Source organism: Lithobates pipiens, unplaced genomic scaffold (genome assembly GCF_037356315.1).
Source record: "Lithobates pipiens isolate NorthernLeopardFrog02 unplaced genomic scaffold, aLitPip1_a1.2 Scaffold_16, whole genome shotgun sequence".
In the NCBI taxonomy this organism is placed as follows: domain Eukaryota; kingdom Metazoa; phylum Chordata; class Amphibia; order Anura; family Ranidae; genus Lithobates; species Lithobates pipiens.
The window spans coordinates 310,053,492-310,114,439 of NW_027507748.1; the positions used below are offsets into that span (position 1 = coordinate 310,053,492).

The 60,948-nt window shown below is 43.6% G+C and overlaps 1 protein-coding gene across 1 annotated transcript; it reads left to right on the forward strand.

Moving 5' to 3' along the window:
• The first annotated feature begins 43,503 nt into the window (after nucleotides 1–43,503).
• LOC143982691 (uncharacterized) lies at nucleotides 43,504–58,453 on the forward strand. Its single transcript, XM_077481620.1, has 6 exons — nucleotides 43,504–43,643; nucleotides 49,645–50,276; nucleotides 51,333–51,461; nucleotides 52,519–52,580; nucleotides 52,819–53,082; nucleotides 57,656–58,453. Exons 1-6 carry the CDS (start codon nucleotides 43,630–43,632, stop codon nucleotides 57,695–57,697), a joined length of 1,143 nt encoding a protein of 380 aa, XP_077337746.1. The 5' UTR covers nucleotides 43,504–43,629; the 3' UTR covers nucleotides 57,698–58,453.
• The last annotated feature ends 2,495 nt before the right edge of the window (nucleotides 58,454–60,948 follow it).

Consider the following 60,948-nt stretch of genomic DNA (forward strand, 5'->3'; position numbering starts at 1 on the left):
TTTTTACTAGTAATCACAATGATCTGCGATTTTTAGCAGGACTGTGACATTGCGGCAGACAGATCTGACACCTAACTGACATTTTTTACACTTTTTTGGGAACTAGTGACATTATTACAGTAATTAGTGCTAACAATATGCACTGTTATTGTACTAATGACACTGGCAGGGAAGGGGCTAACATCAAGGGTGATCAAGGGGTTAAATGTGTTCCCTGTAGGTATGTTCTAACTGTATGGAGGGGTGGACTGTCTGGGGAAACACACAGACCCGTCTACACAGGCAGATCCCTGTTCTGTCACTGCGGGGAACGATTGCGGGTGGCTGGCGGACATTGAGTCCGCCCCACCCACTGATTGGTTTTTCCGCTGGCTAGTGGGCGAGCGCGCAATGAAGTTAAACAATGCATGAATCAATTAACAGGCAACTGAACCTGAAGATGCTGCATTAAATAACATGTACACTGACCCATAAGATGGAAAATAACTGAACTGTAGTGATATTTAACCAGATTAGTTAGAACTAGTTCAAGGTTAAAAGCATCAGCATCAGCTAACCCACAAAATACAGGTCCTGTTGTGCACACTAAGCATACAGCCCCAGTAGTCCGTGTGTGTATACTTTGCTGACAACGGGGTACCCCTAGTGGTGATTACATGTACCTGGTGCCTAATTGTCAATATTAGCTGTCTATCATTGGGGCCCTTCTATAAGGTGGTGCACATGTAGCTGTCCCTTTAGGAGTGTAAAATGGATGGCTGATGCTCTGCTAAACAAAAAGTAATGCTTCCCTCAGCTCTGGCCCTCGCTGATTCTCCCTTGCTGTAGACACTCATGGCAACAGGTCCACCCATCTCCGGTTCCTGTTCAGCAGAAGATCTATCTGCGGCTCAATCTCACTTTTGCTATGCTCAGTCATCAGCAATAGGTCCCTCTCCCTTCTAATGTAGGCACTCCAGTGTTGCATCCTCTGGTCTCTGTACTGCAGAAGCTCTGGCACTGCAGAAGCTGTGGCACCAGCCTGTAAAGCTCAGCTTTCTCCCACAAAATACCCCCATCTCTCCAGAATTGCCTGGAAAAAGTTCTCCTCTGTTGTGCAAAGCCTTATTCCCTCTTGTAGTCTACAGCCCATTTATCTCTATTCACTTGCATTGCACTGTGCTGCATTGAGGAACCACCATATCCAGTATCCTTGGCCGCTGCTGCATAGCAAGTCCTCTGGCTGCTGATTGGCTCCGTTCCTCTCCTGCCAGGAGGGAGAGGGGTAGGAGCGAGCAGCGGATTTCACACAGAGCCCGCTCTGCTCACACAGTAGGGAAGCGAGGGGTGAGAAGAAAGCCTGCCACCACAGAGCCTGTTTACACAGCAGCCCGAGGGGGGGGGGGGGGGGGGGCAGAAGATAGCTGCACAAGCAGACAGCTGGCAGGCACCCGGCTACAATGGATGCTGGCAGGCAACCACTTACAACTCCAAGTTGGCTTCTTATGTGCCATAAACTACTGTTAGGCTTATTATATCCTTTTTAAATGCATAAAATCACATAGGAACTGGTGTGTCTCCAAGTTTAAAATCTGGTTTTCCAACACTTAGCCAATACATTTAACCTGTTTGTTGACAAAAGTTTAATATTATGCCGTAGGATGGTCAGCTATAGTATAATTATGTTCTGCCTGTTCATAGTCTGTTTAATAAATGACTTACTCTTTCCAGGTGAAATGTGAGTGTCAGATAGCCTTTCAGTCATTTCTGCCTTAAACAAATGAATGGTATTGGAGAAGGGTGTGTCATCAAAGCAAACCTGCAAAGCTGTTTGCATGATTTTGGATTGATGAGGAAAAGGGAGGAATTAATTAAAGTCAATGAAGGCCACCGAATGAGGAACATCGGACAGGTACACTTGTTTTGATTTACTGGCCAACTTACACACACAAAATACCCTGTTTCCCCGAAAATAAGACCTAGCGTGATTGTCAGTGATGGCTGCAAACTAAGCCCTACCCCCCAAATAAGCCCTAGTTAAAGTCCTTGTAGGTCCTATTTTCAGGGTAGTGCTTATTTTTGGGGAAGCAGGGTAGGGCTTATTTGGGGGGTAGAGCTTATATTGCAGCCATCACCGACAATCACGCTAGGTCTTATTTTCAGGGAAACAGGGTAGCAAGATAAAGACAATGTTAGTTCCATTGTGATAGCGATAAACTTAGTGTTTCTGAACCCAGTAATATGAAAATAGTTAATCTGCTCACCCACAGTGCCCACAGCTTATAAATCTTCTTTTTACATTAAAATACTGCCACTATATACCTTTTTGGCTGATCTGTATACCACGGTCACATGATAAACTGCAGGGTTTGCCCAGGTGCACTACCAAATTAGCAAGATCAATACATGATCAATAACAATGGACTGTGTAACATATACAGTATGATCAGTTTTGGTGGCATATTTGCAGTTATTGGGCAGACCTCTACCCATTACTGCCTAAATTAAGTCAATCTGTATTTTTACAGCTTCACTGCGAACAAAATATGCTCATTTAGCTAAATGATATTGTAAACCTATGTTTGGTTTGTTGCTTCGGCTTATCTTTATCTTCAATTTCAGGTAACAGTCTCTGCTGCAGCGTATATGAAACTGTTAAAGAGAAACTGTTGATTTACAACACCTTCCTGGACTGGAATGCCCAGACATTAGTCATCATAGGTATTGGCATAAACAAAGTTGTCATAAACGGGACTTATTTGAATAGATAAGAAAATATAAGAAACTTTTTGCATAATATTGGAAGTAAGAATATAATACATGCAACTAGGGAGGTTTCAAAAGTATTGCTCGTTCATAAATCCTTGGTTACCATGGTATGTTTCTAAATGCCCTGGTATGCAAGGACTCATGGCTATAGAGTTGCCCATTCACTTTTACAGTTTTTAATGTGCCCCCCCCCCCCCCCTCACTGCATCCCCTTATTAGCTCCATTGTGATAGTGATAAACTTAAAGTGTTGCTGAACCCAGTAACATGAAAATAGTTAATCCGCTCCCCCGCAGTGCCCACAGCTTATAAATCTTCTTTTTACATAAAACACTGCCACTATATACCTTTTTGGCTGATCTGTATACCACGGTCACATGATAAACTGCTGGGTTTGACCGAGTGCTGAGTGTTCAGGTAGGAGGAGATTCCACTACAGCCTGTGTCCTCATCCTGTTATGGGAGGCGGATCATTAATCAATCAAGATGTGACATCCCATCCACTGTGTTCATGGAGGAGGAGGGAGGGACTGGGCTGTCATTTAGGATCTTTATACACACCCAAATGTGTGATGTCAATATCATGTGACCTAAAAAGCTCAGCTCAACAAGGAACTGTTCTCTCCAGCAATAGAGACCAACCTGAGCATGTCCAGCTTTACTACTCTGCGTATTATCTGGCCTTGCCAAGAGGATACAGGATCAAAGAGCCTTTTTACAAAATGTAGAGGATTAACCCCTTAAGTTCCACAATGAGTATATCAAGCATGCTATTCTGCATATACAGACAGATCCTACTGTTGTAGGCTTGGTAACACTAAAAATGTAAGATAATAATAATATGGAAAAATTTAAAAGTAACACATTACCCTGAACACCCATACATAAATGCAAACACGAACATAATGCAGGCCAGGGGCGGATCCAGGGGGGGGGCAACGGGTCAATTGCCCCCTCCGAGAATACCGGCAGCTGATGACAGCAAAGCCGGTTCCGCGGGTCCAATCGCGGCCGGTTCCGCGGGTACCCGCGGGCCGGTTCCGCGGGTCCAATCGCGGCCGGTTCCGCGGGTCCAATCGCGGCCGGTTCCGCGGGTACCAGCGGGCCGGTTCCGCGGGTCCAAACGTGGCCGGTTCCGCGGGTACCCGCGCGGCCGGTTCCGCGGGTACCCGCGCTGAGTGGATGGGTGAGGGGGGGGGGGGCAGCTGGGCAGCTTTGGAGGGCTGCTGGCCAATCAGGAAGCCAGCAGGCAGGGGAGCAGGGAGATGACATCATCTCTCACTGCCCTGCATCCCTCCAGTCCTGCCCTCACTGTGTAGGAAGCTGTGTGCAGCAGAGAGATTGCATCATCTCTCTGCTGCCTATCTTCACTCTGGGACCCAACAAAAGACCACCTTAGCAGAAAAGTGACACAGTAGGTGACAATCCGCAATGTGTGGCAGGCTTCGTGGCAAGTGGCAATCCGCAATGTGTGGCAGACTACGTGGCAAGTGGCAATCCGCAATGTGTGGCAGACTACGTGGCAAGTGGCAATCCACAATGTGTGGCAGACTACGTGGCAAGTGGCAATCCGCAATGTGTGGCAGACTACGTGGCAAGTGACAATCCGCAATGTGTGGCAGACTACGTGGCAAGTGACAATCCGCAATGTGTGGCAGACTACGTGGCAAGTGGCAATCCACAATGTGTGGCAGACTACGTGGCAAGTGGCAATCCGCAATGTGTGGCAGACTACGTGGCAAGTGGCAATCCACAATGTGTGGCAGACTACGTGGCAAGTGGCAATTCGCAATGTGTGGCAGGTGACGTGGCAAGTGACAATCCGCAATGTGTGGCAGGTGACCTGGCAAGTGACAATCCGCAATGTGTGGCAGGTGACGTGGCAAGTGACAATCCGCAATGTGTGGCAGGTGATGTGGCAAGCGACAATCCGCAATGTGTGGCAGGTGACGTGGCAAGTGGCAATCCGCAATGTGTGGCAGGTGACGTGGCAAGTGACAATCCGCAATGTGTGGCAGGCTACGTGGCAAGTGGCAATCCGCAATGTGTGGCAGGCAACGTGGCAAGTGACAATCCGCAATGTGTGGCAGGTGACGTGGCAAGTGACAATCCGCAATGTGTGGCAGGTGACGTGGCAAGTGACAATCCGCAATGTGTGGCAGGCTACGTGGCAAGTGGCAATCCGCAATGTGTGGCAGGCGACGTGGCAAGTGACAATCCGCAATGTGTGGCAGGCTACGTGGCAAGTGGCAATCCGCAATGTGTGGCAGGCAACGTGGCAAGTGACAATCCGCAATGTGTGGCAGGTGACGTGGCAAGTGGCAATCCGCAATGTTTGGCAGGCAACGTGGCAAGTGACAATCCGCAATGTGTGGCAGGTGACGTGGCAAGTGGCAATCCGCAATGTGTGGCAGGCTACGTGGCAATCCGCATCTGGTGGCAGGTGACGTGGCAAGTGACAATCCGCAATGTGTGGCAGGCTACGTTGCAAGTGGCAATCCGCAATGTGTGGCAGGCTACGTGGCAAGTGACAATCCGCAATGTGTGGCAGGTGACGTGGCAAGTGACAATCCACATTTGGTGGCAGGCGACATGGCAAGTGACATCCTCAGGGCTCCCACTGATTCTGCATTATGGTGAGATGAACCATTTTGATTTTATATTACAATGTATTAATAGAAATAATGCGCTTCAATCATCCTGACACCATAACAACCATGGTGCCGTAATGATTGAAGCGCAAATACCAGCCATTTCCCATATAAATTGCCCCCAAAAAAACATATTTTATAGCAGTGCCCCTCCCGAGACTAGACTCTGGATCCGCCCCTGATGCAGGCACATGTATGTAAACATCAATTGTTCAATGTGTTTTAGGTATCAGCAAGAACATAAGAGTGAGGGTAATCATTAGTGCTATGATTTTGATTAATTTTAAACTGGTCACCTGTAAAGGCTTAGGGGCAGTTTGGGTTTTGGGGACAATTTGTGGTTTTTCACCTTTTCACAAGCACATGCACTTTTAGGGCTTGACATGTTTGGTATCTGTTTAATCTTGTGTATATTTCACCAAAACATTGGTATTTCTATGTTTGTGTGCACTAAAATTCATGTTTGTGCATTTTTTCTTTCATGAAAATATAGATTTGATAAACAGTTGTGCAAATACAATGGAACTGCCACCATTTCTACAAGGCCTTGATTTTCAGAAAATATAAAATTATCTGGGGGTTGAAGTAATTTTCTAGAAAAAAAAAAAAAAGCACATTTTAACAATGAAAAAGTTCTCAGGCAGAGAAATGGTTAAATAAAGGAGATTAACGCAGACAAATATATGACTGGACATATGCTAACCACGTTTCCACTCTAGCACCAGTCAGAAATGATTCTGGCTAATAAACAGATAAAATAGAACAACAAAATTCTGAGGTGTCGGGGGCATGGATTTTCGAACTTGCTATAAAACGTTCACAATCGGTCAGATCTTTTGAATGTGGGCTCTGAGATTGATTGAATGCTTGGAGCTGCTTAACTGCTCTCTCAACATGAAATAAGTATCTCTAAAAAAAGACCTATTAAAGGCCCAACATTCAAGCAGCCTAGAGCGTCCTTTCTCAGTCATAAAAACAGCTGAATGGTGGAGTTTTTGATACCGTCAGGTTCACGTCTACTAAGTTTTTCACTTTCTTCAATCAAATCCCCAAATTGTCTCCATGTAGCTTACACAATGTAAGAGGTATTAACAAAGAGAACCTATCTTTCCTGATATCTGTTACATCCGATTTATACGATAAAATCTACAGTTGGGTACATTGTACCCATTTTTCGGAGCCTGTGTGGTGGACTTTATAGAGCAGCTCATTCCCATAAAAATTACATGTACCCATTATACTTTATTAACCTTTATTACAGACATGCTGCAGAGAATTGAAGACAGCGGATGCCCATTACCAAGTAATGATGTCAAGTAGGAACGTTTTTTCCATCACTGCATCTAATATGTAGTCTGCACCCCTGGACTTCAGACATTCTTTGCACAGTGTCTTCACCCCCAACTGAGGAGGGGGGTTCTATGGCTGGTCTTAATCCTCTAATTACTGCACACTCTGCACCATTAAAATGTACAGTGTACAGCGTATTCTATGTACTGTATGTAGGCAGGTGCAGTTTAAATAGTTCAGTTACAGTAAGTAAGGTCATCAGGTGCTAGGCCCCTTTTAGGTAGAGCCCCCATGCAGTAATGTCATTGGTGAGTCAGTGGCCTGTTATAAGTCAAGTTGGGAGGAGCACTTGGGAGCTGAACAGCCCACACCTATGGGGATGTAGCCAGCACACTAGGACCCTGAATGAGGTAGGAGGCTGGGTAGATTGGACTTGTACTCAGGAGGACCCAGCTGTAGTCTCTGACTCTGTCTCTTATGGAGGTTGGGGCTATGTTAGATTGCAAAAGGCCTTTTAGGCCTGGTTAGAGATCCCTGTGTGAGGCTGCATCCATGAAGGGTTCCTGCAAGAGATGTACCTAGAAAGGAGATGACCGCAGAGAGCACAGTCCCATGAGTACTAATGGCCCTGGTCAGAGGAGAGACTGTAAGGGGGGTGGCTACTGAGGTGCTGTACATGCTTTCACTCGTGACTACTGAGGACTGTGCACTCAATGTGATTGAATGTGCTATATCAAAGTGACTCCGGAATGTATGCCCTTGTCATGCGACTGTAATGCTGTTTCCTGCATAACACCAGAAAGGTGCAGCAAACCGACTTCTTGTGTGGACATGTCTTCCTTGGGAATACAAAGGTCTATGGCAAGGAATGCTATGTGGAGGCCTAAGGCAAGGAGCAGGGCACAAGATGGCAGAGGGACAGTGTTATAGCAGGGCTGGATATGTTCTCTTAGAGCCAAAACCAGCCAGCCACAAAGCCCCTCTTACATGCGTGCTTAAAAATGTTGTTATAAGTACAAAACACACTTTGCCCCCCGTACACACGGTCGGAGATTCTGACAACCAAATCCGTCTAAGTTATTCCGACGGCTTGATTCCGGAAGAGGTCCGGAAGTGATGTTGTATACACACGGTCGGACTAAGTTGTCGGAACATCCACTTGTACATAACGTGATGACGTTATTTCGTTAGGACGGGACTACGTTCAGGCTAGTAGCCAATAGCTTTGGTCTAGGAATTTGATCTGAGCATGCGTGGCACTTTGTCCGTCGGAGTAGGCTACACATGATCGGAGTATGTCCGATTGGAGCATTTTGTCGCAAAATTTTACTGGCAAGTTGGAAAAGTTGGTCCGTCGGATATTCCAAAGGAAACAGTCCGATGCAGACCAATGCACACAGTCAGAATATCCGACAAAAAGGTCCGATAGGAAACATTCCGTCGGAATCTCCGACCGTGTGTACAAGGGCTTAGAGTGCCTTGCAAAAGTATTCATCCCTCTTGGCATTTTTCGTGTTTTGTCGCCTCACAACCTGGAATTAACATGGATTGTTTGGGGATTTGTATAATTTAATTTACAGAACATGCCCACAACTTTGAAGATGTTTTTTTTTATTTTTTATTGTGAAGGAAACAACAAATAGGGCAAAATAACAGAAAAAGTCAATGTGCAGAACTATTCACCCCCCTAAAGTCAATACTTTGTAGAGCCACCTTTTGCAGTTATCACAGCTCCAAGTCGCTTTGGATAAGTCTCTATGAGTTTGCCACATCCTATCACTGGGATTTTTGCCCATTCCTCCTTGCAAACCTGCTCCAGCTCCTTCAAGTTGGATGGTTTGCGCTTGTGAACAGCCTATCTTTAAGTCTGGCCACAGATTTTCTATTGGATTGAGGTCTGTGCTTTGACTAGGCCATTACATGTTTCCCCTTAAACCACTCAAGTGTTGCTTTAGCAGTGTGTTTGGGTTCATTGTCCTCCTGGAAGGTGAACCTCCATCCTAGCCTCAAATCACACACAGAGTGGTACATGTTTTGCTCAAGAATATCCCTGCATTTAGCACCATCCATCTTTCCCTCAACTCTGACCAGTTTCCCAGTCCTGAACAACATCCCCACAGCGTGATGCTGCCACCACCATGTTTCACTGTGAGGATGGTGTTCTTTGGGTGATGTGATGTGATGTGTTGGGTTTGTGCCAGACATAGCGTTTTCTTTGATGGCCAAAAAGTTACATTTTAGTTTCATCAGACCAGAGTACCTTCCTCCATACATTTTGGGAGTCTCCCACATGCCTTTTCGCAAGCTCAAAACCTGCCATTTTGTTTTTTGCTGAATGTAATGGCTTTCTTTTGTCCACTCTACCATAAAACCCAACTCGTCGTCCTATGTACAGATACTCCAGTCTCTGCTGTGGAACTCTGCAGCTCCTCCAGGGTTACCCTAGGTCTCTGTGCTGCCTCTCTGATTAATGCCCTCCTTGCCTGGTCTGTGAGTTTTGGTGTGGGGTCGTCTCTTGGCAGATTTGCTGTTGTGCCATGTTCTTTCCATTTGGTTATGATAGATTTGATGGTGCTTCTAGGGATCATCAAAGATTTGGATATTTTTTTTATAACCTAACCCTGACTTGTACTTCTCAACATCATTGTCCCTTACTTGTTTGGAGAGTTCCTTGGTCTTCATGGCAGTGTTTGGTTAGTGGTGCCTCTTGCTTAGGTGTTGCAGCTTCTGGAGCCTTTCAAAAAGGTGTGTATGTGTAATGACAGATCATGTGACACTTAGATTGCACATAGGTGGACATCATTTCACTAATTATGTGACTTCTGAAGGTAATTGGTGGAACCAGAGTGTTTTATGGGCTTCATAACAAAGGGAGTGAATACATACGCACATGCTGATATTATAAGTTTTTTATTTCTGGAAAATTGTTTTATGTATATATTTTTTTAATTTTACTTCACCAACTTAGACTATTGTGTTCTGATCCATCACATATAATTCAGATTAAAAAAAACATTGAACTAAAGGCTATAAAGTAACAAAATAGGTAAAAAGCCAAAGGGGTGAATACTTTTACAAGTCACTGTATTAGCCCGAGAAATAAAAAAATGGGAGTGTTAAGTAGTTACGTAATCAGTGTTAATTTTTGTAAAAAAATCATTTTGACTGGTGTTGATTACAAACAAGTTACATCTAATGATGGTAATCCTAGGTCACTCTAGACTGATTCTGTTTAGGGTTCAAAATCCTAATCTCACTCATGCCAAAATGTACAGGCAGCACTATGCTTTAGTGAAGGGGGAAATCTTGTTGTTTATTTTTATTATTATTATTATTCAGGATTTATATAGCACCAGCAATTTACGCATCGCTTTACAATATAAAAAGGAGACGATATAGTTACAATACAATAAAATACAAGAGGATTAAGAGGGCCCTGCTCAGAAGAGCTTACAATCTAATAGGGTGGGGCAGGTGGTACAAAAGGGTGTAACTGTGGGGGAATGAGCTGATGGAAGTGGTAGGAGATTAGTTTGAGACGTGATAGGCTTATCTGAAAAGATGAGTTTTCAGGGATTGCCTGAAGGTAGCAAGATCAGGGGATAGCCGGACCAGTGGAGGTAGCGAGTTCCAGAGGATGGGAGAGGCTCTGGAGAAATCCTGGAGATGAGCATGGGAGGAGGAGACAAGAGAGCTTGAGAGTAGGAGGTCTTGAGAAGGGGGGACGATTTGGGTGATATTTGGAGACAAGATTGGTGATGTAGCTCGGGGCAGAGTTGTGAATGGCTTTGTTGTGGTTAGTTTTACCCACCCCCCCTCTCCCCTTGTCCAGTCACATAATATCTTGTAGTCTTTGAAAAGATACATTTTGTAAATGGGTGAGGGGAGAGAAAAGGGTGAAGGATCCTGTTAATGTTTCAGTCGCTGATCTAATCCGCACAGCACTGCAAGTATATTGCTGCCGGTACATTCTGCCATAAGTGATACTAGGTTTAACACGAAACAGAAATCAATACAATCATTAGAGGTAACTTGTTTGTATAGAGCCAGCTCAAAACATTTGTTTCTGGAGTTCACCTTTAAGGCTTTAAATATGTGCTTTTAATGCAGCGTCCCTGATTTGAAATCTTAACAATGAAAAGGTCAAACACCACTATAATAGACAATGGCAACTATACCCCAAGGTAAAATCATTTGTAACACTCCAAAATAAGGCATTTAATTTTATTGAAAAAAAACATGTCAGTGCTGCAAAAAATGATTCTAAGGCAAAATTTACAGCAATACAGGAAATCCCACACATGTTTTTTATTCTTTTGACATTTTGCCCTACTTTAACACTTGCTGTCCTCAGGAAACTGCTTTAAGGTAAATACTTGTCTGGTAGTTCACCAAAACGAAGGTGTTTTCAGGCTCAACTGGTTCCATTTCCTAGTATAATAATTGGTTGCATCATATCTTCTCTAATGCTCTTTGACATCTCAACTTTACCCTTGTCTATCTGCTTTAGTTCATAGAGACAAAAAGCTAAATTCACAGTTAAAATACATATATGTTGAACATGATCTTACTAAAAGACTTATCCTATTTAGCCAGAACTCCCTGAATAGCTGGATCACTTGACTATATTTATCTCCCCTCCACAGTGGTTCTAAACTCAAATCCCATTTATTATATTAATGAATTCTCTGCGTTAAGGTAAAAACATCTCACTTCCTGTTCTAGCTCTCCACCCCATCCCTAAACACTTACCTGACTTCCAGGGCTGGGACAGGGGGTGGGCAGGAGGGGGCGGCTGCTCCTGACATAGTGAACTCATGTGAGAAAGAGGGATGCCTAATGGTGAGTTCTCACCCCTGTAACATTTTAGGTCTATAAGTTTCAGGAAGGGAAGGGGAAATTGTACTGGGGACACAATGTGTGTGTGTGTGTGTGTGTGTGTGTGTGTGTGTGTGTGTGTGTGTGTATGGGGGGGGGGGGACTGGATTTGTGGTAGTAGGGGTTATTTGACAGAGACCTTTGACAGGCAATAAGGATGGGGGATTTGGGGAGGGGATAGAATTTGTGCTAGGAGAAGGGATGGGGGATTTGTACTAGAAGGGGGAATTTGGAAGGGAGAGGATTTGTGTTGGGAGGGGTGTTTTTGGAGGGGAAGGATTTGTGCTAGGAGGGGGGATTTGGGGAGAGGATAGAACTTGTGTTACGAGGGGCACTTTTTTGGGAAGGATTTCTGCAGGGGGGGGATTTGTGCTAGTAGGGGTTATTTGGAGGGTAGAGGACTTGTACAAGAAAGGGTGTTTTTTTTTGGGGGGGGGGGGGTGCTAGGAAGAAAGAACTGGGCAGGGGAAAAGATTTGTGCTGGGAGAGGGGGGGTTTGAGTTAAGAGGAGGGTGAATTTTTGCATTTTTATTTGGGGGGAATATTGGCTTGCAGAGGTAATTTATGCCTAGTGGGGGTACAAGCGTGCAGATCTGTGCTGTTCTTTTTTTTAGGCGGGAGGATTTTTGCTGAGACATGATGCTCACACTCACATAAGGGGTGGGGTGCACTTTGTCATCTTTGCCCTGGCCACTAGATGACCTTGTCCCGGCACTGCTGACTCCTCGCCCCACCCCAGTGCTGTCTCCGCTGCAACACCGCTCCTCTCACTTCCTGGTTTCACTAGAGACACTGAGAGGAGCGGCACACAAAGTCTCCTGCTGTCACTCAAACTCCTGTAAAGTGTAAGTGGGTGCATGGCTTATCAGCGATGTGTGTGTGTGTGTCTATAGATGCACACAGCCCGGCTCAGAAGCATACTTGCATGGGTGCCCCCATAGCTCACGTCTTGCTAAAGAGGCACCCAAAGGAAGGAGGAGAATATAATGCCAGAAGGGGACTGCTAAAGAGAAGGTAAAGGACTACCCTGTGCAATGTCGCTGCACAGAGCACTTAAGTATACTTTCTTTTATTTGGTTATATTAGCAAACAAACAATAAAACAGCTTTACTAATTGCTTTAGGGCCGGTTCACACAGCGAGGCGCGGCGAGGCGTCTCCGACTTGCCTCGCCGCGACCTGCGGGGATCTCAGCGGCGACTTGCAGAGGACTTCTGTATAGAAGTCAATGCAAGTCGCCCCCGAAGTCGCCCAGAAGTAGTACAGGAACCTTTTTTCTGAGTCGGAGCGACTCGAGTCGCTCCTCTCAGAACGGTTCCATAGTACTGAACGGGGGCGACTTGCGGGAGCGAGGCGAGGCGAGCCGTGTCGCCTCGCATCGCATCTCTGTGTGAACCGGCCCTTAAGCATTATGGCTTGGTAAAAGATTCATCTCAGTCTGTTACTGAGAAAGCAGCTCTCTGTAGTGATCATCTCTGCACTCTCTCCTCCTGTTTGCAAGCACCTAGTGTAATGCCGCGTACACACGATCAAACTATCCGGTGGAAAAGTTTGCCCGTGTGTGGGCTCCGGCTGACTTTTTTTACCCAAAAGTCCGGCAGAAAAGTCCCGTGTGTGGGCAGGTCTGCTCGTTCGGACAGTCTGGTGGACTTTACGGTGGTTTGTCCGCTAGACTAAGTCCGCCAAATAGTCTGATCGTGTGTACGCGGCATTAGATTAACAGCACTGTATAATGCAGTAGAGCTTGTCTGGCTTACAGACCTACTCCCTTCTACCACAGTTTGGTCACAATTTAAAGCTGAACTTCAGGGAAAAAACTAAATACCCTTGCAGTGAGGCTTCCGCTGCACTGCAAAAATGAAATGCTTAGGTATCGGCAACATGGAATCCCTTGCTCCCCTTGGCAGCCTACACTCTCTTCCTGATGCTTTGGGTCGGGCAGTCCTTCAGTGTTCTCACATGCAATGTGGGAGCGAGGACTTAGATAATTAAAGGTCCTTTTTACTGGTACCTTAGGCATAAATGAGCATTTAAACCTTGCGGTGTTGGAGGAGCCCATCTGTTATGCCCCATACACACGGTCGGATTTTCCGACCACAAAATCCGTCAGATTTTTTTCTGAAGGATTTTGGCAGAAACTTGTGTTGCATACACACGGTCGCACAAAGTTGTCGGAAAATCCAATTGTTCTGAACGAGGTGACGTCAAACATGTACGTCGGGACTATAAAAAATGGGCCAGTAGCCAATAGCTTTTATCTCTTATTTAATTCTGAGCATGAGTGGCACTTTGTCTGTTGGAATTGTCTACACACGAACGGAATTTATGCGATCGGATTTTGTTGTGGGAAAATTTCAGATCCAGATCTCAAACTTTGTGCGTCGGAAAATCCGAAAGGAAAAAGTCAGATGGAGCTCAAACACGGTCAGATTTTCTGACAACATGATCCGATCGCACATTTTCCGTCGGAAAATCTGGCTGTGTGTATGGGGCATAAGGGTATTTTTCCCCTGGAGTTCAGGTTTAAGTGTCATAAATTTTTATTTTTTTTTAAATCCAACAATTTGGTTTCTTTTCCTATTCTTGTGAACTAGGTAATGACAAAAGCATATAACATTATACAGGTCATTCAAACATCTTGATATATGAAGTGTATTGTACCATGTAATGAGTTCATAGCAATGCTGGGATATATTCTGTCCTTTTTTTTAAAGTGGCTGTATACCCACTTTGTAATTTTCAGGTAATCCCCAGTGTTCGAAAATGTTATGTGCCCAGTGTACATGCTTTATTTAAAAAATGCAGTTCTATGCCTTTTTTCAGATCGCTGCTCGGCACTCATGTGACTGCCAGCCATCTCCTCTCCCGATCTTACAGCTACAGTGGAACTGGGAGGGGCTGAGAATCCCCTGCTAACGTCAGTTGTGAGGAGGGCAGGAAAGGAGGAGAACAGCGGGCAGTCACGTGAGCACCGAGCAGTTAGAGGGGTTAAGACAAGAGTCACCCCCAATTTTATGCCAATATGGACTTTGAGTATTTTTATGTGTTAATTGTTATGCTAATTGCATGCTTGCTGGCTATAATCCAATGCAGACACCCGAAGACAGGAAGTGTGTTACTGGCTGGATCACAAGGGAAAATAAAGGAAAAAAAGCCTAGAAAAAAAAAAGAAAACTAATGCAGCTGCCACATCTAAGGATTGATATTACATTTTTGTTTACTTTAAGAGCAACATAAATTGCCCACATATCTATGTTTTCTTTAGGGCTTGTTAACGCCACAAAAATGCACTGCAAATCGTTTCCAGGTTGCATTTCTGCATACGCGTTTTTAACGTGTTTTTGGTGCTTTCCAGTGCATTTTTTAAGCATTTCTGATGCTTTCCAGATGCTTTTTTTCTTCTTTTTTAATTTTTTTTTCCCCACTATACTTGGGTTTGGTACATTTTAATGCATTTTTGGTGTATTCCATTTCCTTTTGTGATGCGTTTTACTGCGTTCTAGTACAATCCAGTGCAATGAAAATGCAACAGGTTCTACTTTTTTTCTGGAACTGAAAAGCCCTGGAACTGACTGCACTGGTGTGAACTATGCCATTGGAAACCATATAACCTACTTTCCATGCATTTTTGATGCAGTAAAAAAAAACTCACTGGACTGCATGTGGTGTGAACTGGCCCTTAAAATAAACCTTGTGATGGTGTAACTTGTGAGCCTGTGTCTTCTAGACCATGGAGCAGTAACCCATTCAATCTCACAGTGACTACACGCTTCCACCCAATTAATCTCTAATTGCTATATTAGTGCTATTGAAACACTTGCCTCAGTTTAGTCTACAACCGTGGGAAGGATACTGCTCCATTTGTTCTCACCTCTGATGTAATTTACATTTAAACATCAATATCAACATCTGGCTTCTATAAAGCCTAATGCACATGGACTGAATGTTGGGCAGCATCAGCCGGTTCAATATAAACTGTCTGACATTCGGCCCTTGTGTATGGCAGCTGGTCAGACACACGTTCAGCTGGCTTTTATCGAAGTGGCATGACCAAAAAAGGTCTGCGGATCGACTCCTGATCAGCGATCTTAGCCGATGGTTGATATCGCTGACAGTGGGTGGGGTGTGCGGGGTAGTCCTCCTGTCAGAACACAATAGCACAGCAGGGTAGATTGATGTACTAATGTCTCATGGTTAGTACAGCAGCTCCTCCTGAGCTGTCAGTTTGTTTTATTTGGCCCTGCTGCGTTGATGGGGAAAAAAACTAGTAGTGTGTACTAGGCATTAGGCATATGATTGGACTACATTATATTTTCACATGCTCTTGATGAGCATTACAAGAATGGGCAGATATTTTATTTGCATATGAGATGGCTGATAAGAAGAGGACGATACAACTATAAATTTATTAAAAAATTTTAATTGTCATCTCTATTTGAAATGAACATCAACAGACTACCATCATCATCTGAGGTAACCAGTGGGACAAAATATTTAGCACTCTTGGCTTTGGTTTCTGCTGAAACAGATAAGCTGGTAGTCTGCTGTAGTGCTTGGCGGGGACCAATAAAAGAATACCTTGAGATGCACAAAACAGTGTGCTTACATGTGGAGACTGGAGAATATCAAAGTCCACGCGAAAAAAATAATTTTGCATTGGCAGCTACATACCTTTGAGAGGAACTAGGATCTAGTTAATATTTATGGAATAGCAGGAAGCCAGCACACCTTAAAGTGGTTGTAAACACTTACAACCAACTTTGACCTACAGGTAAGCCTGAGCGCACTGCTGTCAACGGTGATATGCCGCGAGTAGTGGCTCCCGTGCGCATGCGCGGGAGTGACGTCATCGTGGCTTCGCCGAATGACAGCGGCGGAGCAGTGAGACCCACCGAGAAGATGGATGCGCTGGACTACAGGGGACAGCGGTGACTCAGCTTTCAGTTTTCAGCTGGAATGTGCTGAAATGGAGTTCCACCACCTCGCCTCCTCGGGTGCTACTCCCTTGCCTGCCTCTCACTACTGTCACTTGTGCACACAAAAGCCAGGCTTCTGTGTATAAAAGTGACAGGCTCCTCTCCCAGCAGTGCGCACACTGTCACTATCCCCATGCAAGCAGAGGAGAGAGGGGGCACATCTCTAGTGTCTCATCGGCAGCTCCTCCTAAAGCCTGCACACGGCTACTGTAAGTTTAAGCTGCTTTTCGGCAGCAGCCTGACTCTCCTATCTCTGGTATTCTTTAGGTGGATAGTGAGGATTTTGGGGAGAAAGGACAGCTCTGTAATGGAAGCAAAGGGCTGATTTGTGGGGAGAGCTCTGTACTGGGGGGGGGGTTCTCTGTGCAATATGCACTTCTGAGCCCTGTACATAGGGCAATCCTTAACTCTGTAACTTGTACATAGCATACTCCTGAGCCCTGTGTCTTGTACATAGCACACTCCTTAACTCTGCACCCTGTACATAGCACACTCCTTGACTCCTTCTGTGTGTACACACACATGTGTGTTTGAGCTTTGCAATAGGCTACGCACACTTATGTCTCATCAAATTTTCTAAACTAGTAGTCACAGGCCCAATGTTTTAGATATGAGACTGCAGAGATACAGCTATTAGGCGAATAGGAATGCATAGGCACACTCAAATTGTTAAGAACTGCACTGTTATTTTTCAGGAGCAATTTAATGCCTTGTACACATGAACGTTTGAACCCGGACCTTGTTTGTGCACTGGTGCGCAGTCATGTTGGAACATGGCGGGGCCATTCCCAAACTGTTGCCACAAAGTTGGGAGTATGAAATTGTCCAAAATGTCTCGGTATGCTGACACCTTAAAGTTACCTTCACTGAAACTAAGGGGCCAAGCCCAACGCCTGAAAAATAACCCCACACCATAATCCCCCCTCCACCAAATGATTTTTACCAGTGCACAAAGCAAGGTCCATAAAGACATAAATCGAATGTCGAATTTGGAGGAACTTGACTGGCCTGCACAAAGTCCTGACCTCAACCCGATAGAACACCTTTGGGATGAATTAGAGCAGAGACTGTGAGCCATGCCTTTTCGTCCACATCAGTGCCTGACCTTACAAATGTGCTTCTGGAAGAATGGTCAAATATTCCCATAGACACACTCCTAAACCTTGTGGACAGCCTTTCCAGAAGAGTTGAAGCTGTTATAGCTGCAAAGGTTTTGTCCAATATATATATATATATATATATATATATATATATATATATATATATATATATATATATATATATATATATATATATATATACACATACATACAGTTGTGTGGAAAAAGTATTTGCCCCCTTCCTGATTTTTTTCATATTTCTCACACTTAAATGATTCAAATCATCAAACACATTTTAATACTACACTAAGATAACCCATGTAAATCCAAAATGCAGTTTTTAAATTATTATTTAATTTATTAAGAGACAAAAGCTGTTCAAACCTGCCTGGCCCTATGTGAAAAAGTAATTGCCCCCTCCCATGCTGAATCATGAATGCACTGTGATTAACCACAAATTTTTGGAAAGCTAAGTTAAATTTCACTAGCCACAACCAGGCCTGATTACTTTTTGACCTGTTGAATCAAGAAATCACATAAATAGAAGCTGTCTGACAATGTGATGCATGCTAACAGATCAAAAAAAGCCACACATTATGCCACAATCAGATTAGAAACAATGTAATGTACATGTATCAGTCTAGGGAGGGCTGATCCATTCAGGTCCCCTTGTCAGTTTTTCAGGCGGACCTGAACGGATGCTCCATAGAGGTCTGTGGAGCGTCGGATTTCAGCGGTGACAAGTCCACTGACATCCGACCTGCTCTCATCTGAAAAAGTGTGATGGAGGAAAAACCTATTTTTCCATCCAGATCGAAACGGGTGCAGGGGCGGATCCAGAGTGCAGTCTCGGGGGGGGGGCACTGCTATAAAATATATTTTTTTGGGGCAATTTATATGGGAAATGGCTGAAATTGGCACTTCAATAATCACGGCACCAGGCACCATGGTTGTTATGGTGTCAGGATGATTGAAGCACATAATTTCTATTATTACATTGTAATATAAAATTAAATGGTTCAACTCACCATAATGCAGAATCAGTGGGAGCCCTGAGGGTGTCACTTGCCAAGTTGCCTGCCACCAAATATGGATTGTCACTTGCCATGTCGCCTGCCACCAAATGCAGATTGTCACTTGCCACGTCACCTGCCACACATTGCGGATTGTCACTTGCCACCTCACCTGCCACACACTGCGGAATGTCACTTGCCACATCACCTGCCACACATTGCGGATTGTCACTTGCCACGTCACCTGCCATGCACTGCGGAATGTCACTTGCCACGTCACCTGCCACACATTGCGGATTGTCACTTGCCACGTCACCTGCCACACACTGCGGATTACCACTTGCCACGTCACCTGCCACACATTGCGGATTACCACTTGCCACGTCACCTGCCACACATTGCGGATTGTCACTTGCCACGTCACTTGTCACCAAATGCAGAATGTCACTTGCCACGTCACCTGCCACACATTGCGGATTGCCACTTGCCACATAGCCTGCCACACATTATATTGTCACTTGCCACGTCACCTGCGGTGGGTGGAGCCAACACTAACTCAGGGGCGGCGGAGGCCTGTAGCGTGGACAAGATGGAGGGAGGAGGGTGCGTGCCGGTGGGTGGGGCCAACGCAGTCAGGGGCGGACTTGGCGGAGAAAGAAGAATGCTGGCTCTGCAGTCACAGAATGACTGTGGATGTGGATGACAGCCGCTGGATATGTGACTGCAAGTAACTTCTCCCCTCTCTCTCCCTGGCCTGTTCTCCAGCAGCTCCAATGCTCCATACAGTGACTGTGAGTCACGTCGCCTCTGAGAGTGAGACTGGAGTCCGACGTGACTCACTGACGTCACTCGTTGCTAGACGCCAGACAGCCCAGGCGTCAGCAACGAGTGCAGGGAAGAGGCTCCACCCACCTGTTCCTCCTGCTGTTATCGAGTCTCTCTCTCTGCGCCGCTGATCGGCTGATGTGAGAGAGACTCAGCAGAGGCAGCGGCAGCCGCAGAGCACCTGAAGTGTGACTCAGACATGTAATGTGAATGTTGTCACATCAGTTAGTGCTATTTCGGGGGTGGCAATTGCCCTGTTGGATCTGCCCCTGATCGGGTGACGATGGACTCTGCGGTCCGTCGTCATACAATCTCCAATGTAATGTAAATGTATCAGTCTAGGGAGGGCCAATCCATTCAGGTCCCCTTGTCAGTTTTTCAGGCGGACCTGAACGGATGCTCCATAGAGGTCTGTGGAGCGTCAGATTTCAGCGGTGACATGTCCACTGACATCCGACCTGCTCTCATCTAAAAAAGTGTGACGGAGGAAAAACCTATTTTTCCATCCGGATCGGGTGCAGGGGCGGATCCAGAGTCCAGTCTCGGGGGGTGGGGGGGGGGGGAGACTGCTATAAAATATTTTTTTTGGGGGCAATTTATATTGGAAATGGCTGGTATTGGCACTTCAATCATCACAGGACCATGGTTGTTATGGTGTCAGGATGATTGAAGCACATAATTTCTATTATTACATTGTAATATAAAATTAAATGGTTCAACTCACCATAATGCCGAATCAGTGGGAGCCCTGAGGGTGTCACTTGCCAAGTTGCCTTCCACCAAATGTGGATTGCCACTTGCCATGTTGCCTGCCACCAAATGCAGATTGTCACTTGCCACCTCACCTGCCACACATTGCGGATTGTCGCTTGCCACGTCACCTGCCACACATTGCGGATTGTCACTTGCCATGTCACCTGAGCTCTACCAGAAAATCCTAAAGGAGAATGTCCGGCCATCAGATTGTGACCTCAAGCTCAAGTGCACTTAGGTTATGCAGCAGGACAATGATCCGGAACACAACAGCAAGTCCACCTCCAAATGGTTCAAACAAAACAAAATGTAGGTTTTGGAGTGGCCCAGTCAAAACCCGGACTTAAATCCAATTGAGATGCTGTATCATGACCATACACAGGCCGTTCATGCTGGAAAACCCTCCAATGTGGCTGAATTAAAAAAATTCTGCATAGAAAAGTGGGCCAATATTGCTCTACAGCAATGTGAAAGATTTATTGCCAATTATCACAAACGCTTGATTGCAGTTGTTGCCGCCAAGGGTGGCACAACCAGTTAATAGGTTTAGGGGGCAATTACTTTTTCACATAAAGCTAGGCAGATTTGGACAGCTTTTTTGCCTTAATATGCCTTAATTGTATTTACTCAGATTATCTTTGTGTAATAATAATATTTGTTTGATGATCTGAGTCATTTAAGTGTGACAAATATGCAAAAAAAATTAAAAATCAGAAAGGGGGCATATACTTTTTTCACACATACATATACACATATATACATACATACACACACATATAATACCTCCCTCTGAACAAGGCCCCAAACATTGAATTTGGCATTCATATAATACCGCGTTGCATATTCTGCTCATACATGCTCATACATACTGTGTATACTTGAAGTTCAGCCCTGCCACATATTATACAGGCACAATATACACCAGGACATGTCATATCCAAAAACACATTTATCAGTATTCTAATATCATACAGAAAATATACAAATCTCATCACTGGTATTGTTCACTTTTAGCGCCAGTACTCCTAACAAGTACGCACTATATGTTAAAATTTTCTTTTTGCTCATAACTGTAATGAGTTTTGGGACTAATTGTGCTAAATTGTACTTTGGCATCAGTTTGGCTGGGCTGTATAGAAGTTCTGCCTGATCATAGGTGGGGCTGTACACCTGTGGGAGGCTATAGAACGCAGTCTGGTTGGACGCATTGGGTACCAATCTCTATCTCGCAACCAATCAGTGGGCGCATTTGTCTCACTGCGTAGTCCGGGAAGGGGTACTTAAGGGGCCAAAGTCACATGGTTCGGGGTTCCGGTCCAGAAGTTGTTGCTGACTCTGTGGTCCTGGTCCTCCTGACCAGCCCCAGGGGCCCTCATGGTCTGGGGTGCGGATCTATCCATTTCCGAGCCTCAGAACTGGCTAGTTCGAGGCGCAGTAACTGGAAGGAGGATTCTAATGTTTTCGGGTGCCGTATCGGGTTTGGAGAGACCCAGCAACTCTACACGCGACCAGGGGAGGATTCTTCAGTGAGAGAACCACGCACAAGGCTGGCTGCTCGGCAAGAGCCTGGAAGCCAAGCTGCCATGGACATTGACTGAATCCACAAATCTTACACTATCGTTCGGACCGGCTGAAAGATTCTGGTACAGTAAGAAAAGTTCCTACTTCTACCCTTCCAGTTGTAACCAAGTTTCCAACCAAGTCTGTGTGAGAGACTTTGAATGCTAGAATTACCTGTTGGCTGCTAAACCCAAACTTAAGGATTTATCCAACACCTAGACAAGGACAACGAGTACGAGCTGGAGGAGGTAATCGGTAAGCCCAGAAAAATTCAGCAGCTCCTTCGGAGGTTAGTGATGCACACTATTGGTATTATATAGATAGAATGAGAGTGTTTTTTGTCTGTGTTCGTCTTTGTGTTTTTTCATTGGGAGCAGAGAATCAGCATAGTGTTATATCAAAGTATTCAAAAGTGGTAAAAGGTGGAAAATATACATTTTTAATAAATGCAGAGTTATTTTTAATTGGTGGGATCTGTGCGCATCACTTCAGCCTAATATACTTGTATTGGCGGGCTCTGCACACTTCCTGTTTAAGTCACCTGCCTGTGTTCCAGGATCTATGTTGTTTCCGGCGTCTGCCTTGCAGCTAGTGAGCATGTGTGTACAAGGAATACAATTTCAGTGGGGTGTAGAGAGCAGGATTCTGGAATGGAAAACCCTGAAAGCCAGTTGAAGCTGCAGGAAGTTCATGCTGATCCTATCTTATTTTACAGGAGGCTAGGCAGCTCAGCAGGACACCTTAGATAAAAGCAGATTGCCTCTCTCCTGGACTGTCAGAGGAGATGCCTGCAGATTAGTGCTTCCAGTAAAGGGAGCTGTTGATGAGTTTTTACTGGAAGGGGAGTTTTTGCAAAGTGGTTCAACTTGTCATTGCACAGGATGGGCAGTTGGTGCTCTTGTGGAAACATATGAAAAAACAAAAACCAAACTGAGAGCTTGACAAGTTAGATATATGAGGGTACCTCCATAGGGTGGGTGTGGTAGGGTGTGTATACAAAATGCTAAATTGTCACAAAAAAAATTAATATATATGTTTCTGCACACCCATGGGTTATCTCCTCAAAACTTATTGTTAAAAAATGGCATCAAAATACAGCTCTAAAGCAATAATCCCTCCTCCCTCACATAAGATCCCACATCCCCCAAGAAAAATACAAAACCCCCTTCAGCCCTCCCAAAACATAGTACAACATATGAGTCCATTCCCATCCCCTATCTCCCCTCAGCACATGTGTGAGACCGCTGAGAACCCCCCCTTTATAACCATGCTGGAGCTGGAACCAAAAGACTGTGATAACCCCCTAGATAGTACCCCTGATGACTGCACCTGAATCCAAGCCCTACCCAATGATGGTACCAGACCAGGTAATTGCCCGATTGCCTAAGTATAGGACTCTGAACCTTATAGCCACATTGGGTGAATGCAGTAACCCAATACCAGGTGAGGGAATCCTCAGATGGACTGCTCTCACTGGATAATGATCACCTCTGTGTAGGTGATTCCTAAATGAACCAGACCTAATCCCACCTGGATGGATGGAACAAAAGTTCTGACGATCCTGGTGGTATGAATAAAACAGGGGATCAAGCCGTGAGTGATAACGGTATAGTGAGGGAAAACCCTCATCCATTGGTAATACCACTATTGGTGCTGCACAACGTCACACACAGATATAAATCATATGGAGGTGATCCCATAGATGGAAATTGCAAAAATTGTCATAGGGACGCGCAGATAAATCCATACATCTGATCCGGCCAGTGAATGAATGGGTCCCAACAATCCGGCTACTCCATTAAAACTGCCGATGTGATCGGTAATGTGTATGAGTGTACTCACAAATCCGCTACCTCAAGTGACAGCTGGATGGTTGTAGTTGTGGCAGTCCTCCAAAAGGTTGCAATCAACAAGGTGACTGAATGGAGATGATAGAAAGGGCTATCCCATGTGTCAGGCAGATAATGCAGGTTAGATAGTAATCCTGTGTGTAGCAAAGTCCCAGGCCTTCTTTAGTCTATTGAGAACCTCCAGACCCAGGAACAGCTGACATCCTTCTGTATAGAGTGGTTGCAACCTATGTGTCAGTATTACATTGTATATCCCTGTATGTTGCGGTTGTTCAGGTGCTTATCTAATACTTTTTTTGAAACTATCAATGCCCCCCGCCGAGACCACCACCTGTGGAAGGGAATTCAATATCCTTTCCGCTCTAACAGTAAAGAACCCTCTACGCAGTTTAAAGTTTAAACCTGTTTTCTTCTAATTCTAATGAGTGGCCAAGTGTCTTATTGAACTCCCTTTCTCAAAAAAGTGTTATCCCTATTGTTGAGTCACCAGTAAGGTATATGTAAATTGAAAAAATATCCCCTCTCAAGCTTCTCTTCTCCAGAGGGAATAAGTTCAGTGCTCAAAACCTTTCTTCATAACTAATATCCTCCAGACCCTTTATTAGCTTTGTTGCCCTTCTTTGTACTCGTTCTATTTCCAGTACATCCTTCCTGAGGACAGGTACCCAGAACTGGACAGGTGAGGCCGGACCAAAGTCTTGTAGAGTGGGAGAATTATTGCTTTCTCCCTGGAGTTAATCCCCTTCTTAAAGCAGAGTTCCACCCAAAAATTGAACTTCTGCTTTTCCGCCCCCCCCCCTCCGGTGTCACATTTGCCACCTTTTGGGGGAGGGGGGCAGATACTTGTCTAATAGAGGTATTTTGCTCCCACTTCTGGGCATAGATAGCCGAGCCACCCGCTGGTATCTACGCCACTTCCCGTCCCCCCGTCCCCGCTGTCTTCTGGGATACGCACGGGTCCCAGAAGACATCAGGAACCAGCGGGATAGCACAGCGTGAATCATGCATGCGCAGTAGGGAACCAGGAAGGGTAAGCCACAAGGCTTCACTTCCTGATTCCCTTACCGAGGATGGCTGCAGCAGCACCCGACAGCCGAGGTATAGTTCGGCTTCGGGTGCCGACATCGTGGACCTCCTGGACAGGTAAGTGTCCTTATTTTAAAAGTCAGCAGCTACAGTATTTTTAGCTGCTGACTTAAAAAAAAAAAAAAAAAGAATTGGCGGAACTCCGCTTTAATGCATGCCACTATTCTATTTTCTTTGTTAGCAGCAGCTTGGCATTGCATGCCATTGCTAAGCCTATCATCTACTAGGACCCCCAGGTCCTTTTCAATCCTAGATTCCCCCAGAGGTTCACCCCCTAGTGCAGTGATGGCAAACCTTGGCACCCCAGATGTTTTGGAACTACATTTACCATAATGCTCATGCACTCTGCATTGTAGTGGAGCATCATGGGAAATGCAGTTCCAAAACATCTGGGGTGCCAAGGTTCACCATCACTGCCCTAGTGAGTAGATTGCATTCATATTTTTGCCACCCAAATGCATGATTTTACATTTTTCTACATGAACTACTTCAACTCAGGGCACTTACACCCCCTTCCAGCCCAAGCTAATTTTCAGCTTTAAGCGCTGTAGTTGTTTAAACGACAATTGTGTGGTCATGCTACACTGTACCCAAACAGAATTTGTATCATTTTGTTCCCACAAATAGAGCTTTATTTTCTTTGGTATTTGATCATCTCTGCATTTTTAATTTTTTGCTAACAAAAAAAACGAAAAAGGTTTTTCTTTTGTTTCTGTTATAAAATTTTGTAAATAAGTAAGTTTTCTCCTTCACTGATGGGCACTGAAAAGGCGGCGCCAATGAGGTGGCACTGATGGGCACTGATGGGCGGCACTGATGGGTGGCACTGATGGGCATTGATAGGTGGCACTAATGGACACGCAGGGGTGGCACTGATGGGCGTCACTGATGGGCACTGAAAGGCTGCACTGATGAGTACTTATGAGTGGCACTGATAAGTGGCACTGATGGGCATTGATAGGCATCACTGATGGCACTGGCAGGCATTGGGGGTGGGCACTGATTAAACCACGAGCGTCCTGCTCGTGTGCGAATGTCACTTCCAGTGTCCTACGCGTTATGTCACTGTCAGTTGAAGTCACGTAACAGTGACGTAACGCGTAGAACACCGGAAGTGACGTTCGCACACGAACAGGACGCTTGTGGTTTATTGTACTGTGTTATATGCATCTGCAATTTGTGAGTAGTTTTAATCTCTATTAAATTAGTGTTTTTTTAAAAACTACTACACTATGGTGGGCTCTATGTTTATCTCCTGAGCATCCCCTTTGAGTTAACCTGTGGATTAACCCTGTATTCAGAGGTGCTGAGATTACAAGAGATCGAGGCTCCTTCCCCGGTTTCCCCCTAGAAGGCTATATACATGCTGTATACCTTACAGCTGTAAGGTAATCACGCAGTGTGCTCAGTGAACACCCGAATATCACCGTTGTGATACAGAACAAAAGCTGCACTGCCCAGCCCTCATTTGATGGCCCGCAGGCGGGAAATGGTTAAACCTCATTTGCCATGTAGTTGCCCACCCCATTCATTTGTTAAGATCATACACATTAGTGGTGGCATGGACATCCGCGCATATATTTCTGGCGTCCGGATGATCGTTTATACGTTTTATTTGTAGTGTTTTTCATTTTTTCGTCTTGTGCTGTGTGTTGCCACTAGGGATGGCCCGGCGGTCGGTTCGCAGCGAATTTTGGCTGTTCGCGGTCCGCCGGATCGGCGGACTATTGCCACTGTTCGCCCAGCGGACTTCCGTGTTTACTGTGTAAAAGAACTTTGACCTATGATGACACATCCATCATGTGGTACAGGACAGCCAATTGAGACATTACAGCACATGGACACTTGGATATTCCCCCTAACTTATAAATAGACCCGATCCGGCGGGCATTTTACATTCTTTCGTATGTCACTATAGGGAGAGGTTGCTGTGTGGAGCAGGGAGAGACTGCAGTGACCCAAATCACTAGCTATTAGCTCCACAAAAGTTCTTTTAAGGACTGGTATGGTATAGGTGTTAGGTGTAGTTCAGGATATAGGTTTGAGGCACTGCTATTCAAGTCATTGTTGCAGCAGCCTGTCTTTTGTCAGTGTAGAGAGAGGGACAGGACGCTGTGTGCAGCAGGGACAGTCAGTTTAATCATTAGCTGTTACTATTAGGTCCACAAAAGTCCTTTTCAGGACTGGTATGGTAAAGTAGTACAGGATATAGTTTTGAGTGCTATTCAAGTTATTGTTGCAGCAGCCTGTGTTTTGTCAGTTTAAATAGGGACAGACAGGAAGCTGTGTGTGGCAGTGAGGGACAGTCAGTTTAATCAGTAGCTGTTACTATTAGGTCTACAAAGGTTCTTTTCAGGACTGGTATGGTAATAGGCTTGTACACGTATAATATTCTTTCTTCCAAATATAGAAAGAATATTATACTTGACTGCTGCCCAGGGCCGGTGCCAAACTATTTTGCACCCTAGGCAAGACCAGCTACTTGCGCCCCCCCCCCCCCCCCCCCCGAAAAAAAAAAATACAATATTTCCCCATATACTATCTACATGAGAGAGAGAGAGGGATTGGGGATATGAGAGAGGGGGGAGGATGATAGAGAGAGTGTGGATTGGGGATGAGAGAGGGGGGAGGATGAGAGGGGGAGGGGGAATGATAGAGGGAGGTGAGAGAGGGGGAGGATGATAGAAAGAGTGTGGATTGGGGATGAGGGGGGGGGGGGGGTAGGAGGGAGGATGATAGAGAGAGTGTGGATTGGGGATGAGAGGGGGGGGGAGGAGGGAGGATGATAGAGAGAGTGTGGATTGGGGATGAGAGGGGGATGATAGAGTGGGAGTATGAGAGAGTGTGGATTGGGGATGAGAGAGGGGGAGGAGGATGATAGAGAGAGTGTGGATTGGGGATGAGAGAGGGGGAGGAGGATGATAGAGAGAGTGTGGATTGGGGATGAGAGAGGGGGAGGAGGATGATAGAGTGTGGATTGGGGATGAGAGAGGGGGTGGATGAGAGGGGGATGAATGATTAAGGGGGGGATGAGAGGGGGGAGGATGAGAGAGGGGAAGGATGATAGAGAGAGTGTGGATTGGGGATGAGAGGGGGATGATAGATAGGGGAATGATAGAGAGGGGGGAGGATGAGAGAGAGAGTGTGGATTGGGGATGAGAGGGGGATGATAGAGAGGGGGAGGATGAGAGAGGGAGGAGGAGGATGAGGGGGGAGGGGGCATGATAGAGGGGGGTGAGAGAGGGGGAGGAGGATGATAGACAGAGTGTGGATTGGGGATGAGAGAGGGGGAGGAGGATGATAGACAGAGTGTGGATTGGGGATGAGAGAGGGGGAGGATGAGAGGGGGAGGGGGAATGATAAAGGGGGGTGAGATAGGGGGAGGAGGATGATAGAGTGTGGATTGGGGGTGGGTGAGAGGGGGATGATAGGGAGGGTGAGAGGGGGGAGGATGAAAGAGGGGGTAGGATGATAGAGAGAGTGGATTGGGGATGAGAGAGGGGGTGGATGAGAGGGGGATGATAGGGGGGTGAGAGGGGATGATAGAGGGGGGGGGTAATAGAGAGAGTGTGGATTGGGGATGATAGGGGGGTGATAGAGGGGGGTGAGGATGAGAGAGAGTGTGTGGATTGGGGATGAGAGGGGGATGATAGAGGGGGAAGGATGAGAGGGGGGAGGATGATAGAGAAAGTGTGGATTGGGGATGAGAGGGGGGTGATAGAGGGGGGGATGAGAGGAGGGAAAGATGAGAGAGGGGGTATAATGATAGCGAGAGTGTGGATGAGAGGGGGATGATAGGGAGGGTGAGAGAGGGGGTAGGATGATAGAGAGAGTGTGGATTGGGGATGAGAGAGGGATGAGAGGGGGTTGATAGAGGGGAGGGTGAGGATGAGAGGGGGGGAGGATGATAGAGAGAGTGTGGATTGGGGATGAGAGGGTGATGATAGAGAGGGGATGAGAGGGGGATGATAGAGGGGAGGGGGAGGATGATAGAGAGAGTGTGGATTGCGGATGATAGAGGGGGGTGAGAAGGGGGAGGATGATAGAGAGAGTGTGGTTTAAGGGATGAGAGGGGGTTGATGATGAGAGAGGGGGGCCCCTAGCAGTGTCTGCAGTCCCTTCTGTTCTCCCCTTGTGGGATGGGGGTGCTCTGGTTAGCAGTCCCTGGCTGCATGCGCCCTTTGCCGGTCCTCGGGGGGGGGGGGGGGGGGCGATCCGCTCGTCATTCGGCCGCTGTCGGAGCTGGAAGTGGAGACCGGAGAGGAGGTTTTGAGGAATCCAGCCTCTTGGTGGCGCTGCCGCATTGGGTTGCTGATACTGTTTGTCCTCACCTCTCTGGTGGTCAGGGAGCTCTTCTCTCTCCCGGGCACTCGCATCTCACTTCTCCCGCCGTGCCTGCTGCGCCACCACGGTCCAGGTCTGCACAGTGTGAGTGACACACAGTCAGCAGCACTATTCAGGCGGAGCCACGCCGGCCACCGCTGGGCAGGCAAACCACATAAGTGATCCATGATCCATCCGAGCTGCCTTGCACCCTCACTAAGCTAGGCTAGGCAGCAGTGCGCCCCTAGGTGGCAGTGCGCCCTAGGTGGCTGTCTAGTTCGCCTAGTGGAAGCACCGGCCCTGCTGCTGCACTTCTGCTGCAGTAGTCTTTTATGAGTATAGGGACTGAGGTACAGTCTGCTAATCACAACCTACTAGTTCCACAAAGGTCCTTCTAAGGACTGGTAAGGTATAGCATACTACAGTACATAGGGTTGAGTGGGGTACAGTCTGCTAATCCTTAAGGACTGGTATAGGTCCACAATATATAGGGTTGAGGTGCACTACTGCTTACTGCTGCCCTATTCTGCAGCAGTCCTTTATCAGTATAGGGACTGAGGTACAGTCTGCTAATCACAACCTACTAGTTCCACAAAGGTCCTTAAGGACTGGTATAGGTGTACTATTTGGTGTGCAGTATATAGTTGTGTAATACACGTATAAAATACTTGCACATATAGAAAGCATAGTATAGTGCGTTTCCACTGCCCAGCATTGTGACTGCTGAGCGGTTCTGCAGCGATACTATAAAGAGTGACAAACGCAATCCAAAAAAAGTATTGTATCTGGTGTGATAGACCAGTGGCCCCCAAAAACAATAGATTGAAGTGGGATGTTATATACCTTCTTCCACATACATACTGCACTTCTGTAGAGAGTTTTGTCACAGGGTCATTTAAAAAATGACAGGCATAGGAAGAGGCAGGCCCTTCCGCAGGGGTGGTAGGGGTAGGGCAGGAGCAACAGGCTTGAGCCAAAGTGGGAAATTGCAGAAGGTGCGTGCGATTACATCAAAGGAAGCACCAGAATTGGTTGAGTGGTTCACTCAGCCTTACTCTTCTGCACCCTCTGCTGTGCATATTATGAGGGGCTCCCACCATCCCTATGCTATGCTCATTATGAGGGGCTCCCACCATCCCTGTGCTATGCTGACTTCCTCCTGGGGCTGCTTATTATGAGGGGCTCCCACCGTCCCTGTGCTATGCTGACTTACTCCTGGGGCTGTACCTCTGCTGTGCATATTATGAGGGGCTCCCACCATCCCTGTGCTATGCTCATTATGAGGGGCTCCCACCATCCCTGTGCTATGCTCATTATGAGGGGCTCCCACCATCCCTGTGCTATGCTGACTTACTCCTGGGGCTGCTTACGGTGCAGGTGTCAGTGCTGTATATCACAGTGCTGTATATCACGGTGCTGGTGTCAGTGCTTTATGTCACGCTGCTGATGTCAGTGCTCTCTATCACGGTGCTGGTGTCAGATCACTCTATCACGGTGCAGGTGTCATTGCTGTATGTCACACTGCTGGTGATTATCTCCTGCACCCTCTTCTTTGCCTAGCCTGACCTTCCCTCTCCTCCATTGCCTTCATGCGCTCCACAGTCCTGAATTGTCCCAATTTCACATACAAAAAAAGAATGCTTGTAGTTGTCGATCCCAGATTCACCTCATACATGTGTTATGTCATTGGCCATGTGGTGGGACTATGTGTGCACAGCTAGTAATTATTTTGTGGCTGCAAATTTGACCTGTAGGTTTGCAAAGTTCGCCTCCGATTGAAGTCAATGGGGCCCGTCGCGAACGTTATGGTTCACGAACTATCGGCCGCGTTCGCGAAACGTCCCGTTGGAAGTTTGGCCATCACTAGTTGCCACATCCGGAAGCTATTTGACGCAGTGGCCTTTGAACATATGTCATGTTTTTGTGTCTTTACTACTACCTCCTACTGGGGAGTTTAATTAACTTTTTAACTCATTAATACATTTTATATTTTTTTTTTCTACTTAGCCCTACATTGTATGCTGTGTCGATCATTTGGTTCTGTGGTTCCATGTCAGCCAGTCGAGCACTTGCATTGTATGACCAGCAGAAATTACCACAGACTTTCCTGGCCTGCCTCAGGAGATCCTGTAAGCCTGGGTACCTGCTCAAGAACCGCTGCACCACCAAATTCAAGACGTGTGCCAAACATGGAACGTGGGTCAAGTGTCCCTGTGGGTCATATGCCATTGTCGCATACAACCATTCCTGGCTGAAACTGGCGTGGCGTCAACCACCTCTGAGTCTGCCACTGCAGAGCTGACAGAATCTCTGCCCCAGTGTGGCTCCTGTCCCCTAAGAAGACAAGCTCAAGTACCGCATGGCGTTTTATTGCCTGACTGCTTGCATAGCCCCTTGAACGCTTACAGAGAACCACTGGTTCAGAGGACAAATCTGCAGAAGAGGCCAAAGAGGAAGAAGAAGGGGGTGGGTGTGGGAGATAGCTGTGGCAGAATAACCACTTGCATTTTGGAGGCATGGTGGCAGAACAAGCTTCAACAATACTATACCTTGTCTTGCATCCTTCCCAGCTGCCAGCAGAGTTACCCAGTGTGCCGTGACAGAAAGGTAATGTCCCTGCCCATGCCTGCTGGACCATGAGTCAGCGGTAATATGCACTTTACTGCTGACCGCTCTGTCCAACAAGGCCAAAACATTGCCTTCCACATGCAGGTAGAGAGCTGGAATGGCCTGCTGTAAAAAGAAATTGCGTTTTGGAACCTGCTACTGAGGTACAGCACATTTCACAAATTCACGAAAGGGGGCACAGTCTACCAGTTGAAAAGGCAGCTGTTGCAGTGCTAGCAATTTGGCCAAGCTAGCATTTAGACGCTGAGCATATGGATGGCTGGGACCACATTTCTTTTTACTGTTCAGCAACTGGGGTAGGGAAATTTGCCTGCTAAAATCAGATGGTGGTGTACTGCTAGCAGATTGGCTGCAAGTACTTGGGACACCTATTGCTATACCTTAATTTCTCTTTGAGCAGGTTTTTGAGAGGACTTGAGGTATAGTGGGGTTGGAGATCCCAGATGAGGAGCAAGGAGAAGTCTGCCCTTTTCTTTGATTTGAGTCTTTCAAGTGCTGTTGCCAACGGACTGCATGGGAGGTCATCATATGTCTGGTCAAGCATGTGGTGCCCAAGCGGCTGCTGTTCTGGCGACGCTTGATCCGCTTCAGACATAGGTTGCAAACAGCAACTGTGCGATCTGCTGCACACGTGTCAAAAAAGGCCCACACCAAGGAACTTTAAAAATCCAGCGGGAAGTCAGCATCGCCCTGCACCTGCGGAGCTCTGCGGTGTGATGCAATAGGGTGGCTGCCCTTAAGCTGCCCCCTAGAGGACATCCTTACTCTTTGGAGTTGTGTCTCCTCCTTCTTTCTTCTCTCTGGCACCCAAGTACAGTCAGTGACCTCATCATCTCCTCCCTCCTCATCACTGGAGCAAACTTGGCAGTATGCTGCAGCTGGGGGAACATGACTGCCAGTTTCTTGTCCTTCTTGAGCACCCTCCTCTCTCTAGACTTGCATTACTCCCTTCCTCAACCTGGGAACCAACATTGGAGCCTTCAAATAGTTGCACATCCTCCAACAGCTTGGACCTGACACTGTGGTCGATTAATTCTGGGTACTCCTCCCTGCAAGGTGGTGGGGCTACGGAAAGGAGTGACTGTGGACAAGGATCCGGCGGAATAGGCTGCTTTGGCAGATGCGTTGGAAGGCAAACTACTCTGAGCCTGGTTGACAGAGGATGAGGAGGACTCCAGCAACTCTTCTGCATGTTCTGGCTCAATAACACGGCCAGCAGTAGAAAAAAAGGACAAGTGTGCCCCACGGCCACCTGCAGAGGATGCACCATGTCCACGACCAGCACTGTTGACTGTAGACACAGAGGCTGTCTGCCACTCCTTGGTGGCCTTCCCGACATGATGTATATTTTGTTTTGCAACACCACACGACACTGTATTAGATACTGTGTACACCACCAGAAGTGTAGCAGAAACTGTACTCACTGTATTAGATACTGTGTACACCACCAGAAAAGTATTAGCAACTGTACTACGGCTGCACTGTATTGTGTAGACCACCAGAAGTGTAGTAGAAACTGTACACAATGTATTAGCTACTGTGTACACCACCAGAAAAATATTAGCAACTGTATTATGGCTGCACTGTATTGTGTACTAGAAACTGTACACACTTTATTAGATACTATGTACACCGCCTGCACTGTATTAGCAACTGTACTACTGCTGCACTGTATTTTATGCTGTGTACACCACCAGAAGTGTAGTAGACACTGTACACAATGTATTAGATACTGTGTACACTGCCTGAAGTGTATTAGAAACAGTACACAACAGAATGCTCTGTAGATATAGGCTACACTGGATGCAGAGTATATATATTTATATTAATAAACTGCCTGCACTGACTGAATATACCGTAAACACTGAATTTATAGACTATGCTAAATGCAGAATATATATTATATATACTAGACTGACTGTATATATATCTCAAATACACTGCCACTAACTGAATAACCTGCCTGCTTAACGTAACTCAAGCTATCTCTCTGTCCATGTCAACAATACTACACAGGGCTGCCGTGTAAGCTGCTTTTTATAGGGTGGGGTGTGGACTTAGTCCCCCTGAGCCATGATTGGCCAAACGCACCCTGCCTTTGGCCAATTATGGCTCTCTTAGCAAAGGGTGCTGTGGTTGGCCAAAGCATGCAGGTCAGGTACATGCTTTGGTCAATCATCATACAGCAATACGCTGCAATTTCGCAGTGCATTATGGGGTGTTCCGCTGCAAAATTGCCGCAATTGGCCCATAAGGTTCACTGTTCTGCGAATGGGCGAACACCCGATGTTCGAGTCGAACCTATGTTCGACTGAACATCAAGCTCATCCCTATTTAAGGTCAGAATTAAACTAGCTTAGAGCGTTTTTCAAACGCTACTGAAATAGGGCATGTGTTATTTCATCAAAATTTGCCGTATTTATCTTATGAAACCCTTAAACTCCAGAAGATTTACCTCCCATTCACGACAGGCCATTTTTTGCGATACGGCACTGCACTATTTTACCTGACAATTTCGCAGTCATGCAACGCTGTACCGATAAAATTTGTGTCATTTTTTCCCCCACGAATAGTGCTTTCTTTTGATAGTATTTGATCACCACTGCATTGTTTATTTTTTACACTATAAACAAAAAAAAAGACAGACGATTTTGAAAAAATATTAATAATTTTTTTTCTCCTATAAAACAAACATATCCAATAATTGTTTGTTTAAAAAATCGAATCTTCTCATATATGTAGGATGTGTTTCTTGGGCTTGCCCATCTCCCCGGGAAGCCTGGGATCCAATCCAGCGTTTCGTGTGGCTAGCCAAAGAGGTGAAGAGAGACTAGATCATCTCTGTTCACCTCTATCATCTAGGAGGCTGGAAGTGACCAGTTTAGCATCAGGTGAGTGTTTTGTTTTGTTTTTGTATTTTTTTTTTGATCTGATGATTTGGAGAGAGATCTAGTATCTTATAGACACCAGATGTCCCCAGAAAGAGGACCTGTCATGTTTTATTTTTATCACAAAGGATGTTTACATTTCTTGTGATAGCAATAAAAGTGATCAGGAAAAAAAAATCAAGGGACAGTGTAAAAATAAAATATTTTAAATAATTAAAAAAGTGCTCCCGTCCCCCCACGCTCACGCTCAGAGGCGCACACATGTGAGGTATCACCACAAATGTTATAGTGAGAGCAATAGTTCTATCTGTAGACCTGCTTTGTAACTCTAAACTAGTAACCTGTAAACATTTTTTTTTAAAGCAGCGCCTATGGAAATGTTCCAGCATCGTAGTTTGTCACCAGTCCTGGAGCATGCGCAATTTTAAAGCCTGACATGTTAGGTATCTATTTACTTTGTATAATATCCTCTTTTATATTTTAACAAAAAAATGGGTATTATATTGTGTTTCTTGCATTAAAATTCATTAAAGTGTATTTTCTTTTAAATACATTTTAAAAACCACTGCTCAAATACTGTGTGATATTAAAAATTGCAACAACTACCATTTTATTCACCCCCAAACTACTTGGGGCCCAATTTGGACATTTTCCCTTAAGAGTGTACTCACTTTTGTTGCCAGCAGTTTAGACATTAATGGCTGTGTGTTGGGTTATTTTGAGGGGACAGCAAACTTACACTGTTATACAAGCTGTACACTCACTACTTTACATTGTAGCAAAGTGTCATTTCATCAGTGTTGTCACAAAATACATTTTTTTACTTGTAAACAAAAAGTGTCAGAAAAGTTTTGGTCTTACACTCACACAGTAAAATAAAATCAGAGGATACATAAATGAGATTGATCCGGTCTCAATACATGATGGGTTATGCTAGAAACACTGCTCACCATGCTCACTGCTTATCTGCAGCTTTCTCAGTATGATGATGTTATCAGCAACAGGCTCTGCCCCTTTGCTAAGAAGTCCAACTATTGGATGATACGCTTAAAGGCACCTATAGGCATAAAGGACACTAATTTCATTATAGAAAATTTACAGTATGGTAAAATAGGACACCAGGATCAGAAAGCCTTCGGGTATATGTGAACAAAACAAAGTGTGACTGCAAAAGCTGTCCACAAAATAGTAATTTTTTCTCATTCAACCAGTGGGTTGAATGAAAAAAAAAAAATATAGGCTTGATTTCCCCATCCACACATTCAAGGTAGACGAGGGGGAATCCTTCCACTGAGCTATTGTAATCTGACTTTGGGAAAACTGCCCTGCGATCAGAATACATTAATCGGTGCTGCAGGCTATAGCCTGCAGCATTGATCAAGCAGGGAAAATTCAAAAGGGTGGTTGAACAGAAGTCAATCGGTATATAAAGGCACAGGGGCGTACAAAGGGTACATTGGATGCCCAGTAAGAGCACAATGGCAGCTGAAAGCATCCAACATGTCCCCGCGCCAAGTCCAGCAAACGAGCTGTACAGATAAATAGCCCCTATAGCAAGCAGCTTGCGATGGTGGCACTCAGGGAGGAGGAGCCAAGACCCCCGGAGGGAAACCCCATTAGAAGAGGAAAGGGACCACTCTGTGCAATACCTTTGCGTATAGCAAGTATAACATGTTTTTTTATTTTAGAAAAAAAAATCTGAAGCTTTGCACAATTTAATTCATTTTTAATAATCAAAGCAAATTCGCCTATCCATGTCTCAAAGCTTTACTTTACTTGAGAAATCACATTGAACACCAAGCCCTCCTCCGGCATTTCTGGCCTTGCCCAGCTTGTGTAAGGGCAGATGATTTATGTAGCATTTATTTCCTAGAATCTGTCTGCCCTTAGTTCAGGCATTGAGGCAGGAGGGTGTGCTTAGCTGAGAAAACCCCTTCCTCCCCTCTTAAAGACTCCTGGGATGTATGACATAATTTGCCTAAACTTGGAAACCAGGAATTAGTTGAGGGAATGTAAACAAAAAAAATGTTAAAACAAGTAAATATATTATACTTTCCATTTACTAAAGCTAGCAGCATAAAGATTAAAAATAGTCAATGTTGATTGAGAAAGTGAAGTTCCGCTTTAAGTTGCAGTGGAAAAAATAAACCTATAACAATGTTTATGCCATTCTTCTATAATTTCAGCGATCTTATTTAAACCATCTGGGTGCAGCATTTTCAGGTGAAGATTCAGTAGGATTATCACCAGTTTAATCTTCTGTATTTGTCATAGTGGTCTGATACTTTGACATGTTCTAATTGTGTTGCTTGTAGTTGGCTGGTTGTTTTATTGCGTACTGATATCACTGTGCCATTGTATTCTGACAGTGGGGCTCCTCCACTGCCAGTATGCACTGATCAGTGGCTGCAGCCGATTGGCTGCAAGCCACTGGTCAACAAAAGTATTCCAACAGTCCCGTTCAACAGAAGTCAATCATTAGATCGACTTCTTTTGAGCAGGAACTGCCATAGAAAGATTGAAATTCGGTCAGTCTCTGCCAAACCAGCTAAATTTCAATCCATTTATGGGCAGCTTTAAAGTGCATCTCAGTTTATATGGTAATATCGCCTTTAAATGTGGATCTTTTAGAAGAATTTGCCACTGAGATTCCTTTTTTTTATTTTACTATGGTGGGTATCGTGTGCAATAGTCTTTACCTGCGTTTTATTAACATGAAACTTCCTTTATAAGTATATGAATAGAAGCATCAGCATTTCCATGAGTACAGGAGCTTACAGTACAGTCATATTTCTCAACTTTCTGAAATAATAAAGCACACAGTATGTAGGCAAAGGACACGTCCCTGCCTCGGCCCCAGTTACATGGACGACAAAAATCTAATATGCAGAAAATGATTGGCTAAACCATACAAGTGCCTTGTTAACCTCTATTTTTCTGTTACATTGGCTTTTTAAAATAACAAATGCAGTAATATAGAAGTTGCTTAAAAAATGTAGTGCAACGTATCTTGTTTTGGTAGTAAAAAGTACATTTTGTAGAGAGAGGTACACGTTAGGCCAAAGGAGGGATAACTGGGGCTGCCCAAGGGATTTGGTCTCAGAACAGGGACAACTGGGGCTGCCCAAGGGATTTGGTCTCAAAAGAGGGACAACTGGGGCTGCCCAAGGGATCTGGTCTCAAAAGAGGGACAACTGGGGCTGCCCAAGGAATTTGGTCTCAAAAGAGGGACAACTGAGGCTGCCCAAGGGATTTGGTCTTAAAAGAGGGACAACTGAGGCTGCCCAAGGGATTTGGTCTCAAAAGAGGGACAACTGAGGCTGCCCAAGGGATTTGGTCTCAAAAGAGGGACAACTGAGGCTGCGCACAGTATTTGGTCTCAAAAGAGGGACAACTGAGGCTGCGCAAGGGATTTGGTCTCAAGAGAGAGACAGTCCTTCTAAAAGAGGGACAGTTGGGAGATGTGCTTACAGCCATTCACTTCTATGGCCAGCTGTACACTCCACCTGTGGAACCTCAGCCATGGGAAAATGGCAAGAATTTAACGCTAGGCACATTTTATTATTGCAAAGGCTGTGTGCATGAGGCCTTAGTTAAAGCGGTATTAAAACCTAAACCAAAAATGGATTATATTGCAGCTTATGAATCGCTAGATGTGGTGGCCACATTTAGTTTCCTTTTTTTAGGCTTTTTGTTCCCCTCTGTGATCTGGCCAGTAACACACCTCCTATATTAGAGTTCCAATATATGAAGGAGCAACAGAGACACCGTTGGACCGCAGCATTGTCAGTCTGGGGGGAGAGTAGTGTTATGCCATGTACACACGGTCAGAATTTTCGTCAAAAAATGCGACCGTGTGTATGCTCCATTGGAGTTTGGCCCGAATTTCCACCAGCAAAAGATTGAGAGCAGGTTCTTAATTTTTTAATTCCGATTGTGTGTATGCAATTCCGACACGCAAAAACTCCAGCATGCTCAGATTCAACTACGAGATGGAAGCTATTGGCTAATGGCTATTGAACTTCCTTTTTCTAGTCCCGTCATATGTGTTGTATGTCACCGCGTTCTTGACAGCTTTTTCCGACCAAAATTCCGATCGTTTGTACACGGCATAAGATGTACGAATAGATTTCGATATACTAAAAGCTGACGCCTAGCTCAAGCAAACACTTTTTTCTTAAGAGTTACAGCCTCCATTTTATTCCTTTTGGAATAAAAGTTTTACATAAATAAAAGATGATCATTGTAAGCCCCCCCCCCTTCCAGTGTTAAATGGTTTGTCTCAGCCCTGTAATGGCTACATATGCAAGACGGTATGCTCTGTTGAAAAACAATAGACTAACTGGCTATAGGGTTCATTCACAGGGGCAGAAAAAAAGTTGTGTTTAGACGTGCTGGTTCACACCAGATGTTTTCCTGTGCATTTTTAAACTGCATCAAAAATGCATACACAATGTTCTCCATGTATTCCAACAGCCCTAGTTCACACCAGTGCTGTTAATTTCAGTGCCGTCAACAAATGTAAAACCCGCTGAATTTTTTTCATCTGAAGCACATCTGGAATGCAGCAAAATGCATATTAGCCCTTGTACACACGGTCAGACATTCCGACAGAAAATGTCCGATCGGACCGTGTTGTCAGATAATTCGACCGTGTGTGGGCTCCATCGGACTGTTTCCGTCGGAATATCCGACGGACAAAGTTTTAGAGCTGGGCTATAAAACTTTCTGACAACATGATCCGATCAGACTTTGTCCGATTGTGTGTAGAGAATTCCGATCGGACAAAGTGCCACGCATGCTCAGATCAAATTCCTAGACCAAAGCTATTGGCTACTAGCCTAAACGTAGTCCCGTCCTAACGAAATAACGTCATCACGTTACGTACAATCGGATTTTCTGACAACTTTATCCGACCGTGTGTATGCAACACAAATTTCTGACAAAATCCGTCGGGCAAAATCTGACGGATTTTGTTGTCGGAATGTCCGACCATGTGTACAAGGGCTAAATCTAGTCTGTATATTAGGGGAAAGACAAGTAGTCCAACTTTTATGTTTGACATTATATGTATTGTAATATTGTGATAAATGTGTATATTAATAAATAAATTTTGTTAACAAATATATATACGCGCCTTTAAAATCCATCTTTTCAAACATTGCAAACTCCATATACTTTATGGGACACGGCACATTTCTATTATTCTAGGTGCCTTATTGCCACCTATAGGCACCAAATGAAACTTTCATGTAAATGCACTGAAATGTGTCTAAACACACCAGGATGCACTGCAACCCACATTGTTCTGAGCTAAGATAAAGATTTTTAAAGTGTCAAAAGAAAAATGAGGGAAAAATGCACTGGAACGTATTAAAAAGGCATCAAGAACATGTGTAAGCTGGTATGCAAAAACACATCGGGAATGCAGAAATTGTAGTATGAACAAGCCCTGAAAGAAATATCCGGTGTAAAATATGCACCGAAAGTACTCCCGTTTATGTACGTTTATACATATTTATACAAATCTATGCATGAGCGTGAGAAAAATGTGTAGATTTACGCAGGACAAATCTTCAGCTGTGCCCTATTTTAACACAGCACACATTTTCGTATGCAGAGTAGAAGTCAGTGCTAGAGTGAATAATGCTGACAGCTAGCAACACATATCAATATACATAAACCTCCAAAATGGTGTACAGGCATACTCCACTTTTAAGTACACAATGGGGTTTATTTACAAAGCTGGAAACTGCAAAATCAGGCTCACTTCTGCATAGAAACCAATGAGCTTCCAGGCGTTATTACCAAAGCTTAATTGAACAAGCTGGGGTTAGAAGCTCGTACTTATATGGGGTGCGGTGCCAAATTACAATAAAAGCCAAATCAACAAGTGCAAAAAAAATAAGGAATCACAAAAAAAACAAAAAAAAACACCTTTTACCATCAATGAACAAATATCATATAATGAAATATAATAAAGTCCACTGATTATATCTAAATGTCCGTGTATTCCTTACATCGAATAGAAGACAACAATATTCAGAGTAAATGTTAGCGCCAGAGTGAATAACACTACCAGCCAGCAACGCAGGTCAACATACATAAACCTCCCAAATGATATATTTATATAGGGTGCAACGCCAAATAATAATATAAAACAAACCAAATGAAAAGAAATCACAAAAAAATAAATCAAATTAAAAAAAATCTTTCACTATAAATACAAGTGAATAAATGAGACTGTCCCTTTAAGAACAAATATCATAAAATGTAACATATCAAAGTCCACCGATTTTATCTACATGTTCGTTTATTCCTTCCACCAAATAGAGGACAATGACTGTTATCCAGCCACGATCCATGCACACTCACCAGCTCCCAAGATGCTTACTGTATGTGTAAAGCCCCGTACAAATGATCAGAATATCGTACAAAAAATACTGCTTTTGACGCGATCGTACAATAATCTGATCGTTACACAGCTTTCGTCATAAAAGTTTCTGAAAGGACAAAGAGGAACATTTTTCTTGTGCGATACCAGATCGTATGATTTTTTTGTTTAATCAGTACGATCTTCTTCTGAAAATACAATACAAATACATTATATCACTTCCAAAACCTTTTATTCTATCGTACAAGAATGTTCGTATTTTAGCAACCTATTTGTTTTTGATATGGTGGCTAGCATGCAAAATAAAAAATGGATGATTATTGGTCCGATGATCTAATGCATACTAGGCTTTTAGGCTGGCCATACATTATACAATTTCCTTGCACAATTTTCCTTTAGATTTACCAAAACCATATAATATGAGGTCAAATCTAAACACTTTCAATATGTATGCAATCATGCAAACCCTTGCACTACATAGCTGATAGTAAATCTAAAGGAAATTGAATAAGTAAATTGAATAATGTATGGCCAGGTTAAGCGGCAAACAACGCATGTAAAGCTTAAAGTGGCTGTAAACCCTTACACACCCCTTTTACCTAGAAGTAAGCCTATAATAAGGCTTACCTGTAGGTACTGGAAATTTCTCCTAAACGTGGACGGTTTAGGAGGTATTTACCATATACGCTTGCTCCAACGTCATCGGCTCATGCGCACTCTGCTGTTTCTAAAGGGCCCGTGCCGTGACCATCAGTTCCCTCGTACATGCGCGGGAGTGATATCACGTGACTGTGGCCAGTCACAGAGCAGGAGTCCATGGGCACGGAAGGAAGAGGGGTGAAGATGGACGCGGCCACCAGCAAGGATCTTGGGGGCATCGTGGGCTTCATTTGCAGGTAAGTGCAACATAATGGGCTAGTATGAAATGCGTACTAGCCTATTATTCTTTTACTTTGCAGGGGAAAAAAAGAGGACGAAAAACCCATCATGGTTTACTTCCTCTTTAAAGCCAGGGACCTCTGTAAAATTTCCCCAGTTACAGGAGCAGAGCGAACAGCCTCTTCAGAAAGTCATCCACACTTGAAGGTGAAGTATAGGCAAAGCTCATTTGGCTGTACTTCTCCTGTGGATCACAGGAGTACAGTTCGTTTTGCACTCCTATGACCTATTTTCAGCAGGGAGCGGACTACAGTGACCTCACAGAAGTCAGTCCAGGCACGCGTCATTGCGACAATGGAAGTCGGGATTCCCCAGGTGCCTGGACCGACACCCAACTTAGCCTCTCAGCAAGCCACTGACAGCCTGAGCTGGCTGATTTGCCCCTCCACAGCTCAGCGCTTTATGAGTGTGGAGGAGCAGAGCAGAGAGCTGTGACTGACAGTCTGCAGCTCTCTGCTTGGGAAGCTGTCAGAACCGAGCGATCAGCCATGTTCGATTGCTCGCTTCTCAGTGCAGAGGCACTGGGGGTATGGTTGGCACCTGTCCCGGATTCACCCGGACAGTTTGGGTTTTGAAACATGTGTCCGGGTTTTAGGCAGACTGAAACCTGGACACTTTATTCAAACTGAGCTGTGGCTCCCCATGTAACCAAGATAGTCACATACAAATCTGTTGCTGTCTGAGATCTGCGGATGGCTGTCTGTGGGCAGGTTTGGCATCACTGGGATGCAGGGCGATGATGTCAGCAAGAGCAATTTGGCCACACCCACTGTTCGCTGCAGCAGGCTATGCACACCACATTACTACTCTCCGAAAGGTGTCCCAGGCCACTAAAGTGTTGGGGTTTAGATTGAAGAAAAAGTGGCAACCCTAACTGGGGGACATCCACCTAGGTAAGTATAAAACTGCAAAAAAGCTAAAATCCTTATCTTTTAAGAAAAGCTGGGAAAAAAAGCTCAAAAAAATTAATATATAAAGCTTTAAAAATGGAAAAACTGCCATATTCAGCAACATAGCAATAAAACAATAGGAGTGCACTTACTAAGATGGCTACCGGTCCCGGAGTTGGAAGCGACAGCGAAACATCAGCACGTAGCTCCGTCTCTAACGCGTTTACTAATAGCACGTCTTCAGGGACATATTTTCGTATGTAGATGCAGCTGTGTGTATGGACTCATTGATTACTATAGTGATGTACTTAGATGCGTACAAAACTGGTGTACGCATCTAAACGCAGTGTTTGTTTCTTCGATTGAGCTGTAATTTACCAGGTGAAAATAAAGGAAAATAATTGTTTGCTTTTAGGTTTAATGCCGCATTCGACTTTTATTATTAATAAATTGGAATGATCTTCTAGGAAAACAATAGAAAGTGTCAGGTTATAACAAGCCAGACAGAATTACCAGAAATGACCTTATTGTCCATATCATTGATTGGTATCTAATCCATTGTGGTACAACAGGTTTATTGCCTTTACTGTATTTCCATGTGAAAAGCCAGAAGCAATGAGGAAGTAAGACTGAAAGAACTGTATATGGAGGAGCTGTGCTTACTACGTATGATGGGGAAACCACAGGAGGCTGTGCTGTGGGAGGTAACGCCAGCTTATTGGAGGCTTATAAATAGGTTGTTAGGTCACCTAGCTGAATGAGTGTATACAGTATACACCGAAAAACTGTAGCACACCGACAGCCAACAGCAGAGCACCTGGGACACACAGCAAGCCTTTATGGAAACGCAAAGGTAAACTCCACTAAAGAGACGTAAAAGGCAAAAAAAAAGCCTAGAATGATGATTTAGTATATAACTAGCTCTTTTGTTTTTCTTTTCTCTTCTACTTATCTGTGAACGCCCTTTACTTCCCTTTTCCTTTTTTTTTTAACAACAATACACAAATTTGTGTCTACATACAATGCTTGGGTTGTAATTTACTAAAGTGAAGTGAAGTTTGATTTAAACATCTAAACATGATTCAAGAAACTAATTGTGAACGTTGTCTACACGATTATAGCAAACGATACTTTGCGTCATCTCACTTCACAGCACTCTACTAAATAACCCTCCAACTGCTCAGAGAAATGCCCCGTACACACGGTCGGACTTTCTGACGGAAAATGTGAGATCGGATCTTGTTGTTGGAAAATCCGATCGTATGTGGGCTCCATCTGACTTTTTCCATCGCAATTTCAGACACACAAAGTTTGAGAGCAGGATCTAAAATTTTCCGACAACAAAATCCGATCGTTTAAATTCTGATCGTGTGTAGACAATGCCGACGGACAAAGTGCCACGCATGCTCAGAAATTAAATTACGAGACCAAAGCTATTGGCACGTTTATAGTCCCGTCGTACGTGTTCTACGTCACCGCGTTCTGAACGATCACATTTTCCGACAACTTTGTGCGACCGTGTGTATGCAAGACAAGTTTGGGCCAAAATCCGTGGGAAAAAATCTGACTAATTTTGTTGTCGGAATGTCGGACCGTGTGTACAGGACAAAAGAGTAAACCCCCATACACACTATCTGGTTTTTCTGCTGAGTTTTTCCTTCAGATTTACCAAAACCATATAATAGGAGGTCAAACCTTAGGAGTTTAAATTTGTATGCAATCAGGCAGGCCCTTACACTACATGGTTTTGGTAAATCTGAAGGAAAAAATCTGCAGAAAATCTGATGTTGTGTATGTGTATGGGGCATCAGACTACAGTTTACTTTAATTTCTTGTTACTAAGAGGTGTAACTATTTACAGGCAGTTATTGGAACAGGAGAGGGCTACACAGGAGATTTTTAGTAGCTCCATCCTGCTACTAAAATTTGTAGCAATTTAATTGGCTGAACCAAAAAAAAAAAAAAAACAACAAAATTTAAAATATTGCAGTTTACCAATTCCTAAATGTGGTGACTGTATTTGTTTTTTTTAGTCTTTTCCCCTCTATTTTTACCTTGAGATCCAAGCAGTAATGCACATCCTGTCCTGGGTTGCATTCATACCTGAGCATCAAATTTTTTGAGCGTTTTTTTTTTTCCTGTTTTATTACAGCATTTGAGCTTAAGGCGTTTTTGTATTAGCCAATAGAGAACGGTATCATCTGTGACATCTCCTGTTGCTGTGTGGATATACGCACTTAAAGACACATGTTAAAACCAGAATATTGTACATTTTTTCATGCACCAATGCAATTCTGTTGGACTCAAAACGCACTAAAATGCTGCAATCTGCCCGATTTGAGCTACAGAAAGAAGCTCCAGAACTTTTTTGAGTGTTCAGGGTGTGACAAGCGCCATAGAGAATAATTTTTTTTTTATTTTTTATGTTTGAGTGTTTTGTAGATTTGCGCTTCGAGCTACAAAGTACTCAGGTGCGAATGTAGTATAAGTTGGCATTTATTGGAAGAAACTCGTAATTTATAACATGACATGCAGTTTCTTTCCTGCTCATAGCAATAAAAGGACTTTGATACTGTTCTTGTTGAAGCTGATGTATTTAAAATATATAGAAAATTGTTTGTTTTTTGCACGTTCTAGCAAAAACTTATTTTATATTGTGCATTTGATATTGTACACCTCTGTGCAGTTTAATTATCCCTGTGCCTAAAGTATGTGTAACACTGTAATATCCAATGAGCAGGTTGTAAGCTCCAATTTGTGTTTGCCCTGTTGTCCACTGGCATTGCATACCCATCACAAGGATAACACAGATCTTTTTATAGAGCTCATTCGATCACAATAACGTCTTCCACACATAGCAGCTGAGTAAGGCCCCTTTCTCATAGGGCAGACTCTGCCAGGAGTTGCCTGCTCAGGAGGGATCAGCGGTCAGATTTCCCCTGCTGAGCAGGCTGATGGCTTGTTCCGTGTCTGCTCCGCTTATACAGAACAGACACAGCCCGCTGTCCTCTATGGGCGGTTGGATGTAAACGGACCACCTGCTTTTTATACCCCATCGCCCTCCTCGTCAATCCAATTCACCAAATAAAGAGGGAACGTATCCCTATCCATCTGTTTTTAGCCAATAGGATCGGCCGTCAAAGGACCCATGTCCATTGACACCCACCGCTCTATAGAGGGCAATGGATGGTCTAATCGGGTCTGCCTAAAAAACTGACAGGCGGACCCGATCGGTCCGCTCGTGTGAAGGGAGCCTAAAGAATACTGTGGATGAAATGTAATAAGTGCATTGCCAAAATACAACTCTGCTAGCTAATACTGTAAATTAAAAATGTAATCGTATTCCTTTTGTTATTTTTGAAAAAAAATATGTTTTCATGACCATTGCAAAGTTTAAAATATGATTTCATAATGTTGATTTTTTTTTTTTTAACAAAGTATCTTACAAAAGGCAGCTAAGTAAATAATATAGTAGCAGAAACCACACTCCTAAGACATGCTGGTAGTTTAATTGGCTCCTGCCTAAATTGGACCTAGTATGTGTATGTATGAATGTGAGCTAGAGGCCTTAGATTGTAAGCTCTTTTGAGGAAATGTATTGCCATAATACCCGGCTGCCAGTTATGTAATACATATTTTAGAAAAAAAATGCAATAATTTTATTACAGTCATTAAAACGCAATTATTGACAAATTGCTTGTAAGAGCTTTTTTATGAGACCAAAAATCTCATAGGTATACATTTGTACAGGTGGCACTGGGCACATGAGTCAGCCACGGGACGTGCACCAGATAACATTGAATATTGAAGGCAACTTGTGTTTGAACATGAGCCAAAAGGAAATTCATAGAAGCTTTCTGTCTTGTAACCAAGCCTTGGATTCAGCATCAGATAATAGTTTTGCACTGGTGTTGCACACTGCTTAGCCTTTTAGTGCATTAAGGCTCTGTTCCAGTATGCGGCCCTGCATCACATGTCACCCACTGGCGGTTCACACTGCCGTATGCAAACCGCTGCGGGTGTCAATAGAAAGTTAATGACACACTCAGATTGGTTCTCTTATCTCAGTGTGAACTGTCAATTTAAACAGGAATAAGATCACATGGGTGTGAACGCACATGTGATCCGATTCAGGTGCGGACCAAAAAAGGTTCCTGCATGACTTTGGTCCAAATGCGATTCAAATTCAGCCATACAATCTGTATGGCTGAATTTGCATCGCAATGACATTGCATGTGATTTGCACAGCTATGTGGTGCGAATCAGATGCAATGTCTGATATCGCAGCAGTGTGAACCCAGCCTTAAGGAGGACAGCATAAAGCAGGGTATACAAAGGGGGTCTTTTTTCAATCAGTCAGGGAGTTAAAAAAAAAATATTCCCTCATCCACATCGCTCAATATCCTCTGCTGCGATATTTTCTAACAGTAGGAGCCCCCCCCCCCCCCCCCCCCCCACTGTCAAAAAACTCCTATCAAGGCTGCAGCCATTGGCTGCATATGCTGATTGAAATAATAATAATGCTGCCCAGCTCTGCCCTATTGTTGTGTACAGATGACTCACCTGAAGACCCTGTGTTTACATGGAAATTACCAGCATTCATATGTAAATAGCGGCGGCCGGCAGCATTCATATGTATATTATGCCCCCCTGAGGTCATATCCACAGTAATCTCTAGCAACCAATCAACAAGCAGAAATCATGTGCTCTAACCTCTAGCAACTAATTGGTGAGCCGTAACGTGTGCTGTAACCTCTAGCAACCAGTAAGTGAGTGGTAATGATGCACTGTACCCTCTGGCAACCAATCGCAATAGCCGCCTGATCTGATTCAGTAAACTGATTTTGAGTCTAGCTGCTATTTATTGTATGTCTCAGAGCAGGTGGAGAGCAAAACTGCATGGGGGGGGGGGGGGTCCCAAGAAAAGTTTTGCCCAGGGTCCAATCAATATTAAAGACGGCCCTGCCTAACTGTAAAGCTAGTTGCTCTATATAGTTACATAGTTAGTCTGGTTGAAAAAAAGACACACGTCCATCTAGTTCAACCAATAAAAGGGAAAGAAAAAACAAAATATCATACAATCCTATACCCACAGTTGATCCAGAGGAAGGCAGAAAAAAAAACCCAGCAAAGCATGCTCCAATTTGCTATAACAGGGGGAAAAAAATCCTCTGTGATCCTCCGAGAGGCAATCAGATATTCTGGATCAACTTTACCTATAAATGTTTAGTATCCAGCCATATTATGTACCTTGTGTACCATTATGCATATTATGCCTTGTGTTGTCTGGGACACTACATCCTACCTACTTTTCTTTAAGGAGAGTCATTTTCTCTCCCACACAGAGTTTGCATGTTACACAGATAACGGATTGGTGTTACTTCCAAACATTCCCTATGGTGTTGGAACATCTAAAAGAAAACACTTCATCCCCCAATGGTTGCTTAATTTACATTTAAATGTAAACTTTTTTTTTTTTTTAATTGTCCAGGAGGAAAAGTAGGGAGGTTTTACTGGTAATTGTGTGCAATTTACCGGGATGTGAGGAGGGTTCAAGAGGAGAAACAGGACCTACAAAGATAAATAGAAAAAGCCAACAGAAAGATTCTGTACCTTTTGTTGTCCTAATTCCACTAAAGCTGTGAACCATGGAGACAATAAAGGAGGGGGGTTGCTTGTAGTGGGTGACAACCCCCCCCCACACACACACACACAATGTCCCTTCCACCCTTCCACCAATCCATCTAATAATTAGGCTAATTAGATGTGGCTACAACAAAGTGCACCCCAGCCTGAATATCTGAACATCTGTTACCAGCAATTACTTCATCCTAGCTTTGCTGCAATCTTTTCACTGGGTTCCATAGGGCTTGCTTTACTAAAGGAAAATAGGTTAGTAATTTTTCAAGGGAGGTTTCACTTTGCAAAGAAAATTGCACCAGAGTTTAGTGAATGAGATGACACTCTGCTAACTTCCATCATCCAATCATATGCAAGTTAAAGAGGAAGTAAACCCTGATGAGTTTACTTCCTCTTTCATTCCCTGCAAAGGCAAAGCATAATGGACTACTATGCATCGCATAGTAGCCCATTATGTGCCACTTACCTGATACAGGAGCCAGCGAAGTCGCCGCTGTCCCCTGTAGTCCGCCGCATCCATCTTGTTGGTGGGGTCTCGCAGCTCCGCCGCTGTCATTCGGCAAAGCCGCGATGACGTCACTCCCGCGCATGCACACGGGAGCCGACAGGCGCAGCAGCTCCATCGCTGAGAATGCTGCGCTCAGTGCGCCTGCGCGCCGCTGTCTACGGTGCATGCGCCGTAGACATCGGTGCTCGTTTTCGGGCAAATATCTCCTAAACCATATAGGTTTAGGAGATATTGCTTGGACCTACAGGTAAGCCTTAATCTAGACTTACCTGTAGGTCAAAGTGGTTTGTAAGGGTTTACAACCACTTTAAAATGTTTATTTTCTTTGTCCGTAATTGGATATTCTTTGTAAATGCAATTTCCTCACATTCACTAAGCTTTGCAAAGCTAAGAGCCTTTTTGCCTTTAGCAAATCAACCCCATTGAATGCAATTTCAATTGTTTGTAACCCAAAGCCTAGTCCAACACTTAATGGTAGTTTATGTGAATGGGCATTACTTGTCTTTTATGGCCAGCCTAATTATGGAAGTATTTCTAGGCGATTTGTGTGGTGGTATTTATCTACATGCAATTTCTGTGAATGAATGTCTCCGCTCTAAATAATGGCCTAAGAAATGTGTAGCTCTCCTTGATGCAGTTCAGAAAATAGCTTTTTATGTAGTATTGTAAAATAGTAGTTTATTAACCTTTTTTTATTTGAATGCAGGAAAAATATGGCAGAAACAGACATAAACAGCCCTAAATTGGAACGGAAAGAAAGAGGGAAGTTCTCTTCTTTAAACAAGCAAGAGGCTATATTGGTACTGGAAACATATGTAAAAAGGAGTTTAAGCAATCGAGAAACAAAGAGGACTGTGGAAAAGAGAGAAAGGAGACACGGTAGACTGCAACGATCAGTCACTGACCTCACCAAGTTTAAACAAAGAGTAAAGGAGAATAATATACCTGTAGTTACCAAAGCAGAATTACAGGAGACAGAGACGAAAGATGCGGGTAATACCAACAAGCCATCAGAATCTCAAGAGATGGCCCAGAACCATCAGCCTGCCAGCATGGCCAACGTTAAACCTGCCAAAAAGTCATGGTTTAAGAACCTAATGAGTCAACTCTTTAGTAAAAAGGAAAATCCTTCTGAACAGACAGCCTCAGTGGTTAGTTCTGTCACCCCCGAGACTGATGGACATTTAACACACACTTCAAGAAAGGCCAGTTTTAACAAAAATAGCATTCGAAGGGCGCTTTCTTTTAAGAAGAATGTTTCAGAAGAAGAAACAAAGTTGAAACGACCCGACTACCTTCCACTGAAACACATCAATAAGATACCATCAACTAAACGACGTAAGTTATTGCTGCAGGCATTATACGTCCTTAGTGACCAAGACACAGAAGTCTAAACAGAAACAGAACGATTGTGTGAGAGCCCGCAAGGTATGGTTGTGATATCCTAAACTGCAGTGTGACTGGGAGAATATAGGTGTACTTAGCAGGAAAACACAGTCTTCAATTAAGTTATATTAAAAATTCAATTCAACCAATATTGGTGTTTAAGTTATTGATGGGTTAAACCACTAAATGGCTTTTTATATTCTTTAGGCCTTATGCACACTGGACGTTATAAAAAATGCCACTAGCCTTGGCTGTAGAATGAGTTTTGCAGTAGCGTTTTATAGTTGTTGCGTTTTTAGCTTTTTTTTTTTTTAGCAAAATTATACTCCCACAAAAGCTTATTGCTCAAACACACAGAATAGCCACGTTTTTCAGCGTTTTTAAGCTTTTATCAGAGCTAGAGCATTTTTACATCTGAAAAACTGCTCTTAAAAAGAGAAGTTTTTATTTTGTGCTATACTTACCTAGGTGGATGCAGCATCAGAACAATGCTGCATCTGTCCCCTGCCATCTCTGCATTGAGAACCGAGCCACCGAACACCGCCGATGGCTCGGTTCTCACTCATGAGCAGCCGTCTCAGCATCTAAGCAGCTCGCTGAGTTGTCATCCCCTGGACCACATCACTAATGATTACGCTAGGTAGACATGTATGGAATGGAGACAGGAGTGTCAACTGAAGCAGCAGCTCATGTTGTATTTAATATGGTGCCTCATGCAGCAGTGAAAACAACTCAAAGAACGATAATGTCATGGGGTTTGGTTAATTTTTCTGTTGATGTCACCAGATAGAGCTCAACCTGTGTTGATGCCCTTAACTGTAGTCCTCTAACCTGAAATGTTAGATATACCAATAGCTGTGAAGTTTATAAAGATGTTAACACATCACAATTAGCTTAGAGAAAAAGTTATTTACTTAACTAGGGTGTAAAATAAGAGTAGAGTTTAGGGCTTTGGTGTTGGAGTCAAACTTTTTTTCTCGTATACATATATAATATTTTTAAATGCAGGAGAAAAGCATGGAGGCTGTTATTACCACCGAATGTCTGCAGAGATTGAACTGCTTGTGAATGATACGGAGAGTACAAGAAAGCCAAGCCTGGGTGAAGAGTTAAATGATGGAGAAACAAAGGGAATTGGTAAGCTACAGCAATAGGTGCAAAAAGAATTTACACATATCTACTTTTCCCATTTACTAGTTTAATATTGCCTTCTTTTTTTTTAAAATAAATCTTAGACACTTGAGCTTTGTACATAATGGTTAGTACTTTAAAGGCCAAACTCTAGGCAGATATAAAACATGTAATGGAGTAATGTTTTTTTCCTAAACAAACATTTTAAATGTATTTTTAAATGCACATAACATAAATGCCCACGCTTGATATGGTTTTAACCTCTTGTAATCTCCTGAGCAGCACTTAGATTGGGAGGAAAAGTCAAATTGTGTGATTTTTCAAGAGTATGGCAAGGCGCACGCTGACATGAGTAGAAGGTGACCTCATCAGTCTTTTATTGTTCCTTCACTCTTCATCATAGGTGTGCACAGGTGGTGCGCCAGGGGTGCCTGGGCACACCCTAATCACCATGTGCGTTACTGATTCCCCCTACTTCCTGGGCTTCCCCCTCTCCCCTGCTGGCCCTCCACCCTGCAGTGCTGCTGGCTTCCCTCTTCTCACCCCCCCCCCCCCCCCCGGGGGGATGTTCCAGGATGGAGAGCGGGGGAAGGGGCTAGTAAATAGTGTCTTTTCTAAATGAACACATTGAACACACTCACTCAGGGTGTCCGTTCATAACTTAAGCTTAGTATAGTAAAGCATAGTAATACTGTGTTCACTAGCTGGGTTGTTTAAATGCAGCTAAGAAAAGTCATGCCACCAGGCTGGCTACGTTGTGTAACTCTCAGAATTTGGTGAAAAGAAACACACCTTTCCCAGGTAAAAATGCTCCAATATATGCATTTCAATGGTGCATTTAGCTGTTTGCATGGGGTTGGAGCTTTAATCCTTACCTAGATGACATTGGTAATAAGCTTCCAGTAATGAGTTCTAAAATATGTATTTATTATAGGTACTTACTGTAAGTATAACATGTTTGTTATTTTTTAAAAAAAACCTGAAGCTTTAATATCACTTGTATTGCTTTTTCATGATCGTCTGTGTAGTAGTTTGTTTATTAACCCATTTTGTTCTTTTTTAGATGATGTGATAAAGCATATTGTTTCCATACTTCAAAAAGAAGGAGATGCCTATGACAGAAAGGTATACTGCGAGCAATTATGAATACAGTAATCTACTTTGATACTTTTTTGAAAGATTTATTAACATTTCAGGCTATATATGTTGTCATGCATACAGGTGTTAAAAAGGGGTGGCTGGTGGTATTATTATATGGTATTATAAATACAGGTATACATAAACTGTAGGGCACAAGTGTAATGGATCATTTTCATTAGAGATATAAAAACTAATATGTGTTTAAATCTTATCCCCCGCTTAGATAAAAGAAGATCCCACCCTCACCAACTTCTTTCGGAACATCTCTTACAATTCCTTCAAGCAACTTGCAGATGTCTATGTTGATAAAAAGATGAAAAAAAGCGGCTCAGAGGAAACACCAGAGGACGTGAAATTTGCATTCTCCATTCACTTTACAAAACAAGTTTCTGGAATCGCTGCCCATCCTGTAAACAGAATAATGGGTTTTGGAAACCAGTATCTACAAGACACCTTTACGTGGTTATCACAGAGTAGAGACAATTTGGTAAGTACATACCTTATATAGTTACCTAATCTAGCCCTTGTTCTCATGATGCACACTCCATTGGCTAAGGAAAAAGCAAACATCTACTTTCTGTTGCTGTGTGTTTCCCTGTAAGAGATTCCTTTTACTTCTTGTGTGGTCTCTGGGGGAGGAATTGAAGGTGAATCTACCCAATGAGGACAAAGACGGCAATAAAAAAACCAACCCCACTATAAAAAAAAAAAAATATCCCCACTCTACAGGTACATGTTCCAATACAAGGAAAAATTCATACTAGAACGGACAGCTGCTGGAGCGCTTTACCTCACCGGCAGCTGTCTCGACCAGGGTAGGAGGCAGTGTAGGGTGCGGTGCGGCACATCACACAGCTCCCTTTTTTTGTTTTGTACAAACTTTATGTGAAGTTTACAAAAGTACACTTCATTCATAGCACTGTACAGTAGTACCATGCTATCCTGTACAGTGTGCTGCGATAAAATGCATCGGTGTGTGTGATCCACTGTGAATTCCCTTCCTCTGTACTTCTCCCTTCCCCTTTTCTCATAGGTAAGGTATAGTAATAATATATATATATATATATATATATATATATATATATATATATATATATATATATATATATATATATATATATATATATATATATATATATATATATATACACGCGCACACACACACACGCATATATATATGTATTATTACTATTTCTTACCTAGTTCTTTAATGAAATTAACGTTATTGTTACATTCAACACTTCCCTTACAAAGCTTTAAGCTCTCTATGGAGCTGGTTCACACATCTCCGCAGTGGCTTCAGTGCGAATTTGCACTGGAGTCCTGTGCGTCTTTTGGTCCATTTCAGGCCTGAATTCAGCCCAAAATTCAGGCTGAAATCGGACCTGAAACTGTAAATGTACACGCACTGGACTCCTGCTGTGGGACGATGCGATCTGTCGTGTGAACCCAGCCTGATGAATTTCTCACACAAAGATTTTTATCTATTTCTTAAGGGGTTACATACTACTTTATTTAATCTTAATTTAAATGATTTTTTCAATATGTGAATTACTATATATTATGATTTTTTATGACAAGCAATTGTATCTTGATACCTGTACTATTGTAACTTAAAGAGGAAGTAAACCTTGATGAGTTTACTTCCTCTTTGTCTCCCTACAAAGGTAAAGCATAATGGACTACTATGCATCACATGGTAGCCCATTATGTGTCACTTACCTGACACAGGAGCCAGCGATGCCACCGCTGTCCCTGTAGCACAAAGTGTCCATCTTCTTCCAGGTATCGCTGCTCCGGCGCTGTGAGTGGCCGGAGCAGCGATGACGTCACTCCCGCGCATATCTCCGTTAGCAGCGGCATGCTCAGTGCGCCTGCGCGCCGCTGTCTACTGTATATTTAATGGACCTACAGGTAAGCCTTAATCTAGGCTTACCTGTAGGACAAAGTGGTCTGTAAGGGTTTCTAACCACTTTAATAACATTTATTGAAAGAGAGCTCTTGGTTTCATTCCAGTGTGAACGGGACACACAGAAAACAATTACATTCTGTGTGTCCTTGCAGTGACCAGTGTTTAACAATGCAGTAAAATGGCTTTCACCGCACTATGGGGTTGATTTACTAAAGGCAAATAGACTGTGCACTTTGCAATGTGCACTTGTTCCAGGACTTAGTGAGGCGAAGGTTCACTTTGCAAAGAATACCCAGGAAATAAAAAAGCATTTTTGCTCGCACATGATTGGATGATGGAAGTCAGCAGAGCTTCTGCTCATTTACTAAGCTCTGGAGTAACCGCTCTTGCAGAGTGTAACTACATTTTGCCAAATGCACAGGTTATCTGCCTTTAGTAAATCAACCCCTATGTGGGATTTTGCTCTAAGAAAGATAGTAGGATTGGGATATGTAAATCGAAGACTCTAGTAATGAACGCATTTCAAGCTCATTATTAGTTTCACTCGAATGAGCTTGATTACATAGTGGTGTGTAATATTTTCATCTGACCTCCATGTTCTACATTTGGATTACACAATCTTAATTCTTAGATAAATCATACTTGGTTGGTTCCTTTACAAATTTTACATAGCTCTATATGATGCTGCTCATTAAAAGGAGTGACTGATGTCACCTAGTATTGTTTACTATAGCGATACGCCAATGTGCTACAAGTAGAATGCTGAGTCATATGCACACAACAACAAAGCAATTCTGACATGGGTGACTCCAGCCCTGTGAAGAATACCAGATGGCATTTGTTCTGTATGGCAAGCCTTGGAAGGCATGGGGAATAAGGGCACCTGTAATTAAGACATTGGTGTCAACTCATCGCCTTAATGTGTCAGAACATCATCTTTGCTAAATGCCAGTGTAAGACAATACAATTACATGCGGATACTAGTTAGCTGACATGCTGCCAATTAAAACATCAGAGTGCTCAGAGTCGGACCAGTTTAATAAGGAACAATGAGGCACAAATTCATTAGACATTCCAAAGTGCCCAAAGCACATGACTGTGATTGGATTACTACTGCAGCAGGCAATTAAGACTTGTCATATGTTTAGTTTCACAAACAAGGAAATGGGAAATTCTTTTGTACATAGAAACTATTTTTTACTGTTGTATGCCAGAAAATATGAATAAAATAAGACCACACTAATATTCCTAGTTTATATTACATTATACAGTATATTACACTTGCTAAACTAAACTAAAGCAGCTGCTGAAAGTAGGTATAAATACACCAAAGCTAATTTACTAAAAAAGTCTCTAGAACTAAAGGAAAAACTTTTTTTTCATTTTAGATGAGTATAGAAAGTCATAATTCTTCTCTTTTTTTTTTTTTTGTCTCCTGTGTCCCTTTGGGCATATTTCCCTTCACTTCCTGTCCAAAGGCCTAAACAGGAAGTATGAGGAAATCCCACCAAAGTAAAGGATTCTCTGGTCGTTATTAGTGTCCCCAATGGAATATTTCCCCTCTATTACTGCCATGATGACAACCCAAAATTCTCCAGGGGCACAGACAGCAATAAAAGCTTGGCAAGCGTTTGAATCCCCCTCCACTCGATCCAACCAAATTTTATTTAAAAAAAAGTTTTGTCTTTAGTTACACTTGAAGAATCTTTGCACAATAAATTTAATAAATATTCATTTCAGTTATATAATCAAGTGAAAAGCTAATCCCAATTTACTTATATCTTCTGCACATGATTGGGTATTCAGGCCTCATGTACACAAGGTATCTTTTTAAGATCTCTGAATATCAAAACTAAATGGTAGGAAAAGATGCCTAAAAAAAAAATAAAAAAATGGTAAAAGCCACATTATTGCACACACATTTAGGCGTGTCTAGCATTTGAGCATTAATGCATTCTATTAAACTCTGGCTATTGGAATGCATTAATGATAAAAAGCTAGATGCGCCTAAATTGCGTCTAGTGGTTTTTGCACGTTTCGATGTATTTAGGGCATATTCTACCTTTTTCTGCTCTTCAGCTTCTCTCCTAATACTCCTGTAAATTCCCATGTATGTATGGAAGTGCAGTCACTGTAGATCAGAGGGGAACATGCAAGGGAAAAAAAAAACAGATTTTTTTTCTTGCACAGGATTGGATGATAAAATCAGCAGAGCTTCCCCTCAGATCTACAGCGACTGCACTTCCAAGTGCACTTGTAGTGCAAAGTGGATTTGCCTTTAGTAAATCAGCCCCACTGGCTTACATAGAGGTGCTTTATAGGCTGGAAAAAAAAATGATCAATGTCTAACAGCATTTATTTTTTAAGCTCTGTGAATGAGGCCTCAGTAAACAGGAATTTGCTTTTCACATGAATGGAAAGCAGAAGTGAAGCTTCTTTTTTTTTGTGTTAACACTCTCAACCCCTTTAGTAAATCTGGCTTTATTTCGTGATGATACTGTTTTTGGGCTTATGCATGTGTTCAATTTTTTATTTTATTTATGCCTGTAAATGCACCTTACTGTTAGCCTATGTGGCCATGCACACTTAGGCATTTATATCCATGTTTCAAGACCAGCGTTTTAGAGGCATAAAAAAACAAAAAGGTGCATTCGGCATAAATGCGTACGTATGCATGTGAATGCATTCCGATGGGTAGAATAACATATTCTGGCTAGCAGAAAGCATTCATGCCGAACCCAACACGCACGTGCTTAGAGGCAATTTTTTCTGCCAAGTTCTGGCAAAAAAAAAATCCAGCATATTTTGAACATAAAATCATACACCCAGGTGCATGAGGCCTAAGTAGGACTGAAGGCAGCATTTTGTATCCATTTTAGATAGATAAAGGGAGTGTTTTAACTCCTGTAAGTCTCTTTGCCATCTATGTCCGATTGGGGAGATTTCCCCTCACTTCCTGTCCCATTGCCAAAACAGAAAGTGAGAGGAAGGATAGAAACTAGGTGTTCTGCTACCAACTCTTGCAATTTACTTGTTTCAGCAAGAAGCAGAGACAAAATTAGGGACAAAAAAAATATTTTCAGCATTTCAGTACTGTATAGTTTATAACAAATGTAGCATGCAACTAAACTGTATTTTCATGTTTCAGAATAACGATGTTGACACAGAGGGATACATCAGTCCAGACTGAAGAAGGCACACTGGACTGCACACGGGAACAGCCCTCGATTTTGGCGCATGGCAGCCAAGATCAGTCATTTACACTGTGAAGCACCTTGCGATATGATGATGCTATGCCAATCAATAGAAATATATAACAGTCTTGCATTACTGCTGGTTCAGTAATATTTTCTTAAGCCTATATGTTTACATAAATGGAATATTCAGGGAAACAAGAACTACAAGGACCCAAATGGTGAAACTGGTCGATATACGGATACAGATACGATATACGGATAATAGAAAAATGACCTAAAAACTTATATAGCGCACACACAGGAAAAACGTGTCAGCGAGCTGCTGTGTCCAAACTGCGGTCTGACATGTTAGCATTACAGTGCGCCAAGATTAAACTTTCTGCTTTAATATTATATTTGTTTAGCAGTTTCCTGTGTACATTGTTTGATGTAATGAGACCACACCAGTGAAGGAGGATGGCACCAGGCAGGAGCTCTGGCCCAAGGCCATTAAGACATGGCCCTATTTGCTTCTACTGAATGTTTACATTATAAAGTACCTGAAATTTGTATTTTTTGTGAAGTTTACTGTAGAATGTTTGCACTTAAAGTTTTTACACTTTAATTATATTAATAGTATGTGAATATGTAAATAGTAAAAATTACCTCTATGTGTGAAATAAGTAATACAATAAGTAAAGTTAAAACAAAATACTGTTTCTGTCTTGCTTTTAATGCAATGCTAAAAATAAAGTTGATGTACATTGTGAGTTTTTCAGTAGGTCACCGCTTTGTTTCACCAGCTTTGTTGATATATTATCTGGTTAAAGTGGTTCTAATATGAAAAAGTAAAAAAACACCCCACTACCTGATTTACCACCCCCCCCCCCCCCCACCCCTAAACACTTACCTGACTCCTCTGCCCACTCCAGCACCACTCCTTCTCTTCCTGGCCTCCAAAGAGACACTGAGGGCAGCAGGAACCATAGGTTGCCAAACCTAGGTTGGTCAAACCCCTTTGAGGAGGGAGCTGGGCATGGCCTGTTAGCACTGTGTATGTCCATGGACACACACCAGTTGGCTCAAGAGCATGCACACGAGTGCTCCCTTACCACCTGGCTTGCTGAGGGGGCACTTGGAGGGGAGAGAAGCAGACAGCGCTGGCAGGGGACCATCAAAAGTGGAAACAAGGCACTGCGCAGTGCAATATAGTTGCGCAAAGCATGCAAGTATAACATATTTTTTTATTTTAAGAAAAAAAATAGCCTTTAATATCACATTAAAGTGTAAGTTCACCTTTATTACATTAAATCTGTGACCTTACACTGGACCCCTTCCTCCCCCCTAGTTCCGTTGGACCAGAGTCCTGCAATCCCCCGCTCTCAGACACCGTCAAGCTGCTTCCCCAGTCCAGGGGTTTGAAATCCCTGTCTTGCTCTCCTCCCAGTGATGACAGCAGGGGCTAGACAGATTCTGATTGGTCAGCCCCGCCCATGTGACCAATTAGAATGCTTCTTTTCTGTACACGCTGAGAGGTATGGATAAGAGATTAGGCAGCTGGAATTTCAAATCCCTGAATCAGTGAAGTGGCTTGCTGGTGTCTGATAGTGGGAGATCATGGGACTCTGGTACAGTGGGACCTGGGGGGTGGGCAGGGGGTCCAGTGTAAGTTCACCTTACAGACACCTCCTTTCTCAGCTAACACCATGTCTAAGGCCATCCGGTTCTGGAATGTCATGTAGGAAGTGGGGGCTAACTGGTCAGCAATTCCCTGGAGGGCATCTTTAGTGTAATTCACAAATCTTTGTTGGTTGTAGTATATGTAATTGATCCAATCTACATTCTTGTTCACAGTTATTATGGGGATCAAAGACTCAAAACCAACTTTTACCTGATCCCTGGATTTGAATTCATCAGGGACCCCCCTTGGAACTCCTATAGCACCTATGTACACATGAGGGTCAAAGCTTCCGGAGAGAGCTGCTCGCTTCCTCCTCTGACTGTGTGCTGGGTCAGTGTATGCATCAGGAGTATCTTCTGCTAGGATATGGAGGGGCATAATTACCTTTTCAAGGGCACATTCACCGGTCCAGATTCCTCTAATCTGGTCCTATGTTCCAACCCACTGTCCCTCCCAGGAACCACAATTCTGTCCCCAGTAACTGCCTGTAAGACACACATATATCCTTACCATCAGGGATGTCACTGTACCAATGGCATTGCCATGAAAGAGTAAACGGACAAGGTACTATGTCACAGTAATCAAAGGTAAAGGTGGTCACATGTGTACCTGAAGAGTTATACCAAAATGTAATTATGTTATCATTTTTTGTGATGACCACCTCCTGGGCCTCCCCCCTAGACCAAACAGAAAAAGGATATGCAGCATGGTCATCATGAAGTGGGCGGGATCTTGTCCTCAGGGGTTGGAGGTTTCTTGCAGTGGGAGGCGTGTATTCAGGTGTTCTTCCCGGCCAATTTGACTGAGGTAGCTGTGGTCCGCAAAACTTGGAATGGACCATCATATCTGGGTTCAAGAGAATGTTTTCTCACAAATGTATTTACCAGCCCCCAATCTCCAGGCAGTAGTTGGTGTGTTCCTGTATCTAATTTAGGATCTGGAATGGAAGAAAACACCTGGACATACATTTGGGTTAATTCTCGTGATAATGCGGTAACATAATTAGTCAACACATCAGATTGCAACTGTAACTGTTGGGAAAAGTAACAGCCAAGTCTAGGGGCTGAACCAATCAAAATTTTATAAGGGGATATGGCATATTCCCCCCCCCCCCCCCGGGGTGTGTCTGACACTGAACAGGGCAATGGGCAAACTGTCTGGCCGACTCATGTTAGTCTTTTGGGCCATCTTTAACATCCTGTTTTTCTAGTGTCCCTTTCATCCTTTCTACCTTCCCGCTACTTTGAGGGTGGTAAGGAGTGTGCAGAGCCAACTGAACCCCCAGTGCTGCCCTAATCTTTTGTAAGGGTTGCTGTGAAGGCTGGGCCTGATCGCTCTCTATCACCTCTGGGACCTCAAATCTACATACTATCTCACTCAGTAGTTCCTTAGCTGTGGTCCTGGCAGTCATGTCCACCTCCACTAGGGCGTATTCGAATCTGTCACTCCTTTGGCATTTGGGAGTGATCAATTTGTATCCTCTGGAAGGGGTATAGGGCTTTTGCCAGGTGCTTTTGTGCCTTTTCTGTACATTCTGGGTTACATTTGTTGCAGATAGTGCATGATCTACAGAAGTTGTTGGTC

Bases quoted from the DNA above. Each gene is read 5' to 3' on its own strand.
- LOC143982691 (XM_077481620.1), top strand. The intron at 51,462-52,518 runs GTAAGCTACAGC...GTTCTTTTTTAG, and splicing joins TGGAGAAACAAAGGGAATTG to ATGATGTGATAAAGCATATT. The intron at 52,581-52,818 runs GTATACTGCGAG...TCCCCCGCTTAG, and splicing joins GAGATGCCTATGACAGAAAG to ATAAAAGAAGATCCCACCCT.